The sequence below is a fragment of the Schistocerca gregaria genome, chromosome 1 (genome assembly GCF_023897955.1).
Source record: "Schistocerca gregaria isolate iqSchGreg1 chromosome 1, iqSchGreg1.2, whole genome shotgun sequence".
Classification (NCBI taxonomy): Eukaryota; Metazoa; Arthropoda; class Insecta; order Orthoptera; family Acrididae; genus Schistocerca; species Schistocerca gregaria.
The window spans coordinates 1,101,506,802-1,101,578,890 of record NC_064920.1 but is presented as its reverse complement, the minus strand read 5'-3'; the positions used below and the strand labels follow the sequence as shown (position 1 = coordinate 1,101,578,890).

General features: G+C 40.1%; 1 protein-coding gene across 1 annotated transcript; it reads left to right on the top strand.

Annotated features, from left to right (window-relative positions):
* The first annotated feature begins 31,195 nt into the window (after positions 1–31,195).
* On the top strand, positions 31,196–59,795 carry LOC126282480 (uncharacterized). The gene is made up of 2 exons (XM_049982140.1): positions 31,196–34,110; positions 59,511–59,795. The coding sequence occupies exon 1, from the start codon at positions 33,130–33,132 to the stop codon at positions 34,108–34,110; it is 981 nt and encodes a 326-aa protein (XP_049838097.1). The 5' UTR covers positions 31,196–33,129; the 3' UTR covers positions 59,511–59,795.
* The last annotated feature ends 12,294 nt before the right edge of the window (positions 59,796–72,089 follow it).

Genomic DNA, 72,089 nt, shown 5'->3' with positions numbered 1-72,089 from the left:
CTCGCCTCATTTTCAGGCTGTGAGCCTGTCTACACTGATGGTTCCCTGGTGGACGGTCGTACTGCCTACGCTTTTGCTCACGCTGCCCATGTTGAACAGCGCTCCTTGCCGGCTGGCTGCAGTATTTTTACTGCAGAGCTGGTGGCCATATTGTGCACTCTTGAGCATATGCGTTCCTGCTCAGGTACATCCATCGTCATCTGCAGTGACTCCCTGAGCAGCCTCCAGGCTATCGACCGCTGCTATACCTCTTCTCCTCTGGTATCCTTTATTCAGGAGTCTGTTTTTGCCATTACCCGCTCTGGTCGTTCGGTGGTCTTTGTTTGGACGCCAGGTCACGTTGACATCCCGGGGAACGAACGTGTCGACAGGCTGGCCAAAGGGGCGATCGACGCCCCCACTTTGGAGATCGGCCTCCCGGCTCGTGATCTGCAGCTGGCGTTGCGCCGTTAGGTGCTTGGGATGTGGCATGATGAGTGGCGTAGCCTGACTTCGCCGAATAAACTGCGGGCTGTTAAGGAGACTACCAATGTGTGGCGGTCCTTCCTGCGGGCTTCTCGCAGGGACTCTGTCATCCTGTGTCAGCTCCACATCGGCTATACCTACCTGACGCACGGATATCTTTTGCATCAGGAGGATCCCCCCCTGTGTCAGTGCGGGTCCCGGTTGACGGTCGCCCACATTTTGTTGGACTGTCCCCGACTGCGCACCCTCCAGCAGTCTTTTAATCTCCCGGGCACGTTGCCTTTGGTTTTAAGTGATGATGCCTCCATGGCTGACGACGTTTTAAATTTTATCCGTGGTAGTACTTTTTATGGTTCCATTTAGGAGGGTCCTGCCCCTTTCCCTTTCTGTGTCTCTTGTCCTCGAGTCTCTCATTGGTTGCAGATTTTAGTGTGTATTCGAATGGTTGACTCTTTCCCTTTTTTTGTTCTCATGGTCAGTCAACCAGTCTCCGGCCCTCTTCTTTTCTTCCGTTTCTTTCTGTCCGGTGTTTGTCTGTACTCTTCTTGTCTCTAGCGTTCGCTGCCACATTGGTGTACTTTCAGTGACTGGGGGGAGGGGCGTCTCCTCCCCCCTTGGGGTTTTACCTGCTCCGTAAATGTTTGTCTCGCCTGTTTTTGGAATGGGGGACTGATGACCTTAGCTGTTTAGTCCCCCTTAAACATCCCAACCACCACCATCACCATGTAAGTACACCATCAATAAGTGGCAGAAGAATGTACAAGCAAAGTGAACAAACTGATATACTGCTACAGAGGAATCCAGACCTAACCCCTTTGTGAGGATGACTTGATTATTATTTGTACATATAAATATCAGGTCATTAAGAAACAAAACTGATGACCTGAGTTTTTGTGTTAGGAGTGAACAAGAATATTTTATTTTGTATCAATGAACACTGGTTAAGTGAAGACCAACTGGAGTTATATGTACCCCCAGGCTTTGATTTAGTAACAGGTTATTGTAGACCAACACATAACTATGGGGGAGCCTCTATATATGTTAGTAGTGTTACAGACTTGGATTACAGCGCCCTTAGTATTAAATTATTACTGTATAGAAAATGTACTGGACATAGCAGCAATGTTACTGCCCATTGTGTGTGTATACCGCACAGGCCTTACAGAAACTGATACTACACCTTGATAAGTGCCCTAAATATAGGCTTTTAATTTTTGGTGACATAAATATTGATATAAGGCAGAACACACCTAAACAACTTAATCTTCTGAATATGCTGAGATCACATGACCTAATATGCTGAGATCACATGACCTGCACTGCGTTAATGGAAACCCAACAAAGCAGCCTGACTGCCTTGATAATGTTGAGACAAATCGGTATGAACTAGGGCTATCTCATTTTTTATCAGACCATAAAGGTATTTGGTTAAAATTGGTAACAAAAGAGCCAGCATCTGTCTCCAATAAAATTAAGTACATTAGGCTTTTGAATGAAGAGAGCATTGATAACTACAGAACACAAATAAAGGTGAAAATTGGAATTGCATTCTGCTGGAAAGTAATCATATTGAAAAAGCGTTTACATTATTCATTAGTGCATTGTCAGATAGATTTAAAAGTTGCTGACCTGAAGTAATGAGAAACAATAAGGGAACTATGAGGAAACATGGTCTCACATCAGTGCATAACTGGTTCACACCTGACCTACAAAGGCTCAGAACTCTGTTACTAATTTCCTATGACAAATCAAAAAATAGTAAAGCCGAAAAAGCAAACTACATAACAATAAAGGATGGCAGACGAAACAGTTGCAGGATAAAAAATTTTATTAAAATTCTTGACCAAGGTTTCGGTATATATAAATATACCTTCATCAGAAGTAAAAAAATCCTAAACAGGAAGACACTCTCATTTCTGATGCTAAGGTTTTGCTAATGAAAAACACATTTCCAATGCTACGGTTTTGCTAATGAAAGTGTCTTCCTGTTCAGGATTTTTTACTTCTGATGAAGGTATATTTATATATACCGAAACATTGGTGAAGAATTTGAATACAAATTTTTATCCTGCAACTGTTTTGGCAGTCATCCTTTATCGTGAAGAATTTCAACAGTTGCTGTGTGAGCCATGTTTAAAATCTCAAACTACATAAGTTTGAGAAACAAATACAAGACAGAAATTAGGTTAAGCAAGTGCAAGGCAAATGATGATTATATTAATAAGTCCCAAAATAAATTCAAAGCAGCCTGGACTGTTATCAAGACTCATCTGGGTAGAAATAAAGATGTTAACAAAAATAATTCATGTGATGCTTGTATCACACTGGATGATTTCAACACCTTCATTAATGCTGCCAGTATGAATAACAGTGTTGCAAAGATGTTAGGCAAAGATGGCCACGAGTGTGGAAGTCGCGAATTTTAACACGAGAAATAGTTATAGTTATGTAGTTAAAAAGAAAACCTGCGAAAATTGTAAAGCTGTAATTACAACCCTAAACGAACGAATTTCAAGCCTACAATTCATAGTCAATAATTTAAAAAGGGAAATAGCTGGACTGAAGAAAGAAATCGGCGAAGTACAAACAGTGAAAAATTCGTGTGAGGTGAAACAAGATACACGTGATAAATCATCCGAGTGGATAGCAGTGTCGCAAAAAGTTCGGTCTCAAATCACGAAAACTGTTAAAAGTGTTACTTTCTTAGACAAAAACAAATATGATGTCTTGAGTCATAACGAGTGTACAACTGATCGTGACGTTGTAAAAACCTGCAATTCGGACACCAACAGTAAACTTGGAAACAGTGGTAAGGGCAAAAACGTATCATTAAGGAAAAAGTGTGGTATTCTCTTGCTTGCCGACAGCCACGGCAGAAAGCTATCAAGCATGCTCCGAGAGAAAAATCGACAAACGGCAGTGACTAGCATAGTGAAACCTGGAGCGGGAACACACCATGTCGTTGACACCGATCTTCAGATGAACACAATACAGGATAATGACTTTATAGTATGTATAGCGGGTTCGAATGACATAGCTAAAAATGAAACTGATGCCTGCATTAAAACACTACAGAACTTTCTAGAAGTGAATAAATCTAGGAACACACAATAATAGCCACTGTGCCTCATAGACACGACCTAATCTACAGATCGTGTGTTAATAAAGAAATTAGGAAAACTAACATCAAAATTAAGAAACTGTGTGCTGAATACGCAAAGTGTGATGTACTGGACGTAAGTAAACTACATCGAAACCTACACACCAATCACGGAATGCACCTTAATTACAACGGAAAAAGTGTTATGTGCGATCACATCAGCGAAATAATTAAAGAAAGACTATTACGAAATAGATCTGTCTATCAGCTTCCTGAAAGACTTACAGGCAAAAATGAGGAAAGCAAATTCGACAAGAACGAAGAAAGCAGGAAAGAGGAGACATCAGAAGATCCACAAAGGACTGCAGCAGTTACACCTGTAAGAGTTAATTTAAGATCAAGGCAGAATATACCCAAGGAGGAGGATTTTTTCTATCCCCCTCTGAGAAAACAAAAAACTTAGCATCACCAAACAAGTTAAAGATAGCATCATCAAACAAGTTAAAGATAGACCATCAGCAAATTGTAGTAAATAAGGTAAAGTCTGAACCTCCTCACCAATGTGTAAAAAAATTAAACAAAAAAAATCTTGATCTAAAAGTATACATCCATAATGTACAAGGGCTCAAAACCAAACTTAATGAATTAGAAATTTTGTTATCAAGTGCAAGTGAACTGTCAGATACACAGATATTATGTATTAATGAACATTTCATGAGGTATTTTGAAATAGAAAGTGTTCTGATACCAAATTTTAAACTCGTAGGTCACTTCTCAAGAACATCTTACAAAGCTGGAGGTAGTTGCATATTTGTAAAAGACAACATTACTGCTACACCTCTTGATATTTGCAATTTGTATAGTATTGAAAAAGATATAGAACTGTCAGGTATAGAGCTTACAGATCTAAATGTTTATATAATAGCACTTTACAGGTCACCCTCTGGTAACATAGGGACTTTCTACAAAAATCTAGCACCAGTAATAGAAAATCTAAGTAAAAGAAAATCATATAGTGTTCTAATATGTGGTGACTATAATATAGATTTTCTCTCAGAAAACTCTAGCCATCTAAGCATAAAAATTTTTATGAACAGCTACAACCTAGACCTAATGGTTAACACTCCAACCAGGATAACAAATCACAGTACCACTTGTCTAGATCAAGTGGCAAGCAATATAAATTGTACTGTATCCTCTGTCAAACTAGGATTTTCAGACCACAATGCATTAATTATGCAGGTCTGGTTGCAAAATAACAGCCATGAACACAATAAAATCACTGTACAGAGGAGAAACTTCAATAAAACCCACATGCATACTTTCCTCTTTGATATACAAAATGAAAACTGGCAAAATGTATATGAGGCTCAAACAGTAGACAGCAAATATGAAGCATTCTTGCATATTTTCTGTTATTATTTTAATTGCCACTTTCCCTTACAAACAAAACGTATCAACAAAGATAGGAAACTCTCCAGCTAGGTCACCCCAGGAATCATTAGATCATCACAAAGAAAAAGAGAACTTTTTTACATTATCAAATCCAAACTAGGCAGTAGTGAAGCATTTAAGTCATACTTTACTCTATATAAAAAGATATTAAGGAACGTAGTAAATGCAGCCAAAAAGCTACAGAATGATAAGTGCCTCAAATTGTCATCAAATAAGAGCAAAAGCATGTGGCAACTTATTAATATGAATACTAATAGAGGAAAACAACTACAAAGTGATATTAGCTTAAAAATAAATGGAAAATTAGTCTCCAGTGGGAAAGAAACAGCAGAGGAATTCAATAACTACTTTACAGAAACAGTAGAAAACCTGGCTAACCATCTTAAAAATAGCTGTCCCTTACAACTAGAACCAAACTTATGCTCTGAGACTCTATTTTTAAGACCTACATCTGAAACTGAAATAGAAAAGACACTTCACAGCAGAATTAAAAACAAAAAAAATCATCTGCTGGACAAGATCAAATTCCATGCTTCCTCCTTCACAATTGCAGTAACTTTATCAGTAAACCCCTAGCCCATATAATAAACTTCTCATTCCTGAATGGTGCATTTCCTGGTATGCTCAAAATTGCAAAAATTATACCTGTCCACAAAAAAGGAAGCAGAGAGGATCCCAGTAATTATCGACCCATTGCACTGCTTTCAACTTTTAGTAAAGTATTTGAATATATAATGCCCACAAGAATCATATCCTTTCTAGACAAAGAAAATATCCTGTCACCTGCTCAGTTCAGCTTCCAAAGTAAGAAAGCTACAACTGATGCAATACAAGAATTTCTAGATCATGCACTGGAGCTTGTGGACAAAAAACTCCCAGCCATAGGTGTCTTCCTAGATCTAACAAAGGCCTTCGACATGGTTAATCATAGTATACTTTTGCAAAAAATGCATTCCTATGGAATAAGAGGAAATGCCTATGACTGGTTTAAAAGCTATCTGGAAGATCGACAGCAGTATGTCGAATTAAATGAAACTAAGCTCTCAGGTACAGCTAGCACTGTACATTCCTCCATGCATACCATAAAGCAAGGCGTTCCCCAAGGCTCCGTCCTGGGCCTCTTGCTGTTCTTACTTTACATAAATGACCTTCCTCACAGCCTACCAAACACAAAAACCCTTTTGTTTGCTGATGACACTTCTATACTCATATCTGCACCCGAACAAATTCTCCAATCTCATATAGATAGGACCACAGATCAAATAAGTCGATGGCTTCAAAGTAACAGGCTGCTGCTAAATGCAAAAAAGACAATTGGAATAACCTTCCACACGGCCCAAAACAGAAATCCATTACTACCAACTATATCACTGGAAAAAAATAATGTTAAACTTGAAAATGAAATAAAATTTTTGGGCGTCACTATTACTGAAAAGCTCACATGGAAAAGGCACATTGATGTTACCAGCACAAAACTTAGTAAAGTATGCTTCATGATTAGATCAATAAGGAATGTCACTAACACAAGTACCCTAACCACAATGTACCATGCACTCTTTCACTCTGTACTTAGCTACGGAATCATCTTCTGGGGCCAAAATTCTGAATCAATTAAGATATTCAAACTGCAGAAGAAGATAGTCAGAACAATTATGTTCAAAAAACAAAGAGACACTTGTAAACTATTATTTAAGAAACTAAATATTTTGCCCCTCCCATGCCAATACATACTAGAATTATTATTCTTTACCAAAAAAAGTATCAACAAAATTAGCAAAAATATGGATTACCACGATTATGACACAAGATCAAAAACCTCTCTAAGAATACTTACCCACTCAACAAAACTGTACAGTGATGGTGTCAAGTGTATGGGAATAAAATTATATAATCATCTTCCAACTTTTATACAAGAAATCCAAGAAATAAATAAATTCAAACAGACAGTGAAGTCTCTTTTAATAAAAGACTGCTTTTATACCATCCAGGAATATTTGGAATCAAAATTGTCTTAGTGCATGATAATGTATCAAAGCTGAATGTTGTTAAGTCAATTTTGTCAGATCATGTAACAATTCTCTGTAAAGCCATAACTTTAGTAACATAATTTTGTAAGTAATGTAAAATAATAATTCTTCTGTGTTCTTGTTTACTGTTTTAGACTCCTGTAAACTGTATATTTGTATTGACTTATCCCATATCAGTTGTACAAGCCATTGTACTGATTTGATCTATGGGACAAATAATAAATAAATAAATAAATGAACATATCCATAAATGTGACACCAACCATATCTCAAATAATAGAAATTCATTTATACAAAATTTTGAGGATATGATTCCTGTGTTTAAATGGAATGAAGTAAAATTAACAGATATTAAAACTGTAATAGCAAAATTAAGTTACTCGAAATCAGAAGACATTTATTGTCTCTCCAATTTGGTAATAAAAAAATAGCACATGTAATAGCACACCCACTCTGTTCTCTTATGAACCGGATGTTTGTCAGTGGCAGTTTCCTTTCAGCCTTAAAAATGGTAGTCGTTACTCCATTGCACAAGAAAGGTGACAAGTCTTGCCCTAATAATTATCATCCAATCTCCCTTGTACCCATCATATCAAAAGTAGTGGAATATTGCATACAGCTCCAAATCTGTCAACAACTGCTATGGTATTAGAGGCTCAGAACTATCTCTGATCAGATCATATCTGAGCGACAGAAAACAAATTGTGCATTTTAACAATATGAAGTCAAATGTCTTGGATATCATGTAGGGTGTACCACAAGGCTCTGTGTTTGGACCTTTACTTATTATAATATATGTAAATGACTTTCCCAGCCACCATGTTATGTAAATCCACACTCTATGCAGATGATACAACTTTTGTTACAGCAGGGAAAGATTTAGGAGAATTAAACGAGGAAAGTGAGGCTCATCTCAGAGCAGCCATCAAGTGGTTCCAACTCAATGACTTACATATAAATCATGATAAAACTGTAAATATTCTCTTTAGCTTGTGTGTTAAGAGTGATAAGATGGATTGTGTCTCAGCTAAACTACTTGGGATCCATCTTGACACAAAATTAACGTGGAAGAGTCATACCAATTATATTTGTACTAAGTTAGCACGTGTGACATATTTGTTAGGTAAACTAAGGTCATGCATACTATGCCTTTTTCCACACCCATTTAACATATGCCACTATGTTGTGGGGAAACTCACCTGGATCAAAACAAGTTTTCATTTGGCAAAAGAAGGCAGTCAGATGCATCCCTGAAGTCAGAAATAATGAGTCTTGTAGATCATATTTCAAAAATCTAAAAATACTAACAGCTGCAGCCCTCTTTATACTAAGTTGTCTGACACACAAAAGAAAACCAACACAGTCTCAAACTACGACAAATCTATCCATCACCATGACACAGGTATAAAACAGAAAATTGACATCCCAGTTGCTAGACTAAAGAAAACTCGAGATAGTTACAGGTACATGGGAGTAAAACTATTTAACATGTTGCCAATAGAGGCACATAATGTGTCACTGAATGAGTTTAAAGTGTCACAAAGAAATGGCTTAGAGAAAAATCTTTTTATACAGTAGAGGAGTTTATAATGTGCACTAAAGATTATCTTAAGTGCCGGAACTAATATAGTTTCACTTGGATTAAACTTATACATGTAAATATAATGCAAATACCTTGTGCAGCATCAAGGACAAATTTTTGTATCTTATTAGACAATAATGTTCTACAGTATATTACACCATTTCTGTTAGTTATGTAAACTGAATGTGTACACAAACGACGACATCAATTGCATTTTTTAATGCCTAAAGATTGATAATAAAATAAATAAATACTTTTTCTGAGGTCATGTGCATGACGTCTCTGTTTCGGGGTTACTCTGACCACCGCTCAGGCTTACAGATACACTCTTGTAATTGGGTTCTTATGCTTCTAATGTTCTCCTACACAGGTACAATATGCTGAGAAGTCATAGAAAGGTGACTGGTGCAAGACAGTATAACACTTACAGTGAAGAAGACATACAGATTGCATTAGACGAAATTAAAAGTGGAACAATTTCAATAATGCAGCATCAAAGAAATACAGTATTGTAAGGTGCATTCAAAACATGAACCTAAATGTGGAAGACCAAGTGTATTTACAAATGAAGAAGAAAAAACATTTGTTCATTATGCTTTGACGATTAGTGGATGGGGTTTTCCATTTGATATGCAAGACTTGCAATATTTGAGAAAGCTATATTTAGATACAAGAGGAAAAAAAGGTATCTAAATTTGGTACAACCAATACACTTGGTGGGCCTGCAGTTTTATGAAGCGTCATAAGGATCTCTTATCCCACCGGAAATGCCAAAACCTGAAGACCTCAAATGCAGAAATTACTGTAGGTTCACTTCAAGAGTATTTTGATCATCTGAAAGTCTCATTAACACTAACATATTCCACTGATATGTTACACCCTTGTAGAATTCTCAGTTATGATGAGACAAACTTATGTAACAATCCAGGAAAGAAGAAATGTCTTTTTAAGTATGCAGAACGTGTGAAGGGCTCCAAGTAATCAAGTGTGTCAGTTACGTTTTGTGGATCGGCATCAGGGTACATTCTTCCACCTTACATGGTGTACAAAGCTGGACACATGTGGGACTCTTTGACAGAAGGTGGACCAAAGTTTGCTTGGTACAACAGAAGCCAATCTGGCTGGTTTGATGCTAACATATTTTGTGACTGATTTCAAAATTTATTTATCCAACATTTAAGAAAGTTTGGCAGTCAGGTTGCTCTCATAGGTGAAAATCTTTCCAGTCATTTCTCACCACTGGTGTTACAATTATCAAAGGATCACAACATTGTCTTCATATGCCTTCCCGAGAATGTGACACGTGTGTCAACCACTAGATGTAGCATTTTATGGCCCTATGGAGAAGTATTGGAGGCAAATCCTTGACACAAGGAAACAAAGGCAAAGGAGGAAGTCACAAGCAATCCCTAAGGAGAGCTTTCCCAAGCTTTTGAAAAGTCTTTGTGTGAGAGACTGTGACATGAAGCAAGGAGACAATGAATCAGTATCAAAATTTGATTGCGGGTTTCAAGAAATGTGGGACTGTGCCCTTTAACCAGGATAAAGTGAATGAATGCTTGCCTGATAATCCCTCTAAGTGTTTGGATACTATTTCTCCTATTGTTTCAAATTGTGTTGTGAACAACTTGCAAAACATGAGACATGGAGCTGAGGGTAATTCTGGTAATGCTGATAACAGGCGGAGAAAAATAAATGTACCCCCAGGACAGGGAATAACACCACAGAAGAGTGACACTTCCTCTAATGCCAAAACAACTGAGAAGAAAATAAACAAAGGACAGAAAAGGAGATGCACATCACATGCTGAATCTGTGAACAGCTCCAATATTTCATATACGGATAGCTCAGATTGTGACTATGCAAAGGAACTCAGCATAGATGAGCAAGCACTGGACATCAATGATCCAAGATATCAGCATCCTTCTGAACATAATTTATTAAACAGTGTTGATGACAGTGACAGTGTAGAACTCACAAACGTTAACTGTCAGTATATAGATGGAGGTTCCTTTGTGATTCTTAATATACCTACAACAAATAAAAACAAATGTCGGTCATACATTGATCAACTTATAAGTGTGTGTAGTTTAAGCAGTGGTTCAAGTGTGACGTATAACGTTAAATATCTCAGAAAGCAAGGGAAGAAGTTTGTTTGGTCGGAAATGCCAAACACATACTTGATACGTGAAGAACAGGTAGCCCTAATTCTCACTGCACCATATGTTCTAAAACGGGGATTTAGGTTTAATTTGGATGAACTTGAGAGTATTATGCTGAACTTATTTTTGGGGCTATATGTGTAGTTCTCCATCCTGGTAACTTTCATTATTTTTATAATTTTGATGATAGATCACTTTGTTTCATTCATGTACCTCACTATGTTTTCTCTTTTATAATGTTTAATAAAGCCCTTAAGATAAATTTAGACCAATGTATTTATTTCTGGATGGTCAAAGTTTCACTGCGCTGTTGACATATTGACCACAGATGGGATTGTAGTTGACAGTTGTGGCGGAGATAGAGGCCGGTCAATGTAACCCCAAACCCATGGTAACATTGGCCACCAACAATTTTCTCCATAACTACCTCTGTATTTTATAAAATGTGTTTTACCTATCAATGTGTTATCCTTTCATACAAGCCCCCAAACTGAGAAACATAAACATCACATCAGTTAAAAAATTGTCATGATATCACAATTGAATCTGAAAATCGATCAAAGTACACCAATAACTGGTTTACGGGTAAGTACTTGCAGCAAGATGCAAGAAACTAGAACGAATTTTCACATTGCAGCAGAGTGGGTGCTGACTTGAAACTTCCTGAGAAATTAAAAGTGTGTGCCAGACCAGGACTCAAAGCTGGGAACCTGGTCTGGCCCACAGTTTTACTTTTGAAGGAAGTTTCATGCAAGGAACTGTTATCACTAATTTGCAAAGTTCTTGAATTTGACTAGACTAACGGACGTAGATAGGAGGAACGGGTTGCAGATATGGTCGTTCGTAATATTCCGCCCGCTTCTGTGATTGTATGGATAATGCACCACAGCACAGCTGAGAAGTTCAGCAGAATACCTAATAAATATGAGATCAGGATTACGATGTTAGAGTAGTTGCGAGAGTGGCAAGTGAAATGCAACGACTCAACGAAGCAGTGTCCACAGTTGTCTAAAAAGCAAAATAAACCAGCCATGAAAGTGTGAGCAGATGCCATAAAATAGTCCGTCTATCACTCTACAACAGTGATTTAAAGCGATAATCCACCAGAAAATACAATACATCAAAAATAAGGCAAGCCAATTATAAAGAACACTAAATGAAGAAATTCCTGACGTTATAGCACTAACAGAACATGGACTAAATGAGCATGAAATTGTAAATCCTACCACAGCAAATTACAGTGTAACAGCTAGTTCATACAGAAGAAATAGTAAAGGAGGGGGTAATGCTATACTAATCCAAAACAATATAAATAGAAACTGTGTACATAGTCTTGATTTTCACGAAGACCCAAGAGTTAAGATGGCGTCACATATACACCAATAGTAAATCGTTCCGCGAAAAACGGCAATTTATTTTATCTAAAATCAATAAAAACCAGAAAAATGTCAGTCTATGCTCAATAACTCATGTGTGGATCCACTCTTTTGGAATGTTCGTACATTTATATCGATATATGGAATCCAATGAAGAGTGATACATCTTTATAGCACCTTTTTGTTCTTTGCGCATTTTCTCTCTCACTGTAAAAAGATGGATGTGTGTAGTTGTAGCGTGATTTGTACTTAACCTTTGTTCCGAATAAATATTATCAACATGGTAGCAGTTCGCGGTTGTAAACCACAAACGACGTGTGTCCCTCAGAATAATAGTGATTGGCTGTAAATTAAATGGAAGACTGGTATACGAAAAAGTGTGATTTGTGAAACTGAACATGGCTGGTATTAAGATACTGGTATTTGATTGAGAAGACTACGGGAACTGGAAAAGAAGAATGGAAATGTACCTGAAAATGAAGAAATGCTACACAGTGGCTTCAAGAGCGAAAACAAGCGCGGACAAGACGGATATGTGGGAAGAAGAAAATCTGATTGCAATGAACTACATATATGGAGTGTGGCAGAACTGCCAGAAAATATAAATATCTTTGCTTTTTTGTACTTCGTTTTACTTTTTTGGTTGTTGACTAGTTGCTGTGAGACATTCGTCATGACTGTTACGGTGACTGTCGAAAACTATTTGTTTGTGTTTTGACATTTTATACTCTCAATTTGGAAATTTATCCTGGAAAACAGCTGCCTGGACCCTTCTTGACTGGCATGTCTCCATACAAACTGGTGATGCATGTGACGAAGCCTATACACAATATCGGCAGAAGTATTACTATGGACAACTGGTTTAGTAGCTTTTTACTGGCCAAACAACTGTTGAATAAAAGGTTGACATCAGCTGGGATAATAAAAAAGAATTACCACCTGGAATTAAAGTTAACAAAATTTGTATTGCAAGAAAAAACGCTTATCCTCTTATCTAGTATCACTTGGATGGGAGACCATCGAGGCTGCCATGTGCTACTCGACCCAATAGTAGCGGCTTCGGTCAAGAATACCATCTTACAACCGGGAGAGCGGTGTGCTGACCCCATGCCCCTCCTATCTGCACCCTCCACCAAGGATGACACGGCGGTTGGATGGTCCTGGTAGGCCACTCGTGGAATGAAGATGGAGTGCTTATCTCGTATGCATCATGCTACTGTGATTAAAAGTGAAACAGGTTTCTGGAACATTAGAACATTGGGAGAAGCCAGCAGACTGAAACAATTTACAAAGGAGATGACGAGTTACGGGTTGGGCATTCTAGGACTTAGTGAGGTGAGATGGCTAGATTTTGGAGAAATCCAAATAAGATGGATATGCCTTTTTATACTCTGGGGCCGCTGAAGAGGATGCAGAGCACAGAAATGTAGTTTTACTTTTGTTAAACAAAGGAGCGAAAAATAGCCTTATGGAATAGAAACCAGCTTCAGAAAGACTACTGACAGCACGTTTTAAGACAAACATTCGAAATTTCACAGTCATCCAATGCTATGCTCCTACATAAACCTCAGATACTGAACAGAAAAAGAGAGTTTTACCTCTCTGTAAGTGACACCATTAAAAGTAGCAGTAAGATAGACATCTTGGAAAACAGATATGACCTGTTGCTTCAGTTAGAAACTGGTGAGCCTCAAGCAGTTGCAGGTGTAGACAGGGCACAACAAACTTTCAGCAGCAAATTGAAAAGTAATGTAAGGAAATCAGTAAAGAGAAAGGAAGTGTTGTTGTTAGGTAGTTCCCATGGAAGAGGCATTCGCCAACTTTTGCAGGATGAACTAGGATCAGAATACCAGGTCACCAATTTTTTTACACCTAGTGCTGGTCTAGAGCAGGTGACAGAGGATTTAGGATCACTTTGCAAAGATTTCACTAAGGAAGACACCGTGGTTATAGTGGGTGGGGCAGGTAACAGTATTGACAGAGATTCTGGGTACAGTATACAGTGTGACCTGGCGAAGATTGCATCAGCATCTAAGCATACTAGTGTCGAGTTTGTATCTGTTCTTGGGCGCCATGACCGACCTCATTTGAACTCGACAGAAGAGAGTTAATTTGGAGCTGGAACGGCTGCTTATGTCGGGTGCAGGGTCACACATTGGTGTGGTTCCTGTTGATTCTCTCAGTAGGTGGGATTATACGAGGCATGGCCTTCACCTCAACAGGAAGGGGAAGGGTAAATTGGCTGGGGAAATAGCAGGAAAGTTAAAGGGGGGAGGCACTGTCATGAGTGGTAAAATACCAGTGGTTATAGGGTTCAGAAAAGGCCCTTTTTTAGGGTGGGGAGGACAGAAAGAAAGCAAATTTTAAGAGAGGTTAGAACTGAGACAAACCTTAAGTTTGAGAAAGAAATCAATAAACATAATTCCACCTTATTACATCAGCATAAACAGCTATTGGTTAAGACTTTTCAACAGTCAGCAGATATTATAACTCTACCAAATTTTAACTCAGTCAATGTGAAATGTCAGCTATATTTATTGCATCAAAATATTCGAGGACTGAGAAATAAAATTAATGAATTAACTATCTGCATAGATGAATTAGAGTTTTCAAACACAGCTGACATAATCTGTCTATCTGAACATCATGTGACCGCAGGTATAGAACTTTTAAGTGTTGCATGGTTTAGGTTAGCATCTCACTTTTGTAGATCAGAAATGGAGAAAGGAGGAGTTGCCACATTCATTAGGAATTGTCATAAATTTAAGAACATAGACATTCATAAATTTTGCCTAGAACAGCATATGGAAGCACGTGCAACAGAATTAGAATTTCACAAAAAATCCTTCATAATATTAAGTGTATATCGAGCACCTGCAGGTAACTTTAATCTGTTTTGTAAACCACCTTGAAGCTGTTCTGGCCCATTTAACAACCAAAAACAAACAAATAGTGGTTGCTGGTGATTTCAATGTAGATTTCCTTAAAGACTCTCCCAATAAGAACTTATTTGAGTTAGTAACACTATCACTCAACTCAATTCCCACAGTAAAATTCCCCACTAGGGTAGCCACTTGCTCACAAACAGCCATTGATAATATCTTTATAGAAAAGTCCAATGAACAAAATTATATTACAAAACCAATAGTCAATGGCCTCTCAGACCATGACATGCAGTTCCTTCTGTTAAATGTTAATACTGAACAGCATATAGAATCTGTTAAATCTGAGCTCAAGAGGGTAAGTAATAAGCCAAAAGTTGATTATTTTAGGACACTTCTCAGAGACATTCAGTGGACTTATGTTTACAGTGCTCATGGCATGAATGAAAAATATAACACTTTTGCTAATAAAGTGCTTACCTTATTCAAACACTGTTTTCCCCCAAAACTTACCAAGGTTAGAGCAAAGTCTACAAAAAAGCCGTGGATTACTCGAGGAATAGGGGTATCTTGTAAAACAAAAAGAAAACTGTATCTGCCAATCCGAAACAGTTCCGATGTGGATGCTATAGCACATTACAAGAAATACTGCTAAATATTAAAGACTGTAATACAGATGTCAAAGCAAATATATTACAAGGAAAAGATAGTCATATCAGATAACAAAATAAAGACAATATGGGATTTAGTGAAGGAGGAGACCGGTAGAACCAGACATGAAGAGGAACAAATAGCATTAAGAGCAAATGATACATTGGAGACAGAAGTGTATAGTGTTGCAGAACTTTTTAATAAACATTTTATAACTGTCACCGAAAAGATGGGGTTGTCAGGTTCAGTAGATGCTGCTATGGGATACCTCAGACCAGAAATTTCAAGCAACTTCCATAATATGAATTTGACCCTCACTTCCCCTACAGAAATAATGTCCATCATAAAATCTTTAAAATCAAAAACATCTAGTGGGTATGATGAAATATCAACAAAGTTAATTAAAGAATGTGATTTTGAGCTAAGTAACATATTAAGCTATCTGTGTAACCAGTCATTTATCAGTGGAATATTTCCTGAATGGCTAAAATATGCTGAAGTTAAGCCTGTTTAAGAAGGGAGATAAATAAATAGCATCAAATTTCTGTCCAATTTCACTGTTGCCAGCATTCTCAAACATTTTCGAAAAAGTAATGTACAGTCAGCTTTATAACCATCTTATCTCAAATAACATACTGCCAAAGTCACAGTTTGGATTTCTAAAAGGTTTTGATATTGACAAGGCTATCTACACTTACAGTGAAAATGTGCTTAATTCATTAGACAAAAAATTGCAGGCAACTGGTCTATTTTGTGACCTGTCAAAGGCATTTGACTGTGTAAATCACAATATCCTTTTGAGTAAATTAGAATATTATAGTGTAACAGGAAATGCTGCAAAATGGTTCAAATCTTATGTCTCTGGCAGGAAACAAAGGGTGTTATTAGGAAAGAGACATGTATCAAGCTATGAGGCATCATCCAACTGGGAACGTATTACACATGGGGTCCCACAAGGTTCCATTTTGGGGCCCTTACTTTTTCTTGTGTATATGAATGACCTTCCATCAGTAACATTACCAGATGCCACGTTTGTTTTGTTTGCCGATGATACAAACATTGCAATAAATAGCAAATCAAGCGTATTCTTAGAAAGATCAGCTAATAAAATATTTGTGGACATTAATCACTGGTTCCTAGCGAATTCTTTGTCACTAAACTTTGAAAAAACACAGTACATGCAGTTCAGAACTTGTAAGGGGTGTCCCACGAGTATACGTCTAACATACGATGACAAGAAGATCAAGAAGTGGACAGTGTTAAATTCTTGGGATTACAGCTTGATAATAAATTCAACTGGGAGGAGCACACCACAGAACTGCTGAAGCATCTTAACAAATCTCTGTTTGCAATGCGAATTTTGTCAGACATAGGGGATATAAAAATGAAGAAGCTGGCATACTATGCTTACTTCCATTCCATAATGTCATATGGGATTATTTTTTGGGGTAATCCGTCAAGCCAAGCTAAAGTTTTCCAGGCACAAAAACGTGCAGTAAGAGTTATATGTGGTGTGAACACAAGAACATCCTGCAGGAGCCTGTTTAGGGAACTAGGGATACTAACTACTGCTTCCCAATATATTTATTCCTTAATGAAATTTGTCATTAAAAATATATCACTTTTTCAAACCAACAGCTCAATTCATGGAATCAATACTAGAAATAAGAATAATCTTCACAAGGATTTAAAGTCACTTAGTCTTGTACAAAAAAAGAGTGCATTATTCAGGAACACACATTTTCAATAACTTGCCAGCAGCCATAAAAAGCTTAACAACCAATGAAATTCAGTTTAAGAGAAGCCTAAGGGATTTATTGGTGGCCAACTCCTCCTAGTCCATTGATGAATTTCTCAGTAAAACCAACTGATTTGGGTATATATAAAACTTCTGCACAATTTCAGTGCAGTAATGCATTCAGTGTGTGTGTGTGTGTGTGTGTGTGTGTGTGTGTGTGTGTGTGTGTGTGTAAGTAAGTACAATCTAACTTCTGCACCATTTCAGTGCAGTAATGTGTTCATTGTAAATAAGTATTATAGTAGTTGTATTACATGTTTATTACCTTGTAAATAAATAAAAAACTTTTTTATTTTAAATCCAGTGCATTAGTATTTGTAAAATGACTTTCATATAGTGTTCATTAAAAAATGACAATCATTCCACTTGGGACCTGTGGTACATTAGCTTATTTGTTTTAGTTGTAAATATTTGTCATGTATTGTTGTTTTTCTGACATGTTTCACATCCTGGAGGACCTCCTCACTATGGATCAATTGGAATGAAAGTAAATCTAATCTAATCTTGATTATTATGGGAGACCTAAATGCAAAAATTGGAAAGAAGAATGAAGGCCCAGAGCATGTAAAGGGAATCCACAGTATTGGAGAAATGAATGAAAATGCGGACATGTTTTCAAATTTCTGTACCAGTCACGATTTAGTGATTGGAAGTACATTACTCCCACACAAGACTAGCCATAAGGTTACATGCGTATCCTCTGTTCACAGAATGGAAAACCAAATTGATCATACAGCGCTAAGCAAAAAATTTAGAAAGTCACTGATGAACGTGAGAAATAAACGTGGAGGCTGATGTTTTCAGTGATCAACACTTTACTGTTGCAAATTTTAGACTAAAAATCATGGTTACAAATAGAAAGTTCGAACAATGGAACAAAAAATATTATGTGGGAAATCTTAGAATAACAGCAAAACAAGAAGCTCTCTATATTGAGCTATGGAACCGCTACACGGCACTCCAAGAAGCACAGGAAAGTGATTAAAATAGTGTTGTAGATGATACATGGACTCAGATTAAGGACGTCTACTGCAAAGTGGCAAACAGGTCCTTGGCTTTAAAAACCACTTGAAGAAAGATTGGGTGAAAACGTACATGGAATTTGATCAGCTGTAGGAAGGAGATTAAGGCAAAATTAAATATGAGTAAAACAAGACTGCAGAAAACTCGAATGCAAGCTGAGTATGCAGCTACTAACGCTCAAATAAAGAGGAGTGTGAGGAACAATAAGAGAAAGTGGATGGATGAGCAAGGGGTGATGCAAAGAACTGTACCGCATCACTAGAAGGTTGTCCAAAAAAGGTTTCAACTACAACACATCTGTGAAAAGCAATGAGTGTCGACTGTTGACGACAGAAGAAGACCAACTTAGAAGATGGAGAGAATATTTTTCTGAAGTCTTAAATGGAGAGCAACCTGAAAAGAGGGAGAGGCAATGGAATTTTCCAGATGCCAGTGAGAGAACTAATGTAAACACATCAACTAAGACCGAAATTAAAATAGCTCTTAAACAGATAAAGAACCGGAAGGCTCCAGGAATGGATAATATTGCGCCTGAGGTGCAAATAGCAGACATTGACGCCACTGTAAATCTACTGCATCTATTGTTTGAGAAGTTATCGTCAGAAGAGAAAATACCAAAAGATTGGAAAGAAGAGTTGATTATTAAGTTGCCAAAGAAAGGAGATACTGCCAACTGTGATAACTGGCGAGGCATCACCCTCCTATCTGTACCAAGTGAAGTACTCTGTGGATTGATGCTACATCGTATCAAGGACTCAGTCGAGGCACAACTGAGAAAAGAGCAAGCTGGGTTTACAGAGCACAGAAGTTGTGTCAATCACATCAACACACTGCGTATAATACTTGACCAGAGTGCAAAATGGCAGAACACATTCTACCTTACATTAATTGATTTTGAAAAGGCATTTGACTTTGTTAATAAGAGTGTTATGTGGCATATCTTGGAACAATATGGAATACCGTCAAAGATAATAAATATTATTAAATCCATGTATGATGGATATGAATGTAGGGTATTACACAATGGTGGGGTGAGGCAGGTATGTATTATGTCACCTATCTTGTTCTTGTTGGTACTGGACAGCGTAATGAAAAGAGTTATTGATGGCAGGAGAAGAGGTATTGAGTGGGGAATGCAAGACAGGCTTGAAGACCTTGACTTTGCTGACGATATCTGTCTGCTCTCGCAAAAATTGCGTGACATAAATGAAAAGCTGGAAAGACTGAAAGAGGAAGCAGAAACTGCCGGATTTAAAATACATGTTCAGAAAACTAAGGAAATTAGAATGCGATCTGAGAAACAAGCGAAGTTAACAGTGTATGGAAAGGAATTGGAACAAGTAGACTCCTTTGAATATCTAGGAAGTACCGTCTGTACAGATGGAGGGGTCGAAGAGAATGTAAAGAGTCGGATATGAAAGGCAAATTGAACCTTCGTACAACTGTACCCTGTCTGGAGTAATAAGAACATCTCGAGACGAACAAAGCTGCGCTTGTTCAATAGGAATGTAAAGTCAGTCAGTACTGTATAGTTGCGAAACATGGAAGGTAACTTACATGACTGTAAACCAGCTGCAAGTCTTCATAAACCGCTGTCTTCGGCAAATTATATATGTGAGGTGGCCAGATGTTATATCAAATGACGAATTGTGGGAGATGACAAACCAGAGACCAATCCGTGAACAAATCAAGAAAATGGAGGTGGATTGGTCACACAATACTCAAACAATAAGATGCTGTTGAGAAGGCTACACTGGATTGGAACCACAAGGAACACGAAGACGTGGCCGCCCGAAAAAGACATGGAAAAGAACGGTGGAAGAAGCAGCTCTGAAAGCCGGTAAAACATGGAGTGAAAAATGTCTGGCTGCCAACAGACCAAATGGAATGTCTTCACTACTGCCTTATGATCCAACAGGAAGTACGCCAAGAAGCAGTTAGTGCAGCACACGCCCGCTCGTGCGAGTTTCACAGACGCGCCCACCGGAAGGTTAAGCAGGCAATATTTCCGCGAGTGCCGCCATCGATTTCGTGTCAAGCACAAAACGCGGGCAGTGGTGCAAGCACTGCTGCAAGCAGTTGACAGATGTCAAGATGGGGAAGCTGTGTGTGTGGAAATGAATAGTGTTCCTGCGAAAAACGAAAAAAAATGACGATAAAATAAAGTGTGTGTGACCTGTAGGACCGAAATCGTGAAGTTAAATGAGAGTATTTCTATCCTTCAGTTAATCATTAGTGTACTCACTAGTGATATGTCTGAACTTCGAAAAGAAATGAGTCAGCCATTGGGCAAACAAAGGTCCCTTTCTTCCCCGCTTAAAAATTCTGAGTACACTAACATATCATAAAAACAAAAGTTTGAGCACAAAAAAATCGCCAGGAAGTGAAAACATCGAACAACTGGTGCTTAAAGACAAATTACGGGCTATTTCCGTGAGAGAAGAGACTGAACAAATACTGGTAAGTGGAAATGAACATTCAGAACCACCGAGTCGATAGAATGGTGAACCGTCGTCTAAATCTAGCATTAGGAAAGACAGCCACGTTGAGAAGCTGTCAGTGGCGTAGCGTGAAGGGACACTTTGAGACTTAGTCTCCCCTGTATTCGTGCTTAAAAAAGATACAATATTAATTCATAACAAAAATATAAACTACTTTCTAATAAGACATTAGTTCTGTAGCCCGCGCCGCACCCTGAGTATTGGTGTATTTGCCTGCTTGAGGTTGCCGCGCGGTCTCAGGCGCCTTGTCACGGTCCGTGCGGTTCCCCCCGTCAGATGTATGAGTCCTCCCTCGGGCATGAGTGTGTGTTGTCCATAGCGTAAGTTAGATCAAGTAGTGTGTAGGCTTAGGGACCCATGACCTCAGCAGTTTGGTGCCATAAGACCTTACTACAAATTAAAAAAAAAAAAAAAAAAATCCTCCTTGAGACTCGACTGCTCTCAGTCTCTGTCTCCCTTCCCTCAGCTGGCTGTATGCGCCAGCGCTTTAGTGGCATTCTTGGCTCCCCTTTTCAACGAAAGCAGGTACCAAGACCAGTGCGTTTAAAATTAGTTGTGACTTTTGACGTTCGGCTCAGTGGCGGGGAAGTGACGCCGTTGTCCAGGTAACACCAATGACGAGCCGGCTTTCCCTACCATGCCGCCAACAGTTTGGTTGGTAACGCTCCCCTTTTGCCACGCCGTGGGTAAACAGTACGACGTGGTGTCGCGCATCAAAGGTACCTACGTTTATTAGCTCTCGTTGCAAAGTGATAGTTTCTGGCGGAGAAGTGTTCTAAGTTGTCAGGTATTCTGAACGTGTATTTCATGCTGGCGCTGCATTAATAGCAACAGTGCAATACGTCTGAAAACACAGGATCCACAATACAAGTGGACGTTCTGGAATACATTCACTGGCTGTGAAAATAATGTTCTGCTGCAAAACATTACTCCGAATTCGACAGTACTGGACATCACGCCATACCACTTTGCTGTGATGAATAAAGCTACAACGATGAAGTGAATGAAAGCAGATATTTGGTCCTAGGTTCATAGAAATGTTTCACTGGATAAAGTTGAACGTAGCACGTATAAGGCAAAGTTAATGTTACTTGTAATGCTGTACAAGCCACAAACCTCACGGTACCAGGTCGAAAAACTAACTGACGCTAAAGGACATAGTTTAATCAGCCTTCGTCTGTATCAAGCTAATTAAAATCCGACTAAGTATACGCTCAGTGAAGCTGCAATTCTGGAAGAAGCCAATGGAAATGTTTCACTACAGGGCAAGTCTCGAGTTGTCAGCCATACCAAGAAGGTAGTTGGGAGAGCTGGATTAACAAAGGACTATACAAAGATGGCGGCAAGTAGTAGTGAAACGGTTCTTAGCTCGTGTAAAAACACTTCTTTAGACGATAAAAAGTGTAGAAAGTGCGCAAAAATGTTGAAAACTGGAATCACATGCAGGGAATGCAACAATTCGTTTCATTTTCGATGTGCTAAAATTGACTCATCAGTGAAAGAAAACAACGAATTTACGACAAGCTGGAACTGCATTCAGTGCTGCCTTAAAAACTCAGGTAAAATTACAAATGCAAAAAGTTGTGACTGTAAGTGCGAATTCTCAGCATTAGTTGAAGATTTAATACGTGAAATTCAGTGTTTAAAAGCTGAGGTTACATCACTAAATAAAAAGGTGAACGAAATTGATCGGCAGTGCCTGTTGAACGGTTGTTGTTGTTGTCTTCAGTCCTGAGACTGGTTTGATGCAGCTCTCCATGCTACTCTATCCTGTGCAAGCTGCTTCATCTCCCAGTACCTACTGCAACCTACATCCTTCTGAATCTGCTTAGTGTACTCATCTCTCGGTCTCCCTCTACGATTTTTACCCTCCACGCTGCCCTCCAATGCTAAATTTGTGATCCCTTGATGCCTCAAAACATGTCCTACCAACCGATCCCTTCTTCTAGTCAAGTTGTGCCACAAACTTCTCTTCTCCCCAATCCTATTCAATACCTCCTCATTAGTTACGTGATCTATCCACCTTATCTTCAGTATTCTTCTGTAGCACCACATTTCGAAAGCTTCTATTCTCTTCTTGTCCAAACTAGTTATCGTCCATGTTTCACTTCCATACATGGCTACACTCCAAACAAATACTTTCAGAAACGACTTCCTGATACATAGATCTATATTCGATGTTAACAAATTTCTCTTCTTCAGAAACGCTTTCCTTGCCATTGCCAGTCTACATTTTATATCCTCTCTACTTCGACCATCATCAGTTATTTTACTTCCTAAATAGCAAAACTCCTTTACTACTTTAAGTGTCTCATTTCCTAATCTAATTCCCTCAGCATCACCCGATTTAATTTGACTACATTCCATTATCCTCGTTTTGCTTTTGTTAATGTTCATCTTATATCCTCCTTTCAAGACACTGTCCATTCCGTTCAACTGCTCTTCCAAGTCCTTTGCCGTCTCTGACAGAATTACAATGTCATCGGCGAACCTCAAAGTTTTTACTTCGTCTCCATGAATTTTAATACCTACTCCAAATTTTTCTTTTGTTTCCTTTACTGCTTGCTCAATATACAGATTGAATAACATCGGGGAGAGGCTACAACCCTGTCTCACTCCTTTCCCAACCACTGCTTCCCTTTCATGCCCCTCGACTCTTATTACTGCCATCTGTTTTCTGTACAAATTATAAATAGCCTTTCGCTCCCTGTATTTTACCCCTGCCACCTTTAGAATTTGAAAAAGAGTATTCCAGTCAACATTGTCAAAAGCTTTCTCTAAGTCTACAAATGCTAGAAACGTAGGTTTGCCTTTTCTTAATATTTCTTCTAAAATAAGTCGTAAGGTCAGTATTGCCTCACGTGTTCCAACATTTCGACGGAATCCAAACTGATCCTCCCCGAGGTCTGCATCTACCAGTTTTTCCATTCGTCTGTAAAGAATTCGCGTTAGTATTTTGCAGACGTGGCTTATTAAACTGATAGTTCGGTAATTTCCACATCTGTCAGCACCTGCTTTCTTTGGGATTGGAATTATTATATTCTTCTTGAAGTCTGAGGGTATTTCGCCTGTCTCATACATCTTGCTCACCAGCTGGTAGAGTTTTGTCATGACTGGCTCTCCCAAGGCCGTCAGTAGTTCTAATGGAATGTTGTCTACTCCGGGGGCCTTGTTTCGACTCAGGTCTTTCAGTGCTCTGTCAAACTCTTCACGCAGTATCGTATCTCCCATTTCGTCTTCATCTACATCCTCTTCTATTTCCATAATATTGTCCTCAAGTACATCGCCCTTGTATAAACCTTCTATATACTCCTTCCACCTTTCTACCTTCCCTTCTTTGCTTAGAACTGGGCTGCCATCTGAGCTTTTGATATTCATACACGTGGTTCTCTTCTCTCCAAAGGTCTCTTTAATTTTCCTGTAGGCAGTATCTATCTTACCCCTAGTGAGATAAGCTTCTACATCCTTACATTTGTCCTCTAGCCATCCCTGTTTAGCCATTTTGCACTTCCTGTCGATCTCATTTTTGAGACGTCTGTATTCCTTTTTGCCTGCTTCATTTACTGCATTTTTATATTTTCTCCTTTCATCAATTAAATTCAATATTTCTTCTGTTACCCAAGGATTTCTAGCAGCCCTCGTCTTTGTACCTACTTTATCCTCTGCTGCCTTCACTACTACATCCCTCAGAGCTACCCATTCTTCTTCTACTGTATTTCTTTCCCCTATTCCTGTCAATTGTTCCCTTATGCTCTCTCTGAAACTCTGTACAACCTCTGGTTCTTTCAGTTTATCCAGGTCCCATCTCCTTAATTTCCCACATTTTTGCAGTTTCTTCAGTTTTAATCTACAGGTCATAAGCAATAGATTGTGGTCAGAGTCCACATCTGCCCCTGGAAATGTCTTACAGCTTAAAACCTGGTTCCTAAATCTCTGTCTTACCATTATATAATCTATCTGATACCTTTTAGTATCTCCAGGATTCTTCCACGTATACAACCTTCTTTCATGTTGAACGGTAGTAGGCCTAAATCAAAAACAAAGGAATGCTTTCCGACTATTGTAACTCAAAACAGGTATCAGATTCTTGACGAAATACCGATGGCGGAAGTTGCAGCATTAAAATCCGTGCAAACTAAAAACAACCGTTCAAACTGTAAAAAAATTGCCAGTGATAATTTCAAAAAACGCCAAGTCCCAAACTCATGTATTAATGCTAACCTAGTGAGTGAACATAAACAAATAGTTCACTGTAACGACAGTGAAGTCCGTGAAAGAAATGACAGTGTAATCCATGAAAATGTATGCAAGAAACTATTCCAAAACGGCAGTAGAAGCGAGAAGAACCAGAATGTAGTACAAGAAGGGCCGAATTCTTATCTATGGGGACAGTCATGGTCGCGAAATAGCTCAAAACATCGTGAATATCCAAGACGATTTTACAACTGTGGCTCACATTCAACCTGGTGCACCTCTTTCTGCTGTGGTGAAGCCGTGTGTGCAAGATAGTGAATCTTTCTCAGCAAATGATTATGTCGTTATCATCGGTGATACAAATGATGTGGCTAAAAACCAAGCAAATGACGCTATCAGGCACATGAAAATAACACTCGGTAAGTTGACTGGCACGAAAGTAATTGTTGTTAACGTTCCACATAGACATGATCTAATGGACCAATCTATTGTGAACTTGGAAGTGCAAAAGACAAATGTTAGGCTTAATACAATATGTAATAAATTTCGCAATGTGTCTTTGGTAAACATCAGTAAACTAGAAAGAAACCTGCACACAACTCATGGTATGCACATGAATAAGAGAGGTAAAAAGTTTGTGAGTAAATTAATTATTAATGAAATCAGACGAAACAATACACAAAGCAGTGTAAATAAGTGCATTGCTATGGAATGGCACAACCCACCCAAACAGGACCTACCACACAAACAGCTACTGCTGACAAGCCAGGGAAACTTGTAAGCCCTGCTGGACAGCCTGGTAGCTCTAAATCTCCCTGTATGGTCCAGCAGGAGAAACTCAGCCCTAATATCATACAGCGGAACCCTTGTAGTCTTAAAAACAATCAGCCTGGTAGGGTGACACCCCCATCAAGTGTTCAACAATCCAAACTCACATTCAAATTAATTCAGCAGAACTTTCAAAGTCTTAGCAATAAGCACAATGAGTTGGATACCATTGCAGCAATTGATAACCCAGATGTTTTAGTTATAAGTGAACACTGGTACACAGATGAGCTAATCAGTGTATGTAAGCCACTCTCCATGATCTTTTGCTCTGCCTTCAGTAGAAAAGAGAAACGTGGTGGTGGGGTAGCTATCTTTGCTACCAGCAGTAGTAATTATAGTGTAATAGATGTAAGTGCTTTCAGCATTGAGGGAATAATAGAACTAGCAGCAATTAATTATAAGTGGGGGAAAGAGAACTTAATTATTATAGGCCTATATAGACCTCCATCTGGTAGCCTAGATATTTTCTTTGATGTTCTTAACGACCTGCTTGTTGACATTGACAGTAAACACTGCAGTAAAAATGGCTGGGTTAACATAATACTAACTGGAGATATAAACATTGACCTGTTGTCCAATGACTCTATCTCTAAGAAACTAATGCTAATACTAGCACAGTTTAACTTAACATTTCTGATAAATGAGCCCACTAGAGAGGTCAATAGTATCAAATTATGCATTGACAACATTATAACTAACATGTCCCACTTTACATGCAGTGCATCAGTTCTGAAGCTTGCCATTTCTGACCACCACACAATACAGGTATTGATAGAAGCTGAAAATACTCATGTCAATAGAAAAGTAAACAATATGTAACAAAAAGAATCACCAATGATGACAATGTTAAAGATCTCAACAGTTTGCTGAAAAGCTTACAATGGGGTGAAAAAAACAGCATTACTTTCAGTGAATTTGCATCAGATTTTTATTATTGCTTCAGTATTTCATGCCCAGAAATGACCTTTACAGTAAATGACTGCAAAAAGAGACAAAAAAATAACTGGATAAATCATGAAGTAAAAACAGCAAGAGAGAAACTTAGACTTTTCCAATATGCAATGGTAAATAATAACAATAATAATAGACTAAAGGTAGAATTTAAGAACTATCATGATTATTATAAAGATCTGCTGCTAGAAACTAAAAGTAAATATGTAGCCACAATGTTAAGGAACTCTACTAACACTGGACTAGCTGTCTGGAAAGTAATAAATAGCTTTAGGGATTGTAAGGACAGATCTACTAGTGATTTTACTATAAACCATAAAGGGCGTATCATGAAACTTCAATGTCAGATTGCAAATGTTTTTAATGAGTACTTTTCTTCTGTTGGAAAATCTGTCAATGACCATTTTAAGAATCTTCAGTATAGATATAAGGGCATTCCAATCAAACAAAGCATATACTTGGCCCCAACCAATAGCAAGGAAATCCAAACCATAGTAAGGTCATTAAAAAATACAAAATCAGCAGGCTATGATGGATTGTCTATCAGTACACTGAAAAGATGCATAGACAACATATCTGATGCCATGGCCACAGCAGTAAATGATGTAATTGCATCAGGTTGTTTCCCAGATAGTCTAAAGATAGCACAAGTAACCCCGATTTACAAGAAAGGTGATAAATCAAAAATTGAGAACTACCGTCCCATCTCAATCTTACCTGCATTTTCTAAGGTAGTTGAGAAAGTTATTTATACTAGATTAATGACATTCCTGAGTCAACACAATTTAATATTTGAAAATCAGAATGGCTTTATGAAAAACAAGTCAATTTCAGTAGCCGCAGCACAATTAATAGACAAAATAATAACTGCCATAGAGAATAAGGAGTATGTAACTGGAGTGTTCCTTGATCTAGAAAAGGCTTTTGATTGTGTCAACATCACCATATTACTTGACAAGCTATGGAACCTGGGTATTAGAGGAACTGGCTATGATCTAATAAAATCCTATATGTGCAATAGAAAACAATTTGTCTTGCTTAAAACAAAAAGTGGGTCTTTCAAATCTAAAATTACTGATATCGAATATGGAGTGCCTCAAGGTTCTGTCTTGGGACCCCTTCTTTTCTTAATTTATGTTAATGACATACAGTATTGTTCCCCTACCTGTAAAAAAATATTGTATGCAGATGATACATCAATTGTGTGTAGACACGAAGACTATGACAGTCTGGAGGTGCTGTGCAACAGTGTAACTAATGAAATAGTGAAGTATTTTAATGAAAGCCATCTAAATGTAAGTGCTTCAAAGACTGCAATGATGGAATTTAACACAAGGAAACAAATAGAATTTGGTATGAAATTATCCATAGGAAATGACATTGTGAAAAAAGAAAAATGGACAAAGTTCTTGGGAATTACAATCCAGGACAGCCTCAAATGGGACATGCATATCGATTCCTTAGCCTGTAAGCTGTCGAAGAATGTATTTGCTATAAATATGATGAGCAAATATTGTAAGGATATGGGTGTACTAAAAACTGCTTATCATGCACTATTCTCATCAAATTTAAACTATGCTGTAGAAATATGGGGTGCAACAACTCAAGCCAACCTAAGCACATTATTAATACTACAGAAAAAAGTTATCAGAATTATTTGTGGTGCCAAACCCAGAGAATCATGTCGAAATCTGTTCCCAAAATTAGGAGTGCTTACCATTATAGGTTTATACATATTGAAAGTTATATTGCTCGTTAAAACAATAAATCCAAATTTCAACTGTGACCTGCACCAGTACGATACAAGGCAAAAGTTCAGATACCAAGTAAATAGCCACAGAACAGCTTTATATGAAAAAAATGCACTTTATGCTGGGCTGAAGCTAGCTAATGCCCTACCAAAAAGTTTCACAACCCTTCCTAGTAACAAATTAAAAGATCAGCTAAAAAAAATTCTAATTGAAAACCCTTTTTATTCCTTAGACGAGTACTATATCTATATGAAAAGTGCTTCATAAGTATGTCAAGCTCATAGTTTAAAGTAACTTACAACTAATACGATGTTGATAACAACAATATTTGTAATATTGTGATTGTATACTACCAAATGTAAAATGCATTAAATGTAAAATTTATTAATACAAACAAACCATTAGTTTTTAAATTTATAAACTGACGTATTCAGAAGAATAATCTATATGATGTCCTGAAACTGTATTATTTCTAGGGATTGTATTTGATTATTCGATGTTGAATAAATATTATTATTATTATTATTATTATTATTATTATTATTATTATTATTATTACTATGACAAGTTTTGAGTAATACGTAACTTCTCTTGCTGACATGTTAAAAGTGGTTTCTTTAGTCGAAACGCAGCTCAGTTTACAAATATCCATCCCACTAACATTCTAATACAGTTGAAATTGCGACAGAATCATGAAATAATGTGTTATTAAACCAGTAACTGAGGGCAAGTCAGGTCAACAGTTTATGAAACAGCCCATTCTCAGAATAAAATAAAACACGTAGCTTCTTGATTTATATTGTCACAAATCACACAGCAATTCTCGTTTCACCAGCTATCGATAGTCCTTTAAATAATTACATTATCCCACTGAAAGAAATTTGTAGTTGCTCAATTATCAATGCGGATATGAGAGTTTCGCTTATGAAGCATATGGCAAAATACTCTACTCTTTGTGTGCTATCATTTGCCAAAATCTTGTTTCGATTCCTCGAATGGTTTATGAGGTACGTGGGATTTATGACTATTTCTTTCTGGCTTTTTCGCTGCCTCGTGCTTTCGTGACAGAGAGGTTTATAGGCATTCCATTTTCTCGAGACTGCGGACAGATCCCTTTAAGTTTAAAGAAAATTTCAGTATGTTTTCTACATTTCATACAAAGCAACATATGAAGTAAGATGCACGAAACGCAAATTCATGGTGGCTCTTATTTTTCACTGAAAACGTGAAGAATTTCTTGCAGTAGTTTACCTAGTATCCCAATAACTACGAGCACTAACGAAATGCTACACAGTTCACCATGAAGCTGACGAATTAGCCTATAAGATGTGCGAGAATCAGATGTTTTTTAGCTGATAGTTCCCTTAAAATCGTTTGAGAAAGATTACCGATGCTGCTTGCTGTTCGCGGTCACTAACGCGTTCAGCACATGCTGGTCACTCCTCTTCCCTCCACCCGTTCAGCCCTGAACTGTCAAAAGTTGCAACTATTTTTAAACACACCATAGTCTCTGCCGCTTCTATGCCGACTTTTAACACGGAAGTGAACAGTCGCACGGCTTGTGTTCATATCAATTCTTTGTGCGATTTTAGTGCATATTTTCGTTTCGCAAACATAAGTGAGCCTGCAACTGAATACCTTATAGAATTTTTATTAAAACGCCTTTTTCTACATTAACGTACGAAAAAAGTGTGAACTGGAGGACAAACGACCTACTGCTATACTCAGTGTAGTTTTAAGTAAAGCCAAAGTAAAACGCACTTTTCAGACTGACTGGTACGAAAAGTATACTTGGCTGACTGCGAATGCACTTAATAATAGATTATATTGTTATGTATGTCTTCTGCTTGGTTGTGAAAAGGAATGGTGCAGTTAGGGCATTTATATAATAAAGAACTTTGACAGGAAAGCACAACAGCATCAGATATCAAAACGTCACCTGCAGAGCAAAGAATAATTTCAGTTATTAGGCAAAAGTAGAATTGAGCACGTCCTTTCTGAAGCCGCTCGTCCGACAGCAATAAAATACAACGAACAAGACGCATCCAACATGAGAGTATTGGCTCGTCTTATTTAGACAATTATATTTCTTTGTAAACATGAACTAGCCTTTCGCGGCCATCGAGATTTGGATTTACTAGCGCAAGGAGAGCAGTTAATCCCAGACCACCTGTCATCTTCAACCTTTAAGAAGCTTCTGAAGATATACAGAATGATTTAAGAGAAATGAAAACTCTGGCAGTTAATGAGAAAATAAAAGCTGAAATTCATAACTGCTATTTCATTTCAATTCAGGCTGATGAAACATTAGACGTGTCATGCAAAAGTCAAATGAGTATAATATTCAGGTACTGTATTGCACACAAAATTGAGGAAAGATTCGTTGGAATTTATGATGTTTCTGGAGATAAAACTGCTGAAGTTTTTTTTAATCTTTATTATCCATCAATAATAATAATTATACAATATAACCCACTTCCTTATATGATTAGTGGGTCTTAATTTGTAAGTTTGTTAGGTACAATTTGCAGCTAATTACAATGTAGTGTATTGTGAGCTACTGCTATACTCTAATTACAACGGCCAGCTATTCTTACAAGTATTAGTATTTAATTCCTAAAATCTTAACTAACTCTATTGCCTGCAGCGTCACAAATGTGTCAGAAATATGTATATAAACCAATTTTATTGCCTTGCCCATCGAGCTAATCCCGATGGGCGTGCCCCTGACACTGGGCAGGCCAGGATGTTATTCGCTGCAGGTTCCTAATACTAATTTCCTGATCTAATTTCTACTAACTAAATCTAACCTAAGTCATTTCCGGTGCACCGTCCAGTCCGTGATGTTATTCCCCACTCCTCCTAGTTCCGCACGTGGCGGATTCCAGACTATTAAGGCCGGCCTATCCACGCGCAGGCGGTAGAGGAGCAGGATGCGTGTTTGGTATCAGAATTTCTCTAGTTTTATTTTAATTTATGTTAATTTATTTCCCTCAGGTATTCCTTTAGCACTTTTCGTGATACCTCGTCTGCTAGTTTATTTAGAGTTTGAAAAGAGTCTTGTTGTCTTATGAGGTGGTATGTGTCATGGTCAGGTAGTTGGTCACATAGTGTGGAAGCAACATCATTGAAGAGGGGGCACTCGTAAATCACATGATCGGGAGTGCCCTCCGGTTCACCACATTCACACGCGGATGTCGCCCTTTTCCCGAACCGACATAAGTATGTCGGCTAAGGCCCATGTCCAGTGAGAAAATGGGTTAGTCCTCTGGTGGGTTCAAAGTATTCCATTTTTAATCGTTCCCTAATGTTTGGAATAAGTTCATATGTCCTACACCCTGTTTCATCCGTCTCCCATAGTTCTTGCCACAGTTGTTCACCCCTTTGCCGAATCTCACCCCTGTCCCTAACCCCAGTGCCTAAAATCTCTTCTATCTTCGTTACATTTCCTTTCTTAGCCCAAAACCATGCGGCCTGCTCCCTAATTTTGATGTACAAGGGGCAGAGCCCCATTATGAACAATAGTCTCCCCCTGGTGATGTTCTATAAGCCCCCACGGATCTGAGTATCCTGTTCCTTTGAACCTATCTCACAGTTTAGTAAACTGTAGCTTTGAAAGCCCGTCTCCTGTATGCGCAATTTAAGTGTTTCATAAAACTATGAAGAAAGTTCGAGTATTAGCACTGTTAAAATGTGTATATCATCGTATCCAGTATAAATGAGATTAAGATGGCGGCGAGTATAGACGTTATAGTAAACTGCTCCGCGAAATTTAGTAGTATTATTGATATAAATTGCGTATTGTGCAATGAAGAGGTTATAGAAGGTATCAGATTGTGTCCAGTGATTAATAAGTGGCTTCACTCATCGTGTTTGTGTAAAATAAATACGACAGATCACTCATGTTGTTGTGGCCAGGCGCAGTGTGATCCACAAGTAACTGCTCTCACGAAATTTTTAAATGGTCACAATGAATCCGTTGAAGATTGTTTGAAACAGGATTTACAGAATGCAAGAAAATACGTCCTCGACATTGAAAAAGTGGTAAGTTCTTTTGAAAAAAGAAGAAACTCGGAAGAAAGTGTTATTTGTAATCGTTTCCCTAATCCTATAGAAACGATCCATTCAAATCATCATGAACCTATGTTAACATTATTCTCGGCAAATACTAACAAGTGCAGCAAGCTGTTATTATACAGGCCTACTGAACAATTAAATGCTGCGAGTGTGATGTTTAAGTCTGCCAATGATGAAAACAGCAACCTCAAAAAAGTGAGTTTAACTTGTAAATCTACAGGGAAGAAACTTAATGTCAATCCAGTGTCAAATAAAAGTGAAATATGTATATTATGAGATAGCCATGCCAAAGGAGTAGCCAGTATAATGATAGCTATGCAATCTCGCTACAAAATTACTAGTGTTGTGAAATCAGGTGCACCTCTTGGCGAGATTGTGAAAAACTGTGAAAAGCTAACAAAAAATTCCTCTGTCTGTGTCATAATAGGTGGTGCAAACGATGTTTATCGTAATGAAAGCCATCATGCAACAAGAGCACTCAAAGAAACTTTGGAAAAACTCTCACATATAAAAGTTTTCGTGCTTAGTGTTCCACATAGGCATGACTTAATAAGTAGCTCGTGTGTTAACCTAGAAATTAACAAAGTCAACAGGAAAATAAGAAAACTCTGCTGCAGTTTCCCACAGGCTACCTTTATTGACGCAAACAGCATGGAGAGAGCTCACTTTACAAAGCATGGTATGCACAGGAACACACAGGGAAAGGAAGCTATGTGCAAACAATTGTTAAATACTATTAACTGCAACACAGTGGAAGGTCGTGCTGTAATCCCTCTGCCAGTATGCTTAATAACAAAAACGAAGAAAATGAATGGATCAGAAGTTTCAGTACCTAGATGCACAGATGATTCTGTTTCTTCACCAAACATAGATAACTCAATGGTTACATGTACTGCAGACGAAGAAAAGGCAGCATTTCCACTCTGTGAACCTACAGCAACACAACTTGTGCACCTGCCTACATGCAGTTCGTCAAAAATATCACTGCCAGCAGAAACACCAGCTGCAACAGCAGTACAACCCCTGGAGCCTACAGCAACAGCAATCTTATCCCTACCTGCAAGCAAGTCAATAGCTCCATCATCTTCAAGGGAATTGACAGCATCAGCTCAAGGTAAATCAACAAGCAAGTCAACAGTTTCATCATCTTCAGTAAAGAAGGAAGCATCTACTGAAGAAAAATCGACATCATCACAGAGAACAGGAGGTAAACGTAAAGTTGTGTGTCCTCCTCATCTGAAGGATTTTTTAACCACAGGCACGAGAAAGAAGAAACCACCAAAATAGGTAATAATCCAAACAACTTCTCCATTTTTCATCAAAACATAAGGGGAATAAGAAGCAAACTAGATCAATTAGAAGTTAACATAAATAACAAAAACTTTATGAACAATGCTCAGATCTTATGTTTCTCAGAACACCATATTACAGAAGGAATTGAAATGTTACATATAGACAGTTATAGCCTTGCCACCTACTACTGTAGAGATAGCTTGAGAAAAGGTGGAGTAGTAATTTTCATTAAGAATAATTTAACTTTTAGATCTGTAGATGTAAGGAAATATTGTAGTGACCAACAGTTTGAAGTTGAAGCAAAGCAAGCGCAGTATCTTGTATAAGATACAGAGGCGAGCGAGTGCACGGGACTTACCCTAGTTCACTGCTAGTAGCGTCACGTCATCGTAACGCGCCTGCATATAGTATTGCACCACATTTAACATAAAAGTAAAAATTAAGATTTGTGTGTAAAACTTTGTTAAAGTATAGTTCTATGTAATAATGTTTCAGGTAACAAATCTTAATGTTATAAAATTAGTAGTTTACGTAAAATTCACGTTTTGAAAGAAAAATCAGAGGCGCGAAATAATAGAGCTACAATATTGAAAATTGGTAGGATGCTTCAGTTCACCCTAATAATAATAATGGAAATACCACAATCAGTTACCTCTTCTAGTTTTTTAGTAATTTAGTAAAAACTACTTTTGTGAGTAAAATGTACATAAGCATTATAGATTAAGTACTTTAAATTTTAATGATAAAACAAATTCTTTAAGACCAATGATCAGATAGGACAATTAACAAAGCTACACCAAGTTTTAGTCTTGTAGCATAATTAACAGCTGATACAAGTCTTGATAAAGCTATGGTTCAGAGGTAACAATCTACCGTTAGTTCCATTGTAAAAATTCTAGAGAGTAAAGTTTTAATTTTAGCGGGCTGAGATTTTCTACGTGCTTCTGTACTGCTCAGATGTATGTATACAAAAATTGAGAAGTTTGTAAAGCTATTATTAAATGTGATATTTAAGATTATGTGCCTGAGATAGCGATCATTTGGAGGCTGCAGGAATCTGCATAGGAACGGAAAGAACAGATGCTCTCTTGGCGGTACGCGCCGGAGCTATATAAAAAGAGCGGCAGAGGCAGTAGTAAGCTCACTCCGCATTAGACCAACGCCTAGTCCACGCGAGCTTAACGTCCGATCGCGCCTCGCCTCGGGTGACGTCATAGCGGGCTGTGACATGCGCGTACTTAGCAATGTAAACGGACATTGAAAATCGCGAGGACTGTACACCGTCCTGGATCGTTTAGACTTCGGTAACAAACTGTTATTGTGCCGTCCGTGTGAAGTATAATTCCGCGTGGCAAGTGGTGACTAACTCCACTTTTAAGGCGAGCATTAATCTTTTTTTTTTTAACATTATTGCGAACTATTAATAGAGCACCGTTAGTTAGAGTAATGAACTATTCGGGAGGAACTTGCTGTAGAAGTCGCCTCTGAACTATTAAACGATTGGCTGAATTAACAATATTTAATGTCTTTAGCATTTTCAGAAGTTTCGAGTAATTTGTGTGAGCCTTTAAGATAATAAAATCTTGTTTGGAACTTTAAATTTTATTGAAGCAGCCCTAATCCCGTGAAGAACTATGGATATTTTTCGTTTAGCTGGGCTGTACAGGAATGTGGCCGTGCAGACTGGGAACTAAGGTCAGTAAGTTTCCCTTCGCTTTCTGACTGGCCACCAAATTAGTTGCCAGGCTCGCGTGATTTAAGGTGGCAATGTTCAACTTTCATTCAACATTAAACAACGACTTCTTCGCCGCCCCACATATGGTGCTTATCGGCCGGGAAAACTGAATTAAAAGCAAATAAAAGTGCTCGATGTGTGAAAGCGATTGGTATAAATTAACGAACTCGGTAGGCAATAACAGGACACTGAATTGAACTAGTGTGGGAACAGTGTTACCAGTAAAGGCGGGTGTAGTGTATAAACAATAAGTGTCTACCGCTGTACGTTGGTTAGTGACGATGGTGAGGAAGGCGACGATGCTGGATCGCGGCTGCCGACGGCGCTGAGACTAAAGGAAGACGGTGCGTCATCGCGGAGCTGCGCTGATCTGCGAGACAGCTGCCGGCTGCGCCGAGCGGTCAACGGTGCCTTGCTGCCTTGAAGCTAGTTAAAAGCTATTTAGGGGACCCTAATTATCCAAAGGTAGCACAATATTACTGTCTACACAAAGGAATTTTGTTCCGTAGGAGGAAGGTAACTTTAGCAGAATGGAAAGTGTGTTTTCCTTCACAGCACGTAGATCTGCTAATAGATTATGTACATCTAAGGTATGGTCATTATGGTACAAAAAAGTGCATTGCTAAACTAAATGAGAAAGTCATCTTTGATAACATGCATCGTACAGTTGCAGAAAGGTTAGCATCCTGTGTTATTTGTCAAAAGGTAAGAGCAGTAAATAAAATAGTGCAAGGGGATATGCATCACATAGACCCAAGTGAACCCTTAGAGTTATGTGCAGTTGATCTTTTTGGACCTCTCCCGACATCTAAAGGAGGATGTACGTATGTTTTTGTGGTGATTGATGGGTTTAGTAAATATGTTAAACTGTATCCGATTAAGAGAGCCAATGCCAAAACACTTGTAGATAAATTGGAGAAAGATTATTTTGTGAAAATTGGCAAGCCAAAGAACCTATTGTCAGATAATGGTCCTCAATTTGTATCAGAAAAATTTAAGTTGTGTCTTGAAAGGAGTGGAACTCGGCATATAAGGATTTCAGCATACTTTCCGCAAGGAAATATGAGTGAAAGGGTTATGCGAGAACTGAATAGACTATGTAGAACCTACTGTGCTAGGAAGCATTCAACATGGGCTGATCATATTAAGTATTTTGAAGAGATAATTAATAATCTGAAACACGATGCCACAGGTTTTGCTCCATGTGAGCTGATGTTCAATCAGGAACCACATAATATCATTCCGAGTATGATTGACTTTCCAGTTCTAAGTCAGAGTACATTGGATGAGAAGAAAGCACAGGCCAGGGCAAATATACGCAAAAGAGCTTTAGATAGGAAAAAGAGGCATGATGCAAGGGCTTCCCCCACTAGTTTTAAAATTGGTGAGCTAGTGCTGGTCAAAACAAAAGAAAAATCAAAGAAAATTTCTGCAGAAACTAAAAAGTTTATGCATGTATATCATGGACCATTTAGAATAGTAAGTAAACCTCATGCAAATGCCTATCGTTTGGAATATCCAAAGAGTAAGAGAGAACTAGGTCTAAGAAATATTGTGGATCTAAAGGAATTTAAAATTAACAGTAATTAATTACTGTAGGGAGTCTGCCACTCTTTGGCGGATACACGGTTTGGCGTACCGTGCAGTCCCAGCTGGGTGAAACTTTATTTCCTTTTCAAGTTTCATTCCCTTCTTCTGGTCTATCATAACAGGTAAGAATCACACATGTCTTCATGTTGTATATATGCTATTAGGTTTTAAGTATTCTTAGTAAGGATCTACCTAGTGAATGGCAAAACAAAAGTCTGAGTACCAATAAGAGGCAAACATGGCTAAAATAAATAAATTAAAATATTTCATGTAATTGTAAAGGGTTAGAAACTACAACTAAGAGAGACACTTTGCAGTATACGAAGTACGGTATGAATATGAATAATCCATGAGATTATGCAGAAGGTAGAATGTTGCTAGAAATAAGGTTGTCTGAAGGAAAACAGCGTAAGAAGGTAATGCTCATAGAGGCAAGCAATGGCATTTTAGAATTAAATAAATGGAGATATGTGGAAGTGGTGTGAGGATCGCACCAAATATATAGAAACAGGACGTCAATAGGCTGACAAAAGGAAAAGGGAGAAAGAAGTGGAGAAATGAAGTATTTTGAATCTGGAAGAAAAGGGAGAAAATGAATAAGGTGAAGAAGTGAAGTAAGTAAATTGAAGTAAATGATGTAGGATTAAAGAATAATTCCCTCACGTCTCGTGAAATGGTGAAAAACGCTAAATCTTGCTTGAGGCAAATAAATAGTTAAACAGACAACAGAAACACACAAATATTGGAAAATGCAGAAATTTGGAATCGGTATACTGAAAATAACTAATTTCTTTAGTAATTCATACAATAAAGCAAAGTGCTGGTCAGCAAATGACTTCTTTGATGAACTAATCCATACGATAATTAAGCCAGAGTACATTAAAACTAAAAGGTTACTCAATTTTCTAAGTTGAAGCAAGATCTTAATATATTAATTTGCTAAAAGAATTTTCACTATTTAGGAACCTAAAAGATTATTTATGAAAGAAGAAAGTAGGAGCTATTGTATCAGATACGACTTAGTGCTAAATGTCTTTCTGACAACTTCACAATTAGTAAAATAGTGCCAGAATATAAACTATAAAATGTACTTTGTCCTACCTTAGATATAAGTTGAAAACAGAAACTTAGACTGTATTGTCTGTTTCTCAGGGACATGCAGGCTGCATGAATGACTGACAACAAGCGGTAGGGAGATTGGAAGTAGAGACGCAAACCACAGTGAATACAATTTCCTCCCACAATTTTGTCAATCAGTGAAATTAAATGAGTGTTACAATAGGACACCCACCACAGTGCCGAGTATTATAGTAAAAGAAAAATGTGAGTGCGTTGCAGTGATAAAAGTCGTGTGTATTTTCTTTTTCAGGAAGAGACTGATTTTAAAGAAAAAAAAATAACTATTTTGTAACCATTGAAAAATTTATATTTCCATGTAAATGTATGTAAATAATTTGTGAATGTCTTCTGTACTAGGTTTTCTATGTGTATATGAGTATGGTTATTTTGTGTATGTAGTAATAAGGAATTTCCTAAGAAGAAGCAACTTAAGTTGAAAGAGGTATACTAAAGTAATCCATCGCTTGTTTGTTCTTTTAGAAATTTAATTTTGTTCAAAAATAGATTTTCACGAAAATTAAAAAGGGGGTGATGAAGCAAAGCAAGCGCTGTATCATGTATAAGATACAGAGGCGAGCGAGTGCACGGGACTTACCCTAGTTCACTGCTAGTAGCGTCACGTCATCGTAACGCGCCTGCATATAGTATTGCACCACATTTAACATAAAAGTAAAAATTAAGATTTGTGTGTAAAACTTTGTTAAAGTATAGTTCTATGTAATAATGTTTCAGGTAACAAATCTTAATGTTATAAAATTAGTAGTTTACGTAAAATTCACGTTTTGAAAGAAAAATCAGAGGCGCGAAATAATAGAGCTACAATATTGAAAATTGGTAGGATGCTTCAGTTCACCCTAATAATAATAATGGAAATACCACAATCAGTTACCTCTTCTAGTTTTTTAGTAATTTAGTAAAAACTACTTTTGTGAGTAAAATGTACATAAGCATTATAGATTAAGTACTTTAAATTTTAATGATAAAACAAATTCTTTAAGACCAATGATCAGATAGGACAATTAACAAAGCTACACCAAGTTTTAGTCTTGTAGCATAATTAACAGCTGATACAAGTCTTGATAAAGCTATGGTTCAGAGGTAACAATCTACCGTTAGTTCCATTGTAAAAATTCTAGAGAGTAAAGTTTTAATTTTAGCGGGCTGAGATTTTCTACGTGCTTCTGTACTGCTCAGATGTATGTATACAAAAATTGAGAAGTTTGTAAAGCTATTATTAAATGTGATATTTAAGATTATGTGCCTGAGATAGCGATCATTTGGAGGCTGCAGGCATCTGCATAGGAACGGAAAGAACAGATGCTCTCTTGGCGGTACGCGCCGGAGCTATATAAAAAGAGCGGCAGAGGCAGTAGTATCACAACTTACCTGTCATCAAAGTAGCGCACATGACATCATTCGATGAAAACACTCAGAAAAAAGTGACTTTACGTCACTTTCAAGTTACACTTGAAAATACCGAAGAGGCGAAAAGAATATACGACCTCAAAGCAATGTTTCACATGCAGGTGACAGTTGAAACATATCGAAGTCCACAGGGATTGACCCAATGCCACAATTGCCAGGGTTATGGACATGGGTCGCGTAACTGCACCCTTCGTCCAAATTGTGTCAAATGCGGGCAACAACACAAAACAGCAGACTGCCTAAAGAAACCAGAAGCAAAACCAACTTGCTACCACTGCAAAGGAGAACACACGAGTAGCTTCAAAAAATGCCCAGTATATTTAAAACTCTTGCAGACTCAGCAAGAGAGAAAGAAAGCGAAAACCCCTGCACAAAACAGGCTGGAGGAGGAAAGAGCCAAACAAACAGTACAACTAAATCCCACAAACTTTCCAGCACTGCGGAAAACAAGAGGATGGGCAAAACCAAACAATACCCTCACAACAGAAGAAAACAGCAACACCTCCGAACCCACATCACAACCAGCATCAGGTATTGGTTCAGACATCAAAGAACTCCTAGGATTCATCACGCAATTTGACATTCCAAACATATTAAGCACAATCAAGACAGCAGCAGAGCAGCTAAGACAAGCACAGGACAATTTCACCAAAATCACAATTTTATTTCAAGCCGCTGTTAGCATTCTTGGCGGCAAATAAAGCAGTAAAAATCATGAATTGGAATGCCAATGGCATTATAACTCAAAAACACACTCTAGCGGAATTCCTAGATGAGCAAAAGATCGACATTGCGCTCATCACAGAGACTCACCTGCAACCAAACCAGACCTTCAAAATCAGGAATTATGTGGTCCACAGAAATGACAGACCGAACAGACCAGGTGGAGGAACAGCCATTCTGGTCAAAAACAAAATTGTACACAGACGTATCACCTCACCTCATCTCACTAGAATGGAATCAACAGCAATTGAAACAAGATTATTCAACAAAACCATTACCATAGCAGCAGCTTACAATCCACCTACAGGAAGGAGCATATGTCCGCAAGACCTTGAGAACCTTTTCCAAATGCATCAAAAAGTTCTGATCGGTGGTGACCTAAATGCTAAACACAGATCCTGGAATTGTCATGCCACAAACACCAATGGCAGAACGCTCCGTAGATTTCTGGACAACAAGCCGAACATCTCCATCATAGCTCCAGACAGGCCAACACACATTCACTACGACACAAGATGCCGCCCAGACATACTGGATATTTTTCTATCAAAAAATCTGACATGGAATACGACAACCGAGGTGGTTAACGACTTGGACTCAGACCACCACCCCGTAATATTAGAAATCAATGGAAACCTGGTCAACTTTCATGACAACAGAACCATCAAGGAATCCACAACAAACTGGATAAAGTACAACCAACTACTCACAGCATACACTCCAGAACTACCTCCTCTTCAATCAAAAGCCCAAATCAACAGAGCCATAGAAGAAATCACCACAATCATAAAGGATTGCAGCAAAAGATCTACAACAACAATAACCCACACCACAGGTAGAGACACACTACCCCCACACATCCGGAACCTAATAGAGGAAAAAAGAAACACCAGAAAGAGATGGCAAAACTACAGGGACCCAGCCGACCGACGAAAGTCAGAACAATTGGCCAGGAGGATCAAAAGAGAGCTCCAAAACCACCGTAGCGAGGCATGGGAGGAAACGTTACGAGAAGCAGAAAGGAACCAGGAAAAATTCTGGAAAATTCTTAAAACTCGTAAACTAAACGAAACATCTATACAGCCGCTCCATGGGGAACGTGGAATAGTCTACGACCCCACAGACCGAGCTGAAGCACTGGCGGATTCGCTAGAAAGGCAATTCCAAGCACCAGAAGCGGTAGATGACGAAAGTGATGATCACCAGGAAATGGTACTCAGAAGGGTAAACAGCATCCTAAGTGCCCCGATCAGAACATCTTTCAATCCAATAAACGCAGAAACCATATCATACCACATCAGAAACATACATCCTAAGAAGGCATCAGGCCCAGATTCCATCAAACCGCAACTACTACATCATCTACCTCCAGCAACTATCAATTATCTAACATCAATATATAATGCTTGCTTAAGATTAAATTACTTTCCCAAAACTTGGAAACAGGCCCGAATCATCACATTACCAAAGCCAAATAAGGACTTATTATTTCCGCAAAACTATAGGCCAATTTCCTTGTTAGACTTCCTAGGAAAAGTCCTCGAAAAGCTCATTCAAACGGAACTGAAGAAATTCCTAAAGGATAACAACATAATCATCCCAGAACAATTCGGATTCCGCGAAGAACACAGTACCATCCACCAGGTGACCAGACTAGTCGAGCACATATGTCAGGCCAGAAACATTAGACACAGTACTGGAGCAGTCCTGCTTGACATTGAAAAAGCATTCGATAAGGTATGGCATCAGGGCCTTATTTACAAGCTTCATCACTACAACTGCCCCAACCACATCGTCCACATTATTGCTTCTTTTCTCCGCAACAGAGCATTCTATGTCCATGTACCAGGAGCGGCAAGTAACACTAGATCCATAGAGGCTGGAGTCCCGCAAGGCTCAGTGCTGGGGCCCATCCTCTACTCAATATACACAAATGATATCCCCAAACAGCTGGGAGGACACTTGTCACTATTTGCAGACGACACTGCAGTGTACCGCAGCAGTTCAAACCTGCAATATATAGTCACAAAAATAGAGCAACACCTACAATCCATCCAGAAATGGGCTAACCAATGGAAAATAACAATAAACGCGGAGAAAACCCAAGCAATACTATTCACATTCAAAAGAATACCTCCTAACCTACATATACGCTTCAGAAATAACAATCTTCCATGGTCAGACACAATAAAGTATCTAGGTATCAAGCTGGACAAGAGGTTGACATTTAGAGACCATGTTACACACATTTGTAACAAGGCTGCAGGAGCAATATTCAGACTGTACCCCATCATTAAAGGTAACAGAATAAATATGCGCGCCAAAAAGAAGATCTTCAAAACCATCATAGAACCAGCCATCACTTACGGCTCTGAAATCTGGTCAATGGCCGCAGACACCAACATAACAAAAGTACAAAGGGTGCAGAACAAATTCTTCAGAATTGCTGCTGATGCTAGCCGGTACCAGACAAACCGAGACATATACACAAATCATAACATACTCAAAATCCCGGAAATCATCCAACGAAAGTCCATAAAGTTTTTCCACCAAACCACGGATTCGAACCACCCACTCATCAGAAATCTGGGACAAAATCCACCCGACCCAAGAACGAGATTTCCCATCACGACAAACACCAGAAACTACAACATACCATGATAAACAGTATACAAAACAAAAATAAAATAAAATAAAAACATCATAACACTCACTTAAACTTAAACAACAAACATCTACATACACTCATGACCCTATCATCCCATCATTTTGTTACCACATATCATCAGACAGAAGGCAGGGATCAAGACAGATCCGGTCCTTCGAACACAGGGGTTAAATACCCATCAGACCAGCTCTCTCTCTCTCTCTCTCTCTCTAGTAAGCTCACTCCGCATTAGACCAACGCCTAGTCCACGCGAGCTTAACGTCCGATCGCGCCTCGCCTCGGGTGACGTCATAGCGGGCTGTGACATGCGCGTACTTAGCAATGTAAACGGACATTGAAAATCGCGAGGACTGTACACCGTCCTGGATCGTTTAAGACTTCGGTAACAAACTGTTATTGTGCCGTCCGTGTGAAGTATAATTCCGCGTGGCAAGTGGTGACTAACTCCACTTTTAAGGCGAGCATTAATCTTTTTTTTTTTTAACATTATTGCGAACTATTAATAGAGCACCGTTAGTTAGAGTAATGAACTATTCGGGAGGAACTTGCTGTAGAAGTCGCCTCTGAACTATTAAACGATTGGCTGAATTAACAATATTTAATGTCTTTAGCATTTTCAGAAGTTTCGAGTAATTTGTGTGAGCCTTTAAGATAATAAAATCTTGTTTGGAACTTTAAATTTTATTGAAGCAGCCCTAATCCCGTGAAGAACTATGGATATTTTTCGTTTAGCTGGGCTGTACAGGAATGTGGCCGTGCAGACTGGGAACTAAGGTCAGTAAGTTTCCCTTCGCTTTCTGACTGGCCACCAAATTAGTTGCCAGGCTCGCGTGATTTAAGGTGGCAATGTTCAACTTTCATTCAACATTAAACAACGACTTCTTCGCCGCCCCACAAAGTGTGTGCAATAGAAGTGACATTAAACAGTTCCAAATTAATAGTAGTTACAGTGTACAGGGCACCAGGAACCAATTTCACAGTCTTTATGGTTCAGTTAGAATTGTTACTATCAACCTTATTTTCTAAAAATAATGACATTATCTTACTTGGGGACTTTAATGTCAACTTCGCAATGGAATGCAACAACAAAGTAGAGCTCCAGAATTTGCTGAGTTCCTACAATCTTACATCAGTGGTTGACTTTCCTACTAGGATCACACCTGACTGTCAATCTCTGATAGACAATATATTTTTAGATGTAAATTTATACCAGAACTTCACTGTCACTGCAATAGTAAATGGCATATCAGACAATGATGGACAGCTCCTCACTCTACATGACTACAGACCTGTCAAGAAAGCAGTCCCATCCTGGAAGGCAATCAGACTTATGAACAAAGAGACCCTGGAATTTTTTAACCATAAGCTGCAGCATGAAGATTGGAATTCAGTTCGCAGAGTAGATGATGTTGATACAAAGTTCAACATATTCATAAATGAATTCCTATCCCACTTCGAAGAAGCTTTTCCTAAAAAGTTTGTTAGGAACAATATTTCCTCGTCCTTAAAGAAGCCATGGATCACAAAGGGTATTCGAGTGTCATGTAAATATAAGAGAGAACTTTATGTTGCAACCAGAGGGTCAAGGGACAGAGAATTAATCAGCCATTATAACATGTATTGTAAAATCCTAAAGAAAGTTATTCAGACATCAAAAGCACTGTATTATGTAAAAGAAATTGATAACTCCAATAATAAAATGAAGACTGTCTGGCAAATAGTTAACAAGGAGACAGGGAACAATAAAAAAACAGCTGTAGAAAACTTCATAATCAAACATGAAGGGAATCTTGTGCAAAATCCTGAGATCATAGCTGAAATCTTTAATAAACACTTCCTGTCAGTGTCTGAGCAAATAGGCTGCAAGGGTTCTGTGAACGATGCCCTGACCTTTTTGCGAAATGCTTTCCCTAACAAAATCATCCAAATGCATATTAGACCTGTTACAGTATCAGAAACTGAAAGAACAATTGCCTCCATGAAAACCAAGAACTCCTGTGGAGTAGACAATATTTCTAGCAAATTGTTAAAGCAGTGTTGTACTTCTGTAAGCAATATACTGTGTCATATTTTCAATGCCTCTTTGCAGCAAGGAATTGTTCCTGATAGACTAAAGTATGCTATCATGAAGCCTCTCTTTAAGAAAGGGGAGAAAACTGATCTTAAAAATTTCAGACCAATATCTCTCCTGACTGTGTTTTCAAAGGTACTTGAAAAGCTCATGTATTCTAGAATTTTAGAACACCTACATAAATTCAATATTCTCAGCAAACATCAGTTTGGTTTTCGGAAAGGTCTGTCAACTGAACAAGCAATATATGCTTTTATAGATAAGGTTTTGCAATCTCTAAATGAGAAAATGGTGACAACAGGGTTATTTTGTGATTTATGTAAAGCCTTTGACACTGTGAACCACCAAATACTGTTACTGAAGGCAGACCATCTAGGAATAAGTGGTTTAGCAAATAACTGGCTTCAGTCATACCTGACAGAGAGGAAACAGAAAGTAGTCTTAGATAAGTCAGACAATCTGTGTGGTGAAATGATTTCATCGGAATGGAGAGACATAAATTGTGGAGTTCCACAGGGCTCTATTCTTGGTCCTTTACTGTTCCTGTTATTTATAAATGATTTACCTTATTCTTCAATGATTCAGTGCAATTTTACCATCTTTGCAGATGATACTAACATAATGGTTAATGGTCTTAAATGTGAAAATGTTCAAGAGTCTGTTAATACTATTCTTATAGATTTAATGAAATGGTTTACTGCAAATGGTCTTTCACTTAACCTTAGTAAGACTAATTATATTCAGTTCACCCCAACTGCCAAAACTGAACAAGCCACTACAGAAATTTTGCAACTAACGAAACTTGTCCTAAACCAAAATTACTTCGAGTTTGATAATAAAATATATGCACAGAAAGATGGAGTCGAAATGGGATGTAGTATTGCTGGAACCATAGCCGACATATTCCTCAACAGCTTGGAAGAAAAATTTTTTGAAACAAAAAACAATACTAATCAAAAAATCATATATTATTACAGATATATAGACGACACTATAATGCTTATAGAAGGTAACTTAACTGACATCGACGAAATACATAAAGCACTCAATCAGTTGCACCCCAAAATGAAATTCACCATAGAACACGAAACTAACAAAACAATTAACTTCCTCGACCTAACTATTAAGAACACTAACAACAAACATTGCTTCCAAATTTACAGAAAGCCTACCACAACAGACTGTATTATTAATGCACACTCATGTCATCCAAAAGCCCACAAACTCGCATTCTTTCACACAATGCTAAACAGACTAATAAACTTACCATTAGAAGATGAAGCAATCCAGAGGGAAATAAAAATCTTAGAATACATAGCCCAGCAAAATGATTATGACCCCAAAATTGTAACACAATTATACCAAAATAAAACAAAACCTGAAAGGCACAACATACATAAAGAAATAACATTAAGCACACACACAACAAAAACGAAGAAAACAAAATACGTAACCACGACCTATCTAGGAAACATCTCGAACAAAATTAACAAATTATTCAACAAAACCGACATCACATTTGCATTTCAAAACACACACAACCTCAAACATAAAACCCACAACGGCAGCTCGAAAATTCCCATACACAACAATCCTGGCGTTTACAAAATTTCATGTAACACATGCCAAAAATTCTACATAGGGCAAACTGGTAGAAACTTCAAAATTAGATATAAAGAGCACACCAGAGAAAGTGAAAACAACCCATCTACATTTTTTCAACATTTACAAGCTGAGAAACACTATGTAAAACCCATAAACGAAGCACTTGAAATCCTACATATCACGCAAAAGGGAACACTGTTGAACATCCTGGAGGAAATAGAGATATATTCACATGCATACAGCAACCCAACAAATTTACTGAACGAACAAACCGACCTAAAGCACAAAAATTATATAGAAAACTTTATTCACATTATAAATCGGGAAAACGGGTAAATTTAATATCAGCGACTCTAAACAACACATATCCATAGCAACAGCGATAACATGAGTAGTGCAAAACAGAGACAGAACACCAACATAAATCATAGATGACAATTATTACGAAAAATTAAAAACGTAAAATAAAACTAAAACTAACTTTAGGCAAAAACGTAATCAGAAACAAACCTACATGAAAAGTAGTTATAATAAACAACTGACTTTCATACATCCTTTGTTTATAGTGGTAACTATGTAAACATATGACATCGCTGACCCACTGTCATCTAACTGTCAGAAAAGTAACGTAGTAACATCTGATTTATATGTCCACTCTATACCTGGAAGAATCAATAATTACAAAACAGACAGGACATGACAGCAACGATGTCACATGTAAGGTAAAACACCTAAGAATATATTATAAATTCTCAGTTCGTAGTTACAAAACCATTATAATAAGACCATCACTTATCCATGTATTTACAGAGCACCTGACGATGGCAAGTTGCCGAAATGGGCTCATTGTGAATAAAATAAAACACAAACAACTTACATAGCAGTGCACCTGGATATTTCATAAATAAATAATGAGGAAGAAATGACTGTTAAATATGCCACACAGGTCATAGAAAGAGTGGAAGTAACAAAGTTTCTAGGCGTGAAGATTGACTGTAGAGTAAACTGGTCCCATCACATTTTAGATCTTTACAAGAGACTCAGCTCTTCAGTTTTTGCAATGCGAATCATCTCTGACAGTGTAAACTTAAGCATTAAAAAAGCTGCATACTATGGTTACTTCCATTCTTTGATGGCATATGGAATTATTTTCTGGGGAAATCAACCTCTTGCAAAGAAAATATTCATTGCTCAGAAGCGTGTTGTAAGAGTGATGTCTGGTGTAGATCCTAGATGCAGCTGCAGAAGCCTATTCCGGAATCTGGGAATTCTTACAACTACTTCTCAATATATATACTCACTTATGTGTTTCATAAGTAAAAACACTGATTTATACAAATGTAACAGTGAATACCATCAGTATAACACAAGGAGGAAACATGATTTCCACACTGAAGGTAAAAATTTGAAGATTGTGCAGAAGGGTGTACAGTCCTCTGGTATAAAGTTACTTAATGCTCTTCCTCCAGAAATCAAATGTGAAATTGCCAACAAATCTACATTTAAAGAGCTTCTGAGGCAATTTCTTTTAGCCATGTCATTTTACAGTTTACAAGAGTTTATGAAACACAGTGAGAAACGGCCTTAAAATAAGATGTATTATCATATAAATTGAACATTAAGCTGAACATTCTTGTCACATATGTAACTCTTTTAGTGTTAACTGCTTATATTTAACAGTCTGGGTTATATGACCTTTTCAGGTTTAATTTACTTTGTTTTATACCTGTAATCTGTAGGTCTAAGGATTCTCATTCCATTATATTGTGTTATGGATCATTGTAGTGGTTAAGTAACTTTATATTCTTTACCTGTAAACATAGTGTACAAGTACTTGTCATTGACAATGTAAAAATTGACACACACTACATCCATGTGAAATTGTCACAGTTGGATCCATGGTGTAAGAAATAAATAAATAAATGTCATGGCGGGCACAACCCTCATGAGCCTGTGCGCCCAGACTCCCGAGCCGTAACCCAATATTGATGTTAATATGCTATTATGGTATAGTTTTATGAGATGAGAGGGGAGATGAAATCTTTTATGTCCGATGGATGTAAGATTGTTCAATGTTTGAAGGGCTTTCTGAGTTAGGGTTTCAATGTGTTTCCCGAAGTCCCACTTCCCATCAATGATGATTCCCAGGTATCGTGTGTCACGTCGCCGAAGAACCGGCGAACGCTCGATTCGTACAGTTGGGTTTCGGATTAATTGTTCCTTTAATAGCAAGTAGGTAGTCTTGCTTGGTAGTATCGTCATTTTAGTGTTTTGGCACCATACCTGTAGTTTGTTTTGGGCACTTTCTATTTTGGGTTCTATGTCTTTGCAGCTACGGCCACCGACCAACAGGAGGAGGTCATCTGCATAGGCTGCATTATTCATGCAGCATTGAAAGAAGGTATGGTCAGGGATCAGGTGTAAGTGCTGGTGCTAATAGGCTCCTTATTTTTAGTAGTTGACACATCTGTCAAGAGTCCAACTTTTTTAATACCTTTTTTACTCCCTGTATCCCCATAAGCATAGCTCTGTGGAGTTTGTGTTAAATTTATCGTTGCATGTATAGATCCAGTAGTTGACACCCTATGCTAACCAGTAGCTCATACCGTGCCAACTACTGGCATTCACGTAATGTGAATTTCTGACATGTTTTATAATATTAAGGTCATTATAATGCCACCAGTAACAGCGAAGATGCTCAGTTATCGAGAGGAACAAATGCAGCTTGCCACCGATGCAGTACTTAATGGAATGCCTGTTTCTATAGTAGCAAAAAGTTTAATGTACAAAGCCTGAGGGAAGACGCCTAAAAATCGTCGCATTGGTCCTGATACAGTTCTTACCGAAGAGGAGGATTTATTAGAACACTGGATTTGTACTATGGCTAAGGCCGGATTCCTTATAACAAAACTAACTTCTGGACAGTGTGCAGCACCTGATTGAACAACTGAAACGTAAAAATCCCTTTGTTTGTAACCGCCCAGGGAAAACTTGGTACAATGCTTTACTGAAGCGCCATCCCAATATTGGCATTAGAATATCAAAAAATCTGACATCAAGCAGAGCAGGAGTAAAGTTGGAAGCTATAAGAAACTGGTTTGATGAGATAGATAAATATTTAACAGAGAACAATTTTAAGTCAATTTTTCAAACTCTGGAAAGAGTTTTTAATTTAGATGAAACTGCTCTCTTTCTGAACCCCAAAAGAAACAAAGCGCTGGCCCTGAAAGGAGGAGGGGGAAAAAAAAAAAAAAAAAAAAAAAAGTGCCAGCAAGTGAATAGTGAAGAAAAAGAATGTCAAACGGTTTTGTTGACTGGAAATGCAAATGGTGATTTAGCACCTCCATTGACAGTGTTTAAATACATTAGACTACCACAGGAACTAGTAGAGAGAGAGTATCAAAACAGTGGGGAATAGGTAAATCTGAACCACATTGGATGACAGGTCCATTATTCTTTGAATTTATAACGAATGTTTTCCATCCATACCTTCTAGAAAGGAAAATACCACTGCCAGCCATTGTGTTTATTGATGGCCATGTGTCACATCTCACCTTACACACTAGTAAGTTTTGTAATGAGCATGGGGTTGTGGCGTCGACACACGGATCGATACGCCAAAACATGATACGTGTATAGTATCTTCGATTGATGTTCTTTGTAGGTTGACTTCCGGGAGTCAGTTCCCATCTGTATCCCGTGCTGTACAGTTGATTATGAATAAAGTATTGTGATAGGAAGCGAGAGACGTGGTTATTACCTTCCCACCCTTGCGCCTTCCTCAGTGGTGACCCCGAATTTCGAGTTAAAAGTGACTGCTGCCGCGCCGGCTTCCGTGTTCCGCGTGGACCTCTGTTCATTACACAATGGCCCTTTACAACACGCCGCCGCCGCCCGGTTTTCACCAGCAACAGCAAGTAGGTTCGAGCACGCAAGCTGTGTTCGGCGTCCGACGTGAATATCCACAGTCCTACAGCCTCGAGAACCCAGGGACCTCGTCAGGTGCAGTTGTTTTGAACATGCCGCCAGTGGTTTCCGACTCCGGCTTTGTCAGTCCCGAAGTAATCCAGTTTTCGCCGCATAGCAGTGCTAGAAGCCTTTATACACGGGTGCCGAACGTTAATGCAAGTGCTGTAAATATAGGGGAGCATAGTTTTCATAATGTGCCACAGCAGGATGCCTGTTCGAATGTGCAAGCTCACTCCGCACCTGCTGCACGCTACGTGAATGACACTCGCCAGTCCGTTACTCCGAGTGTTCATCAGTGCATTAATTTGAGTGCGTCAGGCCCCAGCAACCTCATCAGTGACTCCGTGATGGACAATTTCGCTGCAGACGTTGAAGATCAGTGGCATCACAACCTGTCGAACAACTTTGGCCTTCCGCCACAGCAATTGGTCCCGCTTCGCTCCGCGCCGGGGTTTGTGCTAACGGACTTCGCTTCTCCTACAGGAACTGCCAACACAGCCGGCACATCAGCTTCCTCTCTATCGCCTCCACGACGCCAAGTTAACTTGGACTTGCCTACTCCTGCGTGCGCGAGCGGCCGTCAGCACGCTTCAACCTCCGGTTTGTCTAACCTACCGTAACTTCCAGCTTTTAAACCTGCTTACCCGGAGTTCTGGTTCAACCTGGTGGAGCAAACTTTCAGTGTCTGTGCACTCGATGACAATGCTCGTTTCACATGTCTTATGAACCACCTCCACGACTGCGTCGACTTAATTTACGACTTGGTTAAGTCACCTCCTCCGAACGAGAAATACGTTACAGCTAAACAAACAATACTGGAATGTGTCTCAAAGACAAGAAGAGAAAACGTTCGGCAGCTCGTCTATGAAGAACGCCTCGGCGACAGGTCTCCGTCTCAGCTGTGGCGATGTCTTCAACTTCTTGTCGGTGAACGCGACATGCCAGACAACACACTCACCGAGATTTGGACGGAAAAGCTGCCTCTGTCTGTTCAAACCGCTATCTCCGCCTACGAAGATAGACCTAACAGCGAACGCTTGCGCGCTGCCGACCGAGCTTACTCTGCTCTACAACGTGAACGCCTTGCCCAACAGTCTGGCAGCTACGCCAGTTTCCAACCACAGCCCGGATCCCAACGTGGACGCCCTACGAAACCCAAGTCAGTCAAGCTCGCAGCACTACCGGCAACTTCAAGTCCGCGAAACAACAGTGCATCTGACCCAGCAGAAGATTCTGGGCCGCCGCCGCCTGACCACTCGCAGGAGCAGGCGTCCCCCCATAAATACTGTTTCTTCCACGCAAGATTCGGGGAACAAGCACGCAATTGTAAACCGCCGTGCTCATATCCAAACTTCAATCGCAGGTAGGCAGCGGCGCCACCTCCTGCGAGGTAAGCAACGGGCGCCGTCCCACGCTCCATTCTGTGTCCAACGGTAATGCTTCGAAAGGGCGCGTCTATGTCCGCGACCGGAACTCGGGCACAAACTTTCTCATCGACACGGGTGCAGATGTTTCCCTACTTCCACCCCGTCTCGCTACTGACAAGATCCGACCACAAAAAACTGTCCTACGTGCGGTGAACTCATCTAATTTGTCGTGCTCGGGTTCTACTTCGTATACAGTGTCCCTCTCGCCTGAGTGCAACCTGCAGTGGTCCTTCCTGGTGGCTGACATCAGCGAGCCCATTGTGGGAATAGACTTCCTACGACACCACAAACTGTGGCCTGACCTCGTCAAAAACACAGTGTTCTACTATCCTAAGCAGAAACACATCCCGTGTGCCTTGCCGTGCGCGAATACTATCACAAAACAGGTCCGCCTGGCTAGGAAGTGTAACAACCCCTCCCCCGAGCTCCTGTCATGGACCAATAAGTGGCTCACGGAGCGTGTTGAGTCTACACGCCTGCGTCTGGAACAACTGGAGTTAGGTTTTCGCCTCAACGACTTAAGTAACGAGTTATCTTCAGCACGGCAGCGACTTGCAGCAGACGACGCATCGGCGGCACACAAGGTTAGTCGGTGCAACTACAGTGTTCTCGCACCCGAGTGCATTTGTGGCAGTATACCGCATAAGCTGTGCAGTTTCCGTGCTCCCGCCAGCCCGAACCGTGTAAATCCGAGTGCTGATTCATCTCCTTCCTCGTTCAGGCAGCTAACTTCCACGGCGCAGGTTAACGTTTTTGACAGACTGCCACCAGCTGTTCATTCGCGCCCGCTAGCGCCACCAAGCTCGACAGCGGCACCCTCGGTTACTAGTACACAGTGTACCAACCTTGTTTCGGCGTAGCTCACTTGTTGGCAACTCCCAGCTAACCAACAGTTGGCACTCATATAAACTTTCGCCGTCCGCGCCACAACCCAGCCTAGCGGCCGCCGCGCGCACTACGCCACAGGCAGACGCCTCTTGCACAGCGTCATGTGTTGCCGTGGTTACCAACGGAACCGCCCACAAATTTCGCTTGCTAGACGGACCGCCTATCTCTTGCCGCCCACGGCGTATCAAGCCAGAATTAATGAAAGTGGCTCGCGAACAAATAGACGAGCTCTTAACGGCTGGTGTGATTGAACCATCTGCCGGATGCTGGGCGTCGCCTATCCACTTCGTCACAAAAAGCGACGGCACTTGGCGTATGGTCGGCGACTATACTAAGTTGAACTCACGGACTATCATAGACAAGTACCCAGTTCCTAACGTCGCGGATTTTAACCATGCTCTGGCAGGCGCCAAGTATTTCTCAGTAGTGGACTGTAAGAGGGCGTATCACCAAATTCCAATGGCTCCTGAGGATATCGAGAAAACAGCTGTTACACCACCTTTCGGCCTTTTCCAGTACCGATTCATGCCTTTTGGTCTCCGCAACGACGCACAAACTTGGCAGAGATTCATAAACGAGGTGTTGTTTCATTTGGATTTTTGTTTTGTGTACCTGGACGATATTCTAATCTTCAGTCCCACCTTGCAAAAGAACAAGGAACACTTGCAGATTGTTAAAGACACCCTTACCGCTGCTGGTGTTGAACTAAATAATAAGAAGCTCCAGTTGCACCAGACTTCGGTAAGATTCTTAGGCTACTAGTGTCAGCTAAGGGCCTCACTCCTCCCGAGGATAAAATCAAACCTGTTTTGGACTTGCCACGCCCTCACACATTCAAAGAACTACGCAGGTTCATTGGAACAGTCAACTATTATAGGAAGCACTTGCCTGCCGCAGCCGAGATTCAGGCTCCCCTAACAGACGCCCTTGCTGGCAAAAATACAACTGGTATCCGCCCAGTTCCCTGGACCCCCGCCATGCAACAAGCTTTTGACAAGCTGAAGCACCTACTAGCCAATGCAGTGACCGTTGCCCACCCACATCCGGACGCTACATTGTTCATAACTGCAGACGCCAGTGATACCGCAGTTGGCGCAGTCCTCAGCCAAACCGTCGGAGATACTACCTCCCCTTTGCAGTTCTTTTCTAAGAAGCTCAACGGCGCTCAAAAAAAGTACTCAGCCTTTGACAGGGAGCTCTTGGCCGTCTACGAGGCCGTTAAAAAATTCCGCACCGAGGTCGAGGGCAGGGACTTCTACATATTAACACACCATAAACCTTTGGTCGCTGCTGTAAAGAACCCTCCGGCCGACCGTCCGCCTAGACGCTTCCGTCATTTAGACTATATATTGCAATTTACCTCCGACATACGATACATCAAGGGTGCGGATAATGTGGTCGCAGATTTTTTGTCCTGTGTTGGTGCTGTCACAACCCTGATAGATCTATCTAACTTGCCTCAGCTGCAGACTGCCGATACGGATACCATGGACCTCATTTCTGATAGCAGCTCATCACTCAAACCGGTACGGTCCACCTTCCCAGGTGTCATAGGCGAGGTTTGGTGCGACGAGTCAACTGGTACACTGCGCCCCCCTTCATACCCAAACCTCTGCAGAGGCAAGTGTTCGACAAATTACACAACCTAGCTCACCCGGGAGTGAGGGCCTCTACCAGGCTCGTTGCAGAGCGCTTTGTCTGGCACGACATGCGGCGGGACTGCCAATCATGGGCCCGTGCCTGCATTCCGTGCCAAAGGAATAAGGTTTCGCGGCACATATAGGCAGCTTCACTGCTCCTCCCAGTCGTTTCCAGCACATTCACATCGACTTGGTGGGCCCCCTCACCCCCTCTGAGGGTTACAGATACGTGCTATCTGTCATAGACAGAACCACCCGTTGGGTGGAAGCTGCCCCGCTAACTAATATTACATCTGAATCAGTGGCACGAACTTTCATAGACACTTGGCTTTCACGTTTCGGCTGCCCTGTTTACTTGACAACCGACCAAGGCCGTCAGTTTGAGTCGGCCTTGTTTTCAGAACTATGTAGACTGTGCGGCATCAAGAAGATTCATTCCACAGCGTACCACCCTCAAAGCAATGGCCTTGTGGAACGGTGGCATAGGACACTTAAGACGGCCCTACGTTGCCATGGCCCCCTTTGGACGGAAGCCCTGCCATTCGTCTTACTCGGTTTGCGGACCACCTTCAAAGAAGACCTTAAAGGCACAGTCGCGGAGTTTGTCTACGGTCAGTCCCTTACACTGCCAGGCGAACTTGTTGCTCCTACTCCAGTCGCCAAACCCTCTGAACTGCTGTCCCTAGTAGAACGGGTGAGGTTACACTGTAACAAGCTTCAACCCCCATCCCCTTCCAGCCACACTCCTCCGCACGTATATGTCCCCAAGGCGCTCGACACGTGCGACTTTGTGTTCCTTCGGGACGACACTGTAAGAGCCCTGTTACAGCCCCCTTACACAGGTCCGTTCAGAGTCGCCAAACAAACAAGTAACACGATGGACATTGTAATTAAGGGCACAGTAACTACCGTCTCCCTCAACAGGGTTAAACCGGCTCACGTTGAATCTCGCCTACCGGTGAAGAGACCACACCCTCCGGCCGTCCTCGGCCCTCTTCCTCCGCACATGATCCAAGTACACTAACGCCTGCACAAGCCCCATCAATGAGCCCACACTCTTTCCGGGGTTTCTCACCCCCCCGGCTCCCATAGCCCAGTCCCCGGCTCTCAGGACTCTAATATAACAGTCCCGTCTTCATGCGACAGCACACTGCGCCGCTCTTCTAACCGGTGTAGCACGCAGGCTCCCGCCCTGCCCACCCAGACCCTACCATCCCACGCCCACCACACAGACACACCCCTCTCTACTCACAGCACTCCGCCTTCGCTGTGCCACGGTTTCCCCACCCCACCGGCTCAGCATACCTCACCATTAGCAGGCGCCACTTACGAGCTCTCTACCCACGTTCATCCTGATGACATTTGTGGATTGTCTGTTATCGTTAGTGGTGATACTGTGTCAGTGCTGCTTGCGTGTGACGATTCGTGTGACCCGTTAGGTGGTGTGTCGCAACGTGTAGTGAAGCATTTCAAAATCCCTCGAAGTGCTACGTGTGGTAAACTACGTGCTTACGTTAGGCCGAGTGGAAAGGTGATCATCAGGTTCCCCACCGAAGACGCCCTTCCACACCAGCGCTCCTGCACCGGCCGACGACTTCGAAATCAACATCCCAGGATTTGCTCCACGCTCTCCTCCCACACGGCCCGTGCCGTTAGATGCGGAGGAACTCATTGTAACCAACTTAGACTATCAACCCCCCCACCCCCCCACCCTCGGGTATGTACTCCATACTGAAGGGGGGGGGGGGGGGGGCTATGTGGCGTCGACACACGATCGATACGCCAAAACATGATACGTGTATAGTATCTTCGATTGATGTTCTTTGTAGGTTGACTTCCGGGAGTCAGTTCCCATCTGTACCCCGTGCTGTACAGTTGATTATGAATAAAGTATTGTGATAGGAAGTGAGAGACGTGGTTATTACGTTCCCACCCTTGCGCCTTCTTCAGGGTAATACTCGTAGTTTTGCTTCCAAATTCTACACATCATCTTCAACCTATAGAAGTTGCTGTCTTTCATTTGTTAAGAAAAAGTTGGAAAAACAAGGTACATCAGTGGAGATTGGAACATTTGGATCAACCAGTGCTTAAGAAGCTTTAATTTGCACCCTTACTGGAGCAAACTTTGGATGAGTTCATTAAACTGTCTGTCCTGCAGAATGGATTCAGGAGAAATGGATTTGTTCCATGGAATCCAGAGGCTGCAGACTGCTCAAAAATTCCATCAGTGAGTGATGATGTTATACTTACTACCCACAGAACTGCCACTTCTGAAAAATTAAACTTAAGATTTGGATTAGAGGTTCTAGAAACATAGATTGGGAAAGATAAACTTTGGTGTTTTAAGTTTTCAAGTGATGTGTGGGAAGGAAATACAGCTGACCAGTCTTTGTTTTTGCTTTGGAAGGAAATTAAAAATGATTGTCATAATTCTATCCTTTCCCAGTCTATTGATGACACAAACAACTGTGTGGCAAATCAAAATGAAAAAGTGGAGGAAGGAAATGTCCATCAAGAAGAAAAACGAAGTAATGAAGTAATTGAAAATAAAAAAAATAAAAACAGGAAGAAATGAAAAGCTTGGCAGGCAACAACCAAAATAAAGAAAGAGAGGAGACTTACGTAACAGACCAGTGTGTGCGACACCCATGAATTCAATGAAAAATTCTGATTTTCCTCAGTGTGCTTCAAGTAGAAATATTAATAGGAAATCAGGGGACCAACTAATCCCCTCCCCATTCAAACGTGCATTATTTTGGCCACAGAACACAGGAAAACAAGGGAAGAGAAGATTAAGAGAAAAACTGCCAAGTGTTGTGATATCCACCCAGTGGCAGGAATATCATCACAGGAAGGAACAACTGAAGCTACAGGAGAAAGACTAAAAGCTGAGAGAGCAGAAGCAATAAAACTGAAGAAAGAACAGTCTGAGATTGCTAAGAAACTCAAGAAGCAAACAAAGCAGAGAATCGCAGAAAGCCAAATGTGCAGAAGAAAGGAACAATTTCAGTATCCTCAGATTCTGAAGCTGAAGAATGGAGTGAGTCAGGCAGCAGTATGGATGACATTAGTATGCTCCCTGATAGTGACACCTGATGGCAAGGAAGACGACAATTCTGATCAAACAATTAACAGAAAATGATATAGCAAACAAAGAAGAAAATACAAATAAATTTTATAAAATGGCGAATTTCTTCTTGTTTCTTTTCCTGGAAAGAAGAGATATTTCAAATATGTTTGTACTGTTCAGAATGTTTTTGAGGATAGTGAAATAGAAGTAATGGTTCTAAAATCTTGCAACTGTCAGAAAAAAGTTTATGTTGATGAAAATGATGTTAGTGTTATTAGTCCATCACAGGTTATTGACAAGTTTCCTTTACCACTCTCAAATATCACTAATGAACATTTGAAATATGAATTCCAAAACAGTATTGACTGTGATGTGCAGACTAAAGTTATTTATTTAGCGTCAGCTACTGAATATTTTTCCTGCCAACTACTGAAACTTTAGTGTCTCACTAGTGTCAACTACTGATGACTGCCCTTATACTTTTGTTGTAATTTTTATTTACTATTCAATGTACTGTAACATAGTGAATTATAATAAATATCAAACCACAAAATATCAAAGAACTTGAAGACTAATTGTGTTTGTGCCCAACAAACACTTTTATTCATAAATATCGAGTTAAAGTAGTTTCATTTCTTAAGGTATCAACTACTAGTGCCTTTACCTTATTGCTAACTGAGAAAGGATTTAAACTGCCACATGCAAGCAATACTCGCTGGAACTCCAGTTCCAGGACAGTTTCAACAATATCTAGTCATCTCTCAGAGCTGTACAGTGTTTTTAATTATATAATTGCTGATATAGACATTCAGTGGGACCCAGAATCTTTGAGCTGTTCTGTGGGAATGAAACGACGGATGGATGATCCTATGTTTGTCTACTTGCTTTGCTTCTGCCGAGCGTGCTTTGTTTATGTTGATCATCTCTTTAATGTTCTTCAGTCAAAAAATGTCAGTATAACTGCTTGCCACGAGGAAATAAGAACTGCTTTGAGAAACTTATGACAATTAAGAAAGGAAACATTCGATGATGAATGCATTAAATGCAGCTTGTGTTTGAATGCCAACTTATAATTCTGTGACAGTCAAAAGGGACATAATCATTTTGAATAAAATTTAGTACTTTAGGTAGACTACTCTGACAAAGCTGGTATACCTTTGCCATGGAGAATGTGAAAGAACTTCATTTGTTTTGGCACAATTGTATAGCATCTGAGAAATACTGGAAGGACTGAATTCTCACTAGTGACAAATTTTTCTACACTCAGGTAATTTGATATATGTTATGGAATTAGTTTTTGTCTAATTTACATCAAGACTATGATTTTACTGTGGGATGTTATGATGGGACACGTTGATAGAAAGCACGGAGGCATAGGTTGGAACACCATTTACAGTGTAAATGCTCATTTTGAGTGGGAAAGAAAAAGGTATAGTTATTTTAATAAATGATTTTTGCTTTCAGATTGTTTGTTGAAGATTCAAAATGGTGCAAGAACAAGAAAAGCCTAAGGTTAAGGGTACCTTTGATGCAGATACAATGAAGGAAGGTGTTACACTTGTTCTACAGTGAGATTCTATCAGGAGTACTGCTAAAAAGATGAATCTAAAGTTTCAGACACTTGCTAGATATATAAAGAAATTAAGAACTAATCCTGGCAATGCTATCGAAATGAAATTCGCTGTGATGTTCGCATAGTTTTGTCAGAAGAACAAAAAGAGGACTGTTTAATTTTTTATAGCTAATGCAAAGATGTTCTATGGTCTCATAACTTTAGAAACACGTAAGTTAGCATATGAGACAGCAAAAAATTAATAAAATTGAATGTCCTGAAACATGGAACAAACATTGTATTGTCGGAAGGGACTGGCTCTATGGTTTTCTCAAGCGCCATCCTCAACTGTCGCTTCGAACTGCTGAACGGTGCAGTCTAGCAAGAGCCAGTTCCTTCAAACACTTCAATGTGGATATGTTTTTCGATAATTTACAGACACTACTTAAGAAACATACAGAACTCTGACCCATCTCGCATCTACAACCTGGACGAGACAAAAACCGAAACCACCCAGCAGCCTTCGAAGGTAATAGTACAAAAAGGAATCAAACAAGTGTCCAAAGTTATCAGCGGAGAAAAGAGGACTTCAGTAACAATACTGCTTGTGATCAATGCTGTGGGCAACACCATGCCACCGTAATGATTTTCCCACAAGTTCATTTTGAAGAATTCATGCTTTATGGTGCACCTACAGGAACGCTGGACTGGCTCATTCCTCAGTTAACTTTTCACACATTATGCAGCATTTTATTAAATATTCTGGGAGTTCTATGACTCCACAGACATTGCTAATTTGTTGTAGCCACAAAAGTCACGTGTCCATTGAAGCCATTAATATGGCAAAAGCTAACTGTTCCTCCACATTCAACCCACAGAATGCAACCACTGGATGTTTGAATTATGAAGCCATTTCAGGCTTGTTATAATGCTGTTGTAGACACATGGATGAGTGAACAACCAGGACAGTCATTCACCCTCTAGTTCAGTGCTTTGTGTGTCATATTGCCGGAAAAAACAACAGAAATAAAGACTAAGGAAATAGAAAACCGCTATAAAGACATTGCCTGCATAGCAGCCACGTCCTACAACAGTGATATGAACGTATTTCTCGATTCCGGTTATTGCTACTGTGAAAAGCAAGTTTACAAAGGAATAATATATGTGAAATGCATAACAATATTTCATTTTCAATGTGCAAATGTGACTTCAAAATGGAAAATATGGACATGTGTAAAATGTGGTCAAAATGAATTGAATAGTAAACTTAAAAAGGACTGTAAAACCGAAATTATTATGGCGTTAATAGAAGAAATACATACATTAAAATACAAATGTGATGATCTTTCGTGTATGATAATAGAAAATCGTAATACAATTCACACTGATAAAAGACTAAATCCAAGCACCCAAGTTTCAAGTGATGAAAATTTCGTTTCGTCGTAAAAGATGCAAGAAAAATGTGAAAAGTAGTGTGAAGTGCAACGAATGCTGTCTACTATTTCACTTTAGATGTGGAAATGTTGATCCATCCCTTATAGAAGACACGAAATTGTTAACAAACTGGAAATGTGAGGAATATATGACAAGATCTAATGCTATAAGCCAACAGGATGTCTACCATAGAGACTTTACAACAATGGACACGCTAAATAACGAAACACCGTCCCAGTCCACAGGGCAAACACATTTTCAGAAAAGCAGCACAGGATGGATTATGATCCGACTGTTTTGCAAGTTAACAAACAACACAGAAGTGAATAGTTATCTTAATCTTTGTACAATCCCTGGACATGAGAATAGATATTCAGCTCTAACTCATGTAAACAATGACAGTTATCATCAAGTGACAGTCCAAAGAAGACTTATCCCAAACAAAACAGTGATAAAACAATCTCATCAAACGAACACAAAGGTACTACAAAAAAATAAAACTATAATAACCCAAAAGTTCTCTCAGACAGTTTTGGAATAGGGTCAGTTACAAAACTGAAAACAGATGATGCATCAGGAAGGTTCAAACTTCAGGGACTAGTAAAACCTAATGCAAGATTAAGCCAAGTTGTTGACAGTGTTGAAGAAGAATGCAAGAATCTATCATCAAACGACTACCCAGTATTTATAGGAGGTGATAATGATGTGTATCACAATGAAACACTTGCAGCAACAAAAGCACTGAAAGAGTCACTGGGTGAGCTAACACAAGCCAATGCAACAGTGGCAAAAATACCTCACCATTATGATCTAATAGAACAATCATGCATGAACAACAAAATTAAAAAAGGAAATAAACTCTATAATTCAGTATGTAAACATTTCAAAAATGTAACAGTGATTGACATGAATGATATTTCAGACTGCTTGCCACACCACAATTGCGCCCCTTAGCAAACCTTGTCACTGCAACAGAGCTTGTCATACAAGCCATGGTCAGCATCTAAATGGCTTAGGAAAGTCAGATTGTATGAGAAAAATTAAGCTCTGCTAATAAAACAATTTATAGGCTTCAGTTCAAAGATATGATACAGGGAAACTCCCAGTAGTGTGCAAATCTAATGCAAGTTTGATTCGATCACAACAGTTTGCAAGGTATAGTAAAGATAATGCAATAGAAAAAGCAACAAGTATTCCTCCCAGTAACAAAAACGATTTAATGTTATTTCATGTTAATGTACAATCCCTAAGACATAAGCTTAATAGGTTACAGTACTTGCCAGACAAAATTAACTGTAGCATACTGTGTATTAATGAGCATTGGTTGCATGACTCAGAAATAGATGTGTGTGTGCCTTATGGCTACATATAAGTCACAAAATATTGTAGAACAAATATTTCACATGGCGGAGTTGCAATCTACAGCAAAGAAAACTTAAATCTGCAGCATTCAGTGATAGACCTTCACAAACACTGCATTGAAGGTGGATTTGAAGTAGCCACCATAGTATTGCATACTCAAAAAATTATCACTTCTTCTGTGTACCGTACACCAGCCTCTGATGAGGAAGATGCCCATCCGTCCCTCGACCTCAGGCCATCCGTCCCTCGACCTCAGGCGCGCAAGCGCAACAGAGGCAGAAACGGAGGCAGAAACGGGAAAAGGTGCCTCCAATCATCGCAAAAATAGTTAATGGCACCATAAAAATTATTAAGGAGGTCACGTCTCACCTCGAAGGTGGACTGGACACCTCATGCAGGGGGTCCTCTGTCAAATTTCAACCTTCCACTCCCTCAGATTACAAATTTCTTGTGGAGTATTTCACCCAGAAAAAGATCCCATTCCACACTTAACCATCAACTGAAAAGAACATGTATAAAGCGGTGATCAAAGTTCTCCTCAGAGACACGGACTCCGCAGAAATAAAGGTACTACTTACTGAGCGTCACTTTCAGGTTATTGAGGTCAAACAGGAGACAAAGGCATCAGACCCAAACAACCCAGGTGAGGGATGCAAGAAAAGAGCATCCTTTAAAGTCATCCTCCACCCAAACGAGAAAAATAGGGAGCTCTTAAAAACAGAACTCTTCATGAACTGCAAGGTTACAATAGAAAAATACAGACAGCCTGAAGGCCCTGTGCAGTGACATCAGCTGTTCCACTCCACAGAACAGTGCCACCATCCCCCAAAGTGCCTTAAGTGTGCCAGCCCACACTTCACAAATACTTACTAAAAGAGTCGTGCAACCCCGGCAAAGTGCGCATCATGTGGGGGCCATCACCCGGCCAACTACAGCCGCTCCCCCCACATGCACACAACTGATGTCTTGTCTCCCCCCCCCCCCCCCCCCAAAACTCACCTACTTCCCCTCAGCGTGGAAAACTGCTAAGGCAATCACTCTCCCCAAACCTAATAAAAACCTGCTCCTTCCACAAAGTTATACACCCATCTCCTACTCACCGGTATGAGTAAAATACTCGTGCTGCTCATCCTCTCACCCCTTCAACATTTCCTGACCGAGAACAACACCCTGATGCCTAAACAGTTTGGATTCCGCACTGAGCACTCCACAACCCAGCAATGCCTGCGCCTGGTAGAGCACATTTGTCTGTCTAGGGCAAAGAGAGAATCTACAGGAGCAGTGTTCCTGGATAATTATAGAGAAGGAATTTGACAGCATCTGGCACAATGGCCTTATATATAAACTAGATCAAATAGGGTGCCCAGGACAACTCAAAGATGATTGATTCATTTCTTGCGGAGCGTCAGTTCTTCGTAAGAAGTGGAACAAGATTGAGCCAGACACGACCAATTGCAGCTGGAGTACCGCAAGGTTTGGTCTTAGGTCCCCTTCTGCACTCAGTCTACATGAACAACATACCCAAGCAGGTCGGCAGACAGATCGCTCTCTACGCTGCCGATATGGCGATTTATAGGAGCTGTCGTAACCTTGCGTTCATACGGTGAAAACTACAAAAACACCTTGATGCCATCACTCAGTGGTGTAACATGTGGAAAATCAAAATCCAACCAAGTGCCACGCTATATACTTTACGACCAGCCCATAACTCCCAGACCAACAACTAACCATTGATGGTCGGGACCGAACCTGGTGTAACTGCATCACGTATCTTGGACTTGAAATAGACAGGTACCTCACCTGGCAACAACATATTAACAAAGCAACGAACAAAGGCTGCACACTCTTATTGCAGTTGTACCCCCTTCTGAAGAGTGAAGGCCTCACCTTAACCAGTAAAATGCTCCTCTGGCGCCAGCTCATGCTACCAGCCATCTTGTATGGCTCGGAAGTACGGTCGATGGCGTCAGGCGCCACTCTCACAAAGCGACTACAAAAATAAACTTCTGTGTCATCGCAGGTGCTGACACATACGTCCACAATACCCAAATAAGAGAATTTTTAGGACAACCAACAATCTATTCCCTCAAAAAGAAAAAGTATATCAATCTTTCTGAGAAGACAAAATCACCCCACCACCTCATTCAAAATTTAGGCCGTGAACACCTCAATTGTCACCATAAACGCCCAAAATAAACACTTACGCGCCACTTTAGGGACAATTAGAAAACGGAAGCACACACACTGAACAAACATTTACTCAAAAACATACACACAACCCAAAATCTCATTTTCACGAAGTCAGACGGGCACAGCCCAGTGGCAGTTCGTTGCCTTAGGTCAATCTGAAAGCCTGTGATTCCCAGCCAAACATTCGAGAAATAGTAACCAACATACAAAAGACTGTTACAGAACTCTGACAGGCACCAGATGCCTTCTCAAAATTCAGAACTCTTTGTTCCGCTGCCCTAAGTCGGTCTGATGGATCAGACTTATCATGACAAATCGTTTACACTCATGAACTGGAACGCCGGCGGCATTCTGCAACAACGCCACACACTAGAAGTATTCTTAGATGCCCACAGAGTAGATTTCGCACTTATCACAGTGGTCAACGATCTTGATTTGGACCATAATCCAGTAATCTTCACCCTGGGTGGAGATGCCCATCACTATGAAGCCTGGAGGTCCATGCGTGAGCATCACAACCAATGCTGGAGTGAAACCCTTCAGAACGAACCCTGAAAAGTTCTGGAGAATCACTAAGGCCAGGAAGAGGCAGTGAAAGCGCTCCATGGACCCAACGGGCTCGTATATGACCCCCAGCATAAAACAGAGGTGATGAAGGATACTCTGCAGCCCCAGTTCATCACACCAACCGACGACAACGCAGAAGCAGACGACCACGAGGAGATTGTGCTACGCATTGTGGCCCAAAGCCTACATGCTCCTGGAGCAACACAATTTTCCCAAATCACCCCTGAGACAGTACACGCACATCAGAGGCCTACAAAATAAGAAATCACCAGGTCTGGGCAGAATTTCTCCACTTCAGTTATAATACCTGCCCCCAGGGGTACCACAAGGCTCCATCTTGGGACCCACAATGTATTCACTATACACCAACAACATTCCGCAGCAGCAGCTGGGAGGTCACCTAGCCCTTTTAGTGGACGATACTGCAATCTACAGGAGCAACTCAAACCTTGCATACATTGCTAGGAAACTCCTGGAACATCTAGAAACCATTGAATCACTGTGCAGAACTGTGGAAGATAACAATCAATACCGGAAAAACCCAGGCCATTATATATAGATATAAAACCATACCAACAGAAGTCACACTGGAGTTAAATGACACTATCATTCCATGGCAGACCAACATCAAAACCAAACTAAAACTATTCAACACACTCATTCTGCCAGTAATCATGTATGGATCTGAAATCTGGGCACAAACAGCAGACACACACATGAAGAAAATCCAGACACTCCAGAATAGATTTATCAGAATATCAGCCGAAGTTCCCCGTTACCTTCCAAAACCTCATTTATACCAGCAGCTTTACATCCGAAAAATCCCTGAAATAATCCTAGTAAAAGCTAACACCTTCTACACAAGAACACAATCCTCTCCTCATCCCCTAATCCAGTCATTAGGTATTATTCCTCCCGATCCCATAGCCAAATTCCCCCGAATGCTACTACACAGAAACTTCAACATATAACCCTACAAACGGTAGACAACTAGCCACTTCCTTCAACGAGCTTACCTTACCCAAGAACTGAACTTGGACACAAGGAAAGGGACTATACTATCGCGGGCCTTGAAAATATAGGGGTCAAGCGCCCATCAGACAGCTCAGTTAGTCGAGGAGCCTATTACACCTGAAAGCATGCCCCAGAAGGACAACAAGCAGGACAGACACTCTGCTGTGAGAAAAATCACCGTCCATCGTGACATACTTCTTCAAAAACCTGCCTGAGAAGACCACTAACAAAAGTCTGTCATTACATATTAGGAAACACATTAGAGACTTCAGCGGCTCCCTAAACGTCTTCAGGGATAGAAGGATCGCGAAATTCACTGTTGATAGACATCAATATGTCAACAATTTGCAAACAACACTCAGGCAATATTCCCCAACCAAAGTAACAGTGGACACAATGATCAGTAGGCCGATTGCGGGTCCCAACCAAAATCTAAACCCCCATAATTCAGTGCAGTAATCAAAGATATGTACTTTGACGTAGACAAGGATGGAGTGATTGCTGAACTATAACTTCAGGGCCTTGAAGTAAAGCAGCATGGCACATGAAGTCACGAAGAACAGGAAGATACAGCCTGATGTTCAGGGTCATTTCTCACAACCAGAAACATATCGATCACGTGCTGGAACATGTCGTGCACATTTTCCTCTCACCACTAGGTCGAACCCTCTAACTATTCAAAATCCCAACCGATCCAATGCCAAAGGTGCCAGCAATTCAACCACCACATCGAGGACTGCACCTCCACTACAAAACGCAGCTGCTGCGGCGGCAACCACCATCTTACAGAATGCTCCACCGACAACCGCGGCACCCCAACATGCGCCAAATGTGGAGACCCACACTCCGCAAGATCTTTCAAATGTAGGGAAAGGCCTCAGACAGCCATAAAGGAAACACTCCAGGCAGGTGTCTGCAGCTAAGTTCAAACAATTCCTAACATTACATGCCGGAGGTAAAAATGGAAGAAGGGGAATGAAGGATGCGTGTGTCCAGACGTACCCACAGGAACAAGTGGCCGCTCCCTCTCCCTGTTGTTGGGGATTTCGAGTGCCAGAAAATCAGGCAATTCAAGACAGGCGTCCTGTTGTAGTGGGCCGACCAGTATTCTTACAAGGGAGCTCTGACTTGTAACGGCCAGTGCAGGTCAACACAGTCACTAGCTCAAATGTAGACACAGTCAGTAGTACAAATGTCAGCACTGTCTCAGGACAACCACCGGTTGATCCTGTCAGAATATACCCAAATCCTTAACACTCATTGCAACTGTCTTGCCTGGAGGAGCCGGCTGTCCTGACCACGGCACTACGACACCTAGTGCGGTTGGGACATAAATATGGGCGTAAGGTCACCTTCTCGGCCATGGAGGCTGTTGACAGAGTACATCTAAAGATTATGAATCTTCCCACCAACTTAGGCGCTCTGTGTGACCTCGTAAAAGAGGAAATGAAACCTTTGATCTAAACTAAATATACAATCAGTCTCTCCTATCTAACAGGAGAATGGCCTATGACTGGAGGAACACCTTTCCAGAATATTACGTACACACATACTTTCCATGACCACAGAAATGTACACAATAGCAGGCTGGTCATGCAGGATGTAACGGAACTGAAATGATGGCAGGCTGCCAGTAATTTGGAGCCCGCGCGTCGGAATGGGAGTGCTGGCATGAGACTGCCAGGGAGCGCACCCTGATGCCATCTATTGGCGAAACCTGGAATTAGCGCGAGCTGACACCAGCAGGAACTAGCGGAAAGGCACCACCACGCTATCTGTCAGACAACGCACTAAGCTCTCAGACTCAAATGTATTCTTTTTCTTGTTAATTATAAGTTATTACTGTATAATTTAATGTTGTTAAGTGCTAGTAGTAAATCATCATGACTGGTATGAACTCCAGGGTAATAAATATAAAATTTCTTAAACACTAAATGATTTCGATAAAAATATGGTAGGGGAAGGCCCCCACTCTTGGTGATACGAGCGTCGCTAGTGGTAGCTGGAGAGACAGGGACTGAACAATAGAATGGCCTGGGTAGTGTTGACACGATCAGACGTGTGTAACAGTGCTCACACAAATGTGATTGTGTAACGGTGAAGAGGCGAATATAGTCGCCGTTTGTAGAGCAAAATGCGATGAATGGTTATGGAACTTGCCTCTATGCCACTGGGGCTGATTGTAAGAGTTCCTGCGCCCAGATTTTATGGCGAACGTGCAGTAGCTTATACGAGTGCTACGGCTCGTGGTTCCAGCCACCGTTAGGGGCATAAGACGTGAAGAGTTGCGTTATCCACATCACCTCACCACCAGCATGACTGCTTGTAATTGTTAATTTGAACTTTATAGAAATGTAAAAGCAGAATACCAGTTGTTCTTTTTATGCAAGTACAGAGGACAGGATACAGTTATGAGTAAAATTAGGACGCATGTTGTTCATTGTAAAGTGTAGTAACCTCAAACATAGTGTAGTGAAATCAGACTGAGGCCACCATCGCCTCTTTCATTTACAGTTATTTTTGTTGTAGAATACTTTAGCGTATAAGAATGTTGAAAAGAGTAATGGTCACACCAGAATGAGTCGCCATTTTATAGTTAACTTAAATTTTCCTGAGTAACTTTTTAAGTAACGTCACTTAAGTAATTCTATATCAATTGTTCAAAGAGTAATAATCAAAATCATTACATAAAGTTAAAGGATAGAATTTTGCTAACCCAAGTTGCATAAATATCCTTGGTAGTAATTATTGAGTCAACACACAGAAATTGAAAGATTATTTGCTTTGTTAAATCAGCTTGAATGATCAGTAATAGTAATATTCAAAATTAAGTTTAAATTCAACTCAAGTCATTTCACTTGGAAACGAACCAAAAATTGATTTATTCTTTTGCTCCTTCAGAGCTGGCGACCATAGTTATAAGTATTTTCAGGAGGATTTGACGTAAGTCTGCTGCTCTCGTCATGTTGATAGGATTATCCACTGCTGCTAGCAGTGATGATTGGATACATAAGCTCACTACCAAGGTAAGTGGGTCAGGTAGGCAGTGTTACCGTGTGAACTGTAGAGCACTGTAGGCCGTGGATCGAACCCGTTCAATCATCACAGCTCTTTGGGAAATAGTCCGGTTAGGAGTGTGCTTTTAATCATTAGGTAAAATCTGGCGAGTAACGGTCAAAATGAACACGCAATTGAATTTAATAGCTTAGCAAGGACCAAGTAGCACATAGTTAATGTTGTGTAATGGCGAGGGTAGGAACGGAGTAAAAGGGAACTGAGCATGTGCCAGTTGGGCTGTATTCAAATATTAACAACTTGAATTCACTACCACCTCTTACAATTAGGACTGAGACAGCTAAAAGTCCGTATTGGTGATATACCTACGGAGTTAGGAAGCGAGTCATTCCATCAATGGAGGGGGTTAAAACAACCGAGTCAGTTGAGAACATATCCCATTTACTGACAGAAAGATTTGGCGGTTCAGTCGCAAGCAGCTTCGGAGAGTGGTGGAGGAGAGGAACTTTGACGTGCTCTGTTGCAGGAGCCAAACTCTCTAGCAGGGAACATAGCTTTTGCAGCCATGAGTTGGCAGGTAGTTAGTTTTGGAGATGACCCGAAAGCCACCATTATAGTAACCAATAGGCCACCGTGGTTAGAAGTGCTTTCACACCTCTCTGATGTTCACTGCAATGTCATAGAACTTCAGTCACCAACTGGCATCATATATCTGATAAACATGTACTTTCAGTAGGGCACAGACATTGAAGTGTATCTTGACCAACCTTCGCAAGTGGCTATGGTGCTGAGAGGGGAAGAGCTTGTAGTGGTGGTAGACGTGAATTCCAAATCCCCCCTATAGCACAGTGGCACTCGAGATGAAAAAGGAGGAAAGCTGGAAGAGACTATTATGTCTCTAAAGCTTTTCATTAACTTTCGCACTTCCAACATAGCAAGGGACTGCTGCACTTCTTCACAGCTCATGGACCGTATCCGGCATATCTTTGCCGGTTCGGGAAAAGGGCTACCCCCTTGTGTGACTGCGGAGCTGAAATGGGCACTCCGGATCATGTGATTTACGAGTGTCCCATCTTCGATGATGTAGCCCACTGACCTAAGACACCAGCCACCAAATAATGAAACTTATCACCTAGTTAGGGACCCGGCAACATTTGAGATCATAAACCGTCTTGCCAGCGAGGTATCGGCAAAGGTCCAGCAGGTATATCATAGGGAAAATATATGAATTATTGACCACTATATGACACACTGCGACCTATCCCGTTATCGCCTTAACAGTAGGAATCCGCCATGTCCTAGAACACGGGGAACATATGCAAATATCTCAGTCTACGTAACTGCACACTGATAACAACTTAGTAGATACGCAACTTCTAAGTATAAAGTAGAATAGGATACCCTTAATCAGTACCTGCAGCAATTTTCTGTAAAGGCCAGCACGGTGCCAGAGGCATGCCCACTGGGACTAGCTTGGTGGGCACGGCCAAAAAGTAGGTTTATACATTCACTGGCACACCTGTAACGCTGCAGGAGGTAGCTTCTAGAATAGTTAGATTAGAATATCTTACCCATTGAATAACTAGCATATCATATCCTATAGAATGTAAGAAAGTTAAAATTGGAATTAGTAAATGCTGCTAAATATTTTTGAACCTATTGCAGATCACAAGACCCACTAATGAAAACACACTCCAGGCCCCTCTTCAACTGGCTGATGACATCACCTCCTCACAAGCAGACGTCCTGAACATCGATGACTTCCTCAAAGCCATGACCTTCAGTTTGACCAACCTTTTCCAAGGGCGCAAAGATGAAGCAATATACACAGCCAAACAAGTGGACCTACACTTCTTTCACAGATATGTAACTTATAACCACACCGGCCAAAAAGTCACGACCACCATAGCACGTCGCTGGTACGCACAGACACTCATGACTTAAAGACCTTGCCGACTCCCCCCCCCCCCCTCCCCCCCCACCGCTAAGCTGATGTTCTTAGACGCAGGGGCATTAGGAATAAAAAAAACTGTTAAATGATATCATAACTAGACAGGAAATAGACATCACTGGCATAGCCGAGACATCGACCAAACAGTCACACTACGTCAACATTAACAGAGACTATGACAGCTACATGAAACATTGAACAGACGCCAGGGGCAGAGTTGCAATACCTTGAAGTGGTAATGATCACCATCCTATGACCCAGACGTCGCCTACTGCTTATAGTCAGTCTCTATGTCACCCCAGGCACAGAAATTCCGAGGGCCTTCCTCAGATACGTGGCCACTTTCCAAGAATATATCCTAATGGGTGCCCTTAACACTAGACATGAACTCCTCAGGGACACAGGCATCAACAGAAATGGTGAACCACTCCTTGACTTCCTGACCATAGAAAACATGACGAGAATACTGATGACGACATACACCTTTGTAGGACACAGTGGCAACTCCCTTCCCGAACACATCCTCCACAGTCACAGCTTGACAGACACCATTACCACAGCGACAGTAGGAGACAGCATAACAAGCGACCACCTCCCCATTCTCTTCAGCACAACTGCAATTAACCCTCCCCCTCCCCAACAAACCTCCAGAACTATACGACTATACTCAAAAGCAGACTGCAAGAAATACCAAGAGACGATATACAACGATCTACTGGTACCACTGACTATTACTAACGACTTCGAGTTAGACTTAATTAACGACAGAATCATGGACACAAAACAGCCACGGAGACAGCCATCCCCACCAAGACCATTGAACGCTGGAAACCTCTTCTAGCCACTAAGGTACTGAAACTCATCAAACACAAGAGACAAGTACACACAGAAATAGTAAGGTAAAACAACCCCGAAATCAAACCACTATGGAAGAGGCTGATCGCGAAAATAAAACGGC

Coding starts and splice junctions, on each gene's coding strand:
- LOC126282480 (XM_049982140.1), top strand. CDS start 33,130: ATGATAGCTATGCAATCTCGCTACAAAATTACTAGTGTTGTGAAATCA.